We start from the raw sequence: 70,690 nt of genomic DNA, 5'->3' as shown, positions 1-70,690 counted from the left end.
GACCACTTAATTGGCTGCCTGGCCCATGACCCAGATTCTAGAATCTCCGGACAGTACTGGTCACTGAGACCCTGGTCTGAGGCCCTTCTGCCCTGAGCGTTCACTGCTTGGGCAGAGAATGCTCCCGAGGTAGACTGGCTTCCCACGAGGCGCTTGCGGCTCCGCTGGCCCCATCAGCTGATGGGGAGCCCGCAGCAGGGGACTGCCGTGATTCCTTCCTGGATCCAAATGTGGATTCTCAGGGGTGGCTTTGGAGAAGCAGGGTGACCAACCCGAGAGCCCAGATGCGGGCTCCCAAGACAACCTGCCCCCACAGGGCCCAAACCCAGAAACGGCCAACGAGGATGAGAACAATGCCGTCCTCAGGCTGTCCTTCCCTAGAAGCTCTGGGTGAGAGTGGAGGATGCAGCCATCACCTCTGCACTGGAACGACGAGGGAGACACGGTGGTCACTGAAGCAGATCTCTTCCAGACTGGAGGTCCTGCAGTGCGGAGGCGCAGACAGGATCTTCGAGACAGACAGCATCGACTTTCATCTGCAAACTGAACCTGAATGGGTTCAGGAAAATCTGCCCTTCGGGTCACTCTGTGGGGAAGAAGAGGATGATGGTAACGTAGAAAGCCCTTCTGGGGAGACTAGACTAGACAAGCCAAGTGCTGGACTGGTTTCATTTCCCAGGAGAACATTTTTTCTCATGAGAGGGTGGTTAAGGAAAGAGGAGAAAGCAGGACCTGTCATGCTCCACCAACCCCCTTACAAAGGATCCACGCGGGGGACTCCAGACCCTGAGGGGCCACCTGAAGTCGGGGGGGCCAGGAACACCTCAAGCGAGGCTGGCCCCGAGGGAGCTCTGGGAGCACACTTACTAGGGCCTCATAAGCTGCTAGGAATGAAGAGACCTTATCTCCATATTTAGGCAAGGTCCGGACGTGGTGGGGAGGAGGGCGGCGAGGAGCTGCTATTCTCCCCCACGATGGCTAAAGTGATTTATTTCCTTTCAGATCTATCGCAACTCCAAGTTTCAGAGAGACAAGCCTCTCCTCCTGCAGGACATCTGGAGGAAAGGTGACCCCAGAGTAACTGCTCAGCCCGCCACCAGTGCAACAGCGGCCCCAAAGAGAAAGAAGCAAGCTGTGCTGACCACACGCTCTCCTAAATTCCATCACAATGAGTCCACCCAAGAGGCTGACAAGAAGGCCCAGAAAGGAATCCCAACAGCTCACAGAACCCCTGGCCTGTGCTCATTTGTGTTCTGTGGCCTTTGATCTATGGGCAGTGTAGCTTGGGGGGCCAGGGCAAACCATCTCCCCAGCGAGCAGGGTGGGCCCAGTGGAGAGGGCATGTCCAGCAGTGCGCCATCTGTACCCCAGCTACTGCGGGAAGGGAGGCCACAGGGGAACTGCCCTAGAGCCCCACAGAGTGCCCAGGTTATGGTTCGGTGATGACTATGTAAAGCACCTATTATTCCATTATGATGGTCCTTTCAGTTGTGGCCCCAAACGAGGCCCCTGAGGTGGATGAGGAGCAGGAGGATTCCTCAGTTTACAAGTGTGCCCTCTGTAAGCAGTTCAAGGGCAATCTCAATCCCTGAGCTGCCAGGTCCCTAGGGTCACTCAAAAGCACTCTCCTGTAATAAAAAAATCTATTTCTAGCTCTAATAAAGTACAGCAAAACTCCACGGGAGTAAATAAAGTATCAAATGAGAACTGCGAGTCTGTGTTCTTTCTGTCTGTCCATGCTATTCAAATGGCACTGGGTGAGCCAGATGAGACTGGAAGCCCACGCCCCAGGCAGGCCTCAGTCCAGTCCCTTTTCATCTGAAGCATCAGCATTTCACACATTCAGCCAAGAGTGTGGCTCCCGAGCCATGCGCTGAGGCCATCCCAGGACGGGCTGGTCCCTGGGCCTTGCCTGCCACACAGCAGGAGACCCAGTCTGGCTCCTGACCGTGGGGGTGTCACCTTCCATGAGTCATGCACCCTGAAGCAGAAGGGGCTCCTCCTGGGTCCGCCAACGATGCCACAAGTTTCTGGTCAGCAGCTGAGCCTCTCTAGCTCCTGATCCAGGGGCATCCCCAAGAGGCCCACTGGAAAGCAGGGTCACCCCACTCCCCAAGGGCCTTGCAAAAACATGACTTTAAACCCAAACACAAGTACAAGTTTCCACAAGCTGAACGCCAGCCCTTGTTGCTCTGCCCCCACAGCTGTGTTTAGGAGCCTAACTCTGGATACGGAGCAGCCAGGCACCATGTCCAGCACACATGCTTTGTGAGCCAAGGTACACTTTACAGCAGGGCAAGGGTCAACTGCAAGGACAGACCACGGTCAGTTTCTGGGCCTGCTGGCCTCTCCATGTGCCAGAGTCCTAGCCAGCTGCTGACACTCAGCCTCACCCCCAGCCTTCCCCCATCAGTCCCCTGGACACTGTTCCAATATCGGGGAGTTTGGACCAGAACAGAGAGGGGAAAAACACTAACCGGTTTCCTAACAACACATTTCTCTCAAGCACCCAGACCCAGCAGGGCCAAAACGAGTGGTGACATCTTTTTGTAAAGGTAAAGTCCTGGAGACTCTTGCTGAGTCCAGAGTCCCGGCCCCCGGCCCCACACCAAGTGGGCAGCTCACCGCAGGGTGGGGCCAATTCAGACTGAACCAGACGAGCATGTCCAGGGCATGGTGGCGACCGGATGGTGTCACCATGAGCTGGTCTCTCGGTCACCTTCCTCTCGAGAGCCCAGTCTGGACAGGCCTCCTGACCAAAGCGGGTCAGGTGCTTGGGGATGTCCACCTGGAAGATGTCCTTCCCGGCCCTCCCCAGGACGGGCTGTAGCAGTCAGCGAGGGTCGTCGAGTGCAGTCAGGTACTTCCGTTGCAGGTCGGGCAGCGTGGCTTGATTCTCCAGCTCCTCCACCTCATCACAACCTAGGTTTTCTGGGCACAGCAAAGTGACCCCAATCCACGGGACCTGTGTGCAAAGACGGGACACAGAAGGAGAACAAGGTGATTCACAGTCATGCCTGCTAGAGTCTAAGACTGCATCACAGAGGAGACCCAGGGTGAACTGGGTCCTCTGGCTGAGCATTTCAGGTGGGCTCACCTCAACAAAGGGAACTCGGGGTGAGGCCAAGCGAGGGAGGGAGTGAAATGAAAGGGAGAGGCCTGGTGCTCCATGAACCCACCAGGCCACGGGCACCTCTCAGTCTGCCCACTGCAGGCTGCAGGGACAGAACAGGAGGGCCCCCGGTGGGGAGCCTACAGACATCAGGTCCCCAAGCGACTCACCAGCAGACAGGAGTTGCTGTGGGGCTTCACCCCTGGGGAGTCAGGGGACTTGCTCAGGCCCGGCTGCAGGCATTGGGGTTGGGGAACCCAGGCTGGGTGCTGTGCTACCTCTTATAGTCTCTGCTGGGCACACCCTCCCCCCCCAACACACACACAGAGGCAAGTGCCACATGCAGACCCAGATATGCATCTGCCTCTCAGAGCACAAATGGAGACCTAGGCCCAGAATGGGGGTCAGGCACCTCAGGCCACCATTTCCCAGCCCAGGGACCCTCATTGCCCCTCTGAAGAAACCTCAGCCCCATCCCTCCTCCCCCTACCAATCGGTTCGACAGAAAACAAATGACCACAAGCCAGCTGAGATCCAGGGCAGCACCAGGGGCCATGCGGGCAGCGCAGGGCAGGGTGTCACTTGCAGGCGATCACTCCGTGGCCAAACTTTTCCCTATCCTGCAGCAAGGCCTGGATCTGGGCAGGGCTCATCCCCAGCCTCTGCTCCAGCAGCTTCTGCCAGTCCACCTCCTCCCAATCCCAGTGCCTGATGTGGACAGCCAGGGTAGAGTGCTGGGTCCACATAGCACAGGCCGCCACCACATCTCCACGGTCTTGACACCATAAGGCTGTCGGAAGGACAGACAGCCGAACTTCATCTCCCAGGGCTCCCAGAACCTCACGTGGGTGCAGAAACACAGAACCACAAAGGCCAGGAGCCTGACACAGCAGCCTCCAAGCTCACAGCCCTGAGCTGGACATCAGCCCCATGTGTCCGAGCATCCTCCAACTCTGCTGACACAGAATGGGGGGGAGGGGGCGGGTCACAGAGAGCTGGCTCCTTCCATCCATCTCCACACTGTCTGTTGGCAGGGGTTAGCGACCCAGAGGACCCGTCCATCACATGCAGTCTGCGGGGAGGTCAGGAAGGAGGGCGGGGCAGCAGGAGAGAGGCACGTGGTGAGTTCCAAGACAGAGGCCCCTGAGACCCTGGGAGCACTGAGGAGGGAGGGCAAGCCCCTTGGCTTTAGAGCCCAGTGGCCGGGCTCTTGTCCTCTCCCAGCACAGACAGGCACAGTCCTGGGCTTGGCTTCCCCCTGCCCAAACACTGCCCCCACCCCACCTCTTAACTCCCTGGCCCCATCCCTGTCCATGCTCTGCAGAGCCCCCATCTTAGCCCAGGCCTGCTGAGCACAGATCCGTACAAACCAGTCTAGCCTTGGCCCTGGATGGCCCTGCCAGTGTCTTCCCCATGCCTTTGGGAACCACGTTCCTTGCAGCCCTTCCCACACCACTGCCTCCACTGTCAGCAGATGCCCCAGCCCCCACGTAGAGCCTAGAGAAAGAATGAAAGAGTGCCGGAACTACTGGGACGGGTGCACTCCGCGTCATTGCCAGGGCCTGGAATGGCACCATACGGGGATTACAGAGTTCAAACCTCAAGTAACCCACTAGGTTACTCTCACATCTTTCCACGGCTGAGGAGGTGCCAGGGATAGAGAGATAGCCCATGACGGCAGGGGACCTGACCACATGTACCTCCTTCCTCACTTCCTTCCTTGTACCTGGAAGGGCGTCCCTGTTTACTGGAGTGGGGTGATGGCAGGGGAACAGAGCCGCTGGCCTGAACCTCAGTAGATTCTCAGCACCTCTAGCAGGGAGCTTCTGCTTCCACGAGACGATGAGGATGGGGACACGGTCCCACAGGCACCCAGCCTAGGGCATCCTGGGCCTTCCCTTCCCCAGGCACAGCAGACCCACAGTTCTCACAGGCCCACGAGGCCCCATATGACCCACCTCTTACCCCGGCAGCCTGCTCTCCTCGCCCCTGGATTCACTCGCAGTAGCTATAAAGGCCATCCTTCCATCCTTGGAACATTCCAGTGTGTTCCTACCTCAGAGCCTTTGTAGGGTGTGAGGAGTCACATCGTGTGCCCTCAAGTTCAGGTGCTGGAGTCTCAATCCCAAGCACCTCGGCGTGACCTTACAGACAAACGAAAGGTCCTCACAGAGCTGATGGAGGTCCAGTGAGCTCATTAGGGTGGTCCCTCCTCTAACAAAATGGGCGTCCCCATACAAAGGACACATTTAGAGACAGACAGACACACAGAACAACTCCGGGTGAAGAGGAAGCCCAAGCCCATGCACGCCCACCATGGCCAGCAATGCCCCATAAGTGAGAGGGAAGAGATGGGACAGACTCTCTCCACAACCCTCACAAGAGCCAACGTCAGTTGACACCTGCACATTGGCTGCTGGCCTCCTGAACCAACACGGTTTGTAGCTTGAGCCACCCAGCCTGTGTGACCCTGACATGAAACCCTTTCTCCAAAGAAGACCCTTTCTCCAAAGACGACACAGAATGCCAACAGGCACATGAAAAGATGCTCAACATTCTGAATTATTAGACAAATGCAAATCAAAACTCCAATGAAGTATCACCTTACACTGGTCAGGATGCTGCTAAGCTGCTAAGTCGCTTCAGCCGTGTCCGACTCTGTGCAGCCCCATAGACGGCAGCCCACCAGGCTCCCCCGTCCCTGGGATTCTCCTGGCAAGAACACTGGAATGGGTTGCCATTTCCTTCTCCAATGCATGAAAGTGAAAAGTGAAAGTGAAGTCGCTCAGTCGTGTTCGACTCTTGGCGACCGCGTGGACTGCAGCCCACCAGGCTCCTCCGTCCATGGGATTTTCCAGGCAAGAGTACTGGAGTGGGGTGCCATTGCTGGTCAGAATGGTCGCCATCAAAAATCCTAAGAATAAATGTTGGAGAGGGAGCAGAGAAAAGGGAACCCTCGTACACCCTCGAAATGTAAGTTGGTACACTCAATATGAAGAACAGTATGGAGGTTCCTTAAACAACTACAAACAGAACTACCATATGATCCCACTCCTGAATATATACTGAGATAGAAACTCTAATGTGAAAAGATACATGCACCCCAACATTCATTGCAGCACTATTTACAATAGATGAGATATGGAAGCAACTTAAGTGTCCATTGACAGATGACTGGATAAAGAAGATGTGGTATACACAGACACAGACACAGACACAGACACAGACACACACACACACACACACAGACACACACACACACACACACACACACACAACACTGGAATACTACTCAGCCATGAAAAATAACAAAGTAAATACCATTTGTGGCAACATGGATGGACCTGCTCCTGCTGCTGCTAAGTCGCTTCAGTCGTGTCCGACTCTGTGCGACCACATAGATGGCAGCCCACCAGGCTCCCCTATCCCTAGGATTCTCCAGGCAAGAACATTGGAGTGGGTTGCCATTTCTTTCTCCAATGCATGAAAGTGAAAAGTGAAAGTGAAGTCACTCAGTCATGTCTGACTCTTCACGACCCCATGGACTGCAGCCTACCAGGCTCCTGTGCCCATGGGATTTTCCAGGTAAGAGTACTGGAGTGGGTTGCCATTGCCTTCTCTGCGGATGGACCTAGAGATTATCATATTAAGTGAAGTAAGTCGGAAAGAGAAAGAAATATTCTATGGGAAGACTTATAGGTGCAATCTAAAAAGACGATGCAAATGAAATTATTTACAAATCAGAAAGACTCAGAATAAAATTATGGTTACCAAAGGGGAAAAGCAGGGGAAGGGATAAATTAGGAGTCTGGGATTAACAGATGCACACTACTATGTATAAAATAGTACTACTGTAGCACTGGAGAAGACTCTTGAGAGCCCCTTGGACAGCAAGGAGATCAAGCCAGTCAATCCTAAAGGAAATCAACCCCGAATATCCGTTGAAAGGACTGGTGCTAAAGCTGAAGCTCCAATACTTTGGCCACCTGATGGGAAGAGCCAACTCACCTGGGCTTTGTCCTCTGCTGGCCTGAACCACTGCTCCTCACACTAAGTCCCAATCTCCCATAGACCCTGATGTCAGGAAGTCAGGACAGGCCTAGTGTGCTCTTCTCACCCCAGGGGCTCCCAGGGCCAACAACAGGGGCGGGGGTCTATGGGCTTCCATCAGTCCTCCCTCGGGGTCCCTCCAGTCTTCCCTCAGAACCTCACCTTGTCTCCAGGTAAGACTTCGGATTCTCTCCTGTCGCCTACTAAAGCCCCAGCCCTTATACCAGGACCCCAGTCTATCTGAGACCCGGAGTGTCAGGAATTCCACTCCCTATACCAGGACCCCAGTCTCTCTGAGACCCGAATGTCAGGAAATGCAGCATGTGCTCATCCACCCTGTGTCCTCCCAGAGCCCACTCTGCTCTGGGGTCCAAGGTCCTCTCAGTCTTCCCTCCACATCCTCACCTTGACTCTCAAAACAACTAAGATCTTCCCCTCTGCCCATCTGAGGCCCTGCCCCTTCTAACAGTTGCCTAATGTCTCTGAGACACAGATGCAGAAATCAGAACAGGCTGCCAAGTGCTCATCCCACTACCGGGATCATCCAGGCCTGACAGCAGGGGCAGGGATCTGTGGGGTTCCTTACATCCTCCCTCAAGGACCTCATCTAGAGCCCTGGCAGATCCGGGGATGCCCTTTGTGTTGACCCGAGGCGGGACCCTCATATCAAGGCTCAAGGAGCACAGAGGGTGGATGAGTACATGCTGCATTTCCTGACATTCGGGTCTCAGGGAAACTGGGGACCTGGGAGAGGGGGCATGTCCTCAAGTGAGCAGAGGGAAGAAGCCCAGCTCCCCTAGGGTTTCAAGATGAGGACCCTCAGGGAGGACTGAGGGGACCCTGGACCCCAGTCAGAGGAGACCTCAAAGAAGCCTGTAGCTGCTATTGGCCCTTGGTGACCTTGGCGTAGGATGAGCACAACATGCATGGTCTCACTTCCTGACATCTGGGTCTCAGACTGGGGACCTTGCATATAGGGCGGGGCCTCAGGGGGGAGCGATTCCCAGGTCCTGCTGCTGCCGCTGCTAAGTCACTTCAGTCGTGTCCGACTCTGTGCGACCCCATAGACGGCAGCCCACCAGGCTCCCCCGTCCCTGGGATTCTCCAGGCAAGAACACTGGAGTGGGTTGCCATTTCCTTCTCCAATGCATGAAAGTGAAAAGTGAAAGGGTCCTGCGGGGTGTCAAATTGAGGACCCTGAGGAGGCCCTAGAGGACCCTGGACCCAATCAGAGGCGACCTCAAAGAAGCCCGTCTCTGTTGTCAGTCCAGGGCAACCGTGGGGGCAGGATGAGCACTACACGCATGCGCTGACTTCCTGACATCCAGGTCTTCAAGAGACTGGGGTCCCGGTATAAGGGGCGGGGCTTCAGTTCCAGAGAGGCGAGAATCCAGGTCCTGCGCGGAGGCAAGGTGAGGTGTCTGAAGGAGGACTGCGGGGACCCTGAGTGAGGACCGACAGAACCCCACAGATCCTCCCCCCTGTAGTTGGCCCTGGGACACTTTGCGGTGAGAAGAGCACACTCGGCCTGTCTGACTTCCTAACGTGCGGGTCTCAGAGAGATAGGACCTCGTGAGTGCAGCAGGGTCTCAAAATGGCGGACAGGACAGTCCCGGGTGCTGCCTGAAGTCCAGGCTCCACGCAAGGAAGGACTGAAGCGGTTAGACTCCAACACGGAGGGAGGGATCCTGGCCCTTGTGGGGGCTCTTGGAGGCCTTAGAGCGGGGTGAGCAGGGTGAGGAGTTTTTTGACATCTGGCTCAGGGACCTTGGGCGGAGGGTGGAGGCTTCAGGTTGGCAGAGGCTGGACTCCCCGGACTGAGCAGATGCCTGCCCCATGGTCAGTGCTTGGAGGCCAGGCGGGACATGAGGAGCAGCTGAGGACCAAGCATCTCCCCAGCCCAGAACCCCCAGGAGGCCCTGGGCAGGGGCGGCCAAATGTGGGGCCCCTCAGCGCTTTCTGTACAGACTCGCATCTTGTTCTGAGTTACCCTGCAGGCCCCCAAAGGGGAGGGTCCAGGCTGTGCCAGGGGAAAGGGGAGAACTACAAGGGAGCCCCGAGGGGACCTCCCATGCCCCAACTGGGGGGACCTCACAGAGTCCACTCCTCCCAGCACAAAAGGCCCAGGGCTGTGCCACACTACCCCCAAGGTGTCCCCATCATTTCTCTCACATGAGCTCCAGGAACCAGGAGGCCAAGGCAGACGTCTGAGGCCCATGTCCTGAGGTCGGAGAGCAGAGGAGGCCCAGGCAGTACCAGGAGTGAAGGTGAGGAGGGTGCCCTGAGTGGGGCTCCCTATCCCAGAACAAAGGGGACCCCAGAAGGCCCTAATCGCCCCGCTTTGTCAGTGCCAGAAATCTCGGGCTGTGCTGACTACACCCTGGGGAGCCACTTCACTTCTTCCTTCAGGTAGCCAAGGGACTGGCTGCCCAGGATGAGCGCCCCTGTGAGGTCTGAGTGAAACCCTCAAGGGGAGACCTGTAAGTGGCCTGTATGAGACCGCCCAAGGCCTCCCGTGGTTCTGGGCTGGGGAGATGCCTGGTCCTCAGCTGCTCCTCATGTCCCGCCTGGCCTCTGTGCACTGACCACAGGGGCAGTGGGGTTCTCAGCCCAGGCCATTCCCACCCCCTCCTTCCCTAAGCCCCTGTCTCACGCCTGTCTGGGGTTTGATCACAGGCCTCGTGCTCCTGGTGGGGATGAGTAAGCTGAACAAGCCCGAGGAAGACCTTCAGGACCCAGGCGAGGCCCAGGGCCTGGTGGAGGTGCAGCTCTTGGGGGCTGAGGTGCAAGAGGCTGCATCCCCCTCGGCCTCCTCCTCCACAGTGTCCTCCTCAGCCCCCCGGGAGGCCTTGCCCCAGGAAGCTCTGAAGGAGATGATAACTAAGCTGATGAACTTCCTGCTCCTCAAGTATCGAGCCAAGGAGCTGACTTCCCAGGCGGAAATGCTGAAGAAGGTCCTCAAGGATAACCAGGAGCACTTCCCGCTGGTTTTCAGACAAGCCTCGGAGTGCCTGCAGCTGGTCTTTGGTGTGGAGGTGACGGGGGTATACCCCAGGAAGGACACCTACGGTATGATCCCTGCCCTGGGTCTCACCTGCGATGAGATGCTGAGCGATGGGCAGGGCCTGCCCAAGGCCGGTCTACTGGTGCTGGTCCTCAGCGTGATCATGAGGAATGGAGACCCCACCCCTGAGGAGGTGGTCTGGGGAGCACTCAGCAGGATGGGGGTGTATGTTGGGAGGGAGAACTCCATCTTTGGGGAGCCCAGGGAGCTGCTGACCCAAGTGTGGGTGGGGGGAGGGTACCTGGAGTACCGGCAGGTGCCTGACAGCGACCCTGCTCGCTACGAGTTCCTGTGGGGTCCCCGGGCCTATGCGGAGACCAGCAAAGAGCAAGTCATGGCATTTGTGCTCAGGGTCAGACAAAGGACTTGGAGGACCTTCCCACTCCTGTCTGCAGAGGCTGAGAGGGAGGAGGACAAGGAGGCCTGAGCCAGAGCAGCAGCCAGGCTAATCTTTCCCTCTGTGATTGAAGAGGGAGTAGTCAGCCTTCTCAGAACTGAGGGCCTGGGCCAGTTGGGGAAGCCATTGTGTAGCATCTTTGGGTTCCTGTTCTTTATGATGACAGGCAAATTCATTTCTCTTTCCTTTAGAAAATTGTCAAACTCGGATTGTTTTAATGGAAGGCTAAATAAACTTGAGTGTCTCAGCTTTGTGAATGATGATCACAGTGTGTTTGTGCTTACCCAGTTCAAGAACAAGAGTTTTGCTATTTTGTAAAAGCAATTGGGAAATCTTCCATTTTGTGTTGTGGTCCTGAACAGGATACAGTGGAAGTGGAATTAGGACTGTTTTGGAAACGTGAACTTACTGAGCAGTAGTATTGATGGGGGAAGAATTAGATGATAAAAGTAATCGTAGTGAATTCATGCTTCCGTCCTTCTTGTGTAGCATTCTCAAAGACTAAATTATCTCTCTTTATTTGGATTTTCCTGGGTTATTTAAGGAAGTAGCAGACAGTTCATCTGAGCCCCCTGCTCACTGGCTCATTTATTCCGAAGACCTTTATGGAGCCTCTGCTCCATGAAAGTCCATGTTAGCAGTGGGGGCACTAGGAGAAGCAGAACACCCCCACAGCTAGAGTGATGGTCTCAGAGCCGCAGTCACACAAGGAAGGTGGAGAGACGTCCCCTAGTCCCACGGAACAAGGCAGCACCGGAAGGGGTGGTGGGGCTCCAGGAGGAGCACTCAAGTGTCGGTACCTGAGCCAGGGTGGTTTGGGGCTTGGAGAACTTGGGTTCCTTCTGTGGGAGGTGATCGTGATGAGGCTGGTTGGTGGCAGCCCTCAGACTTACAGGCAGTGTGTCATGAGGTTGATGGGAAAGTCTGAAATGGATCATTGCTGTGAGGTGTCCTTTTGCATCTTGGATAAAGCCCAGAGAGATCTCTTTCTGAGGCAGGAAGGAAGGGGTCCTTCCTGGCTCCTGAAGCATTGCTGTTGACCACAGGGGCAGAAAAGGTGTTTTCTACCACCCCCCCCATCTGCTATGAATCCTGGAGAAATGCGAATCTTGCTCTTTGAAGTATTTCACTGTGTTCCCTTGGCTAGCCATCCTCTCTGCCCTGGGAAAGCTGATTACCAAGTATATTGAAATGACAATTTATTTGGTCATCTGGACTATATTTCAGCCACTCGTGAGCATGGTCTAGATTTCAGTGGGAAGAAATGCGTGAGGAGAAGCTGCAAATGTGCACAGGACATGCTGGGTGTCTGGAATCCTGGGAACAAGTTTCACAGCTGAGAAAGACACTGCTCCCCACCCACAATGCCCAAATTGAATAATATATCCTCCAAGAGGAAAACACTCAGAGCAGCAATTTTGCCTGGTTTTCTATTCTGTTTCCTATTGAGCTGCTGGTTTTCTGAGGTGTCTTGAAAGCAAAACAGTTTCCTGAGGAGAGAGGGACAGAGTCTGGATCTGAATCACACTAGAAATAAGTACTCGCCAGTAAAGATGTAACATCTGCCAGAATCCCTGGGTTCAGGCAGGTTGAGAAGTGTGGAGGCAGCAGAGGACTTACAGGTTAAGGCTGTGCCTGGCATCAAAGGGCAGGAGCGACTTCGGCCCTAAGGAGGTGGTGGGGGGTCACTGCAGTGGGGGGTGCAGATGGGTGCAGGGGGCTGAGGGGGCAGCTCTGTGCTGAGTGCCAGAGAACAACGGGAACAGGAGATGTGATTCTGCCCACATACATGGCAGCTGCCAGATAGTCAGTGGACTCTTGGAAAAGGTGGAGAATTTCAAGACCCACGTGACCTGCTCAGACTCTCCTCTCCAAAACAAAGGAGATTTTGTCATTATAAATTCTAACCACTGTTCTTGTTGAGCATTTGCTTGGAAGTGTGGAATTGAAGAGATGTCAGGTGTTCAGTCACCTTTGTCTTCCTGTCTCCCTGCACACATGGGGACACGACCTTGCCAGGCCTCTTCACTTAGGAAGGGTCATGTGATGACCCGGGGCCAATGAATTTTGAGCAGAAGCATTTTTGTCAGGACCATTTGTTTTGAAGGGACACAGGCGCCTGAGGGTTGATCCTCAAGTCAGGATAACACACAGACATAGACCACTCCGAGTGTGGTTCCTCTCCCAGAGACTAAAGTCCTGCGCCTCTGACCCTTGAGAGAGGCTGCCCCGCAGAGAGCTGGCTGCAGGGATTCCTCCTACCACACCCACAGTCACACCCCTGCTGCCCTCCCTGAGCTGCACTGTCAGCCCCCTCGGGGCTGTGCTCAGTCTCCATCAGGAGGCCAGCAGCTAGGTGCCAAAGTTCCCTGTTGGGGTTGGGGGCATCCTCCTTGTGGGGCCCAGCCCCGAGGCCAACCACCCCTGCTGCCCCCAGCACCCCTTCTTCCCCAGAACCTGGCCTTGGGATTTGTCCTACCTGCCACAGGAGCCGCTTAGGCCCTGGTCCTGATGACCTCATGCGTGTATATTTATCTGGAAGTCCCAGGGCAGCATCCCCTTCCACAGTGCTTCAGGTGGAGCCGACAGGACTTGACACAGCATCTGGGTGATCTCCTCATGGTGGGTCAGTAGTATTCATTGCCATAGAAGTGCAGGGCACATGTCTATGATGCTGAGGTGTATTAGACCATTCCCTGTGGAATCCCACGTGTTGGAGGAAACTCGGGGTCTTGTGAATGTGACTGTGCGGTCCTAGCTTTTGAGCCTGAGTGTGAGAGGCAGAGGGGTATCTAATCAGCCATCCACAGAGCCAGCTAGGAGCCAGTCAGGCTGTTCGAGCAGAGGACAGGCTCTAGCAGATGGCAGGGTTGGTACCCAGGATGCTCTCCTAGGTGCAAGAGGCCCCAGACTCCAGTGAGGATTTGGAAAGTCACCAGGTCCCAGGGGTGCAGGCTGCAAAGAGGGTCGGCCGCCCCTCTTTGAAGTGGAAACAGCAAGCCTCTGGAGATCCCATCTGACCTGGCTGGGAGAGGGAGTGGGGAGCAGATGCCGCTGCAGGTGAGCTGCTGCCCGGGTCTCCATGAGGACATCCGTGCTCTGGGGCCAATTCCAGGACCACAGCCCCGGGGGCCACTCCAGGATGGATACATGACACCTTCATAACAGGTACTCCTCATGCGCCTTATTGGAAATGACTGCTAGGCGTAGTTGGGATCTTGCTCTGGGTACATAAGAACCTCAGGCCTTTGGCTGCTAGGGGGCCCAAACTGCTCCCCACAACCAACTTATACGGAGGTCATTTCCAGGATCCAGCATCTTCAGCAGCAGCCTCTGTGTAGAAACACACCACCATGTTCCCAAGCTGATCTTGCCCAGGGCATCACAGATTGGACAGGTGCCATCCCTGGCTTCAGGATTCTCAGTGAATGTTCTGCTCCTTTGTGAAGTCCCTGTGTTTCCTCAGGGCTTCCCTGGAGGCTCAGTATTAAAGAATCTGCCTGCAATGTAGGAGACACAAGTTCGATCCCTGGTGGGAAGATACTCTGGAGGAGCAAATGGCAGCCCGTTCCAGTATTCTTGCCTGGGAAATCCCATGGGCAGAGGAGCCCCGAGGGGGACCCAAGTCCATGTAGTCGCAAAGAGTCAGACACGGCTGAACGACTGAGCACACTGAGACGTACACCAAGGTAAAGGTTTGCTCTGGACCCTTGTATCTTTGGCAAGACACTGGCCCCTGCCTGGATCTTGACAGACTTCTGTGGCAAATAACACTGGCAAACATCTTAAAGTGGTTTTTGAGCAAGTACAGGGTTCCAGGTGTACACCTGGCCTCGGTTGGTGGCTTTTGCCATATACAGGCAAACATCTATGAGGTTGGATCAGGGCAGTGTTTGTGGGACTTGACAAAAAGTGGATCCAGAGATGTTTCTGTGGTGGGAGAGGCCCTGTTAGTATATTCTGTGGGATTGGAGGTTAAGGGAGAGGAAAAGCTGCAGGTAATTTAGCAAGGGTTGTTTCACACTTACAGGTTCTGTGTGCTTGTGTTTGGTTTCCTATTTCCTTTTTTATCGTACTCAGCATCTTTTGCCCAGAGTTTCCTTGGCTTTTTTATTGAAACTGTCAATAGACTTTATTTTGACCTTTTCCTTTGTGACTCTTTAAGATTTGAATAATATTTGTGAAAATAGCAGAATTCTCACATGCCCTTACCCAGTTTCCCCTGTTACTAATATCTTACCTTAATGCAATACATTTATTACAGTTAATGAGGAAGTATTGATGCATTATTTATTGTCAACTAAAGCCCATGCTTTACTCAGATTTCTATAGGTTTTACCCACAGGATCCTGACGAGGAAACCATCCTAACATTTCGTTGTAATGTCTCCTTGGGTTCCTCTTAGCTTTAACATTTCTTTATTTTTGATGATCTTGACAGTTTTGAGGAGTACTCAGAAGATGTTTTGTACAATGTCCCTTGATTAGCATTTGTCTGATACTTCACTCGTGCCTAGTCTGGGATTAGGAGTTTGAGGGAGGAATATTACAGATGTTAAATCCCATTCTCATCACATCATGTCAAGTGTATATACTGTTAGCACAATTGATCACTGATGATGCTCTCATTGACCATCTGGCTGAGAGAGTGCTTGTCATGTGTCTGTGCAATAAGGTGATTGTTTTATGCCCCCTTTCCATCCTGTCCTCTTTGGAAGAAAGTCTTGCTTCAGGGGTGGAGAATTGTGCTCCACTTTCTAGAAGTGGGAGTGTCTGCATAAACTGGAATCTTTCTCGGTGGGAGATTTGTCCATCCTTGTTTGTGTAATTAGGAAATCATTTATTTTTCTCAGTATGGACTCATGGTATTTATATTACACTTTGGGTTAAAATGCAATACAACTTTATATATTTTTTATTTTGAAATTGTTCAGACTGACCATTGGGAGCTCTTCCTGTCAGCTCCCTTTGTATATACCTTTGTCATATTCCTGAAAACCTTGCTTTCTTTTTTGAAATTTTTTGAGCACTTTTTTTTTCCACACCCTACAAAGATGCTCTCAGTTCATTTTCCATCTTTCCCGTCCCAATTCTAGAATCATCAATTTTTCCATGGAGCCCTTGTTCCTTTTATTGTCAAATGATATTGACAAAACTACATCTGTACACTAAGTGTGCTCATTGGTACTGAAGGGTCATTGATTCTCAGACCTCTTGGTGGTCAGAGCAAAGAATTATATGTGTACTTCCTATCCTGTGTTTATTTATATCTCTAGAAATACTTTGATGGTAATGATTTCATGGATATGACACCAAAAACACAGCCAAAAAAAAAAAAAGAAAAAAAAAACAGATAAATTGGACCTCATAAAAAAAAAAAAAAAACTATGTGCATCAAAGAACACAATCAAGGAAGCTACCATATGATCCAGGAATTCCACTTCTGAGTGTATATTCAGAAGGAAATGAAAATAGGATATGGAAAAGATATCTTCACTCCTACATTTGTTGCAGCATTGTTCACAATATACAAAGTATGGATACAACCTAAGCGTCCATCAGTGGATGAATGGATAAAGATGTGACATAGTCAGTATACAGCCATGTGAGAGAAGGAAATCCTGCCATTTGCAACAACTTGGAAGGAGCTTGAGGGTGTTATGCTAAGTAAAATAAGGGAGACAGAAAAAGATAAATACGGTTGGTTATCACTTACATGCGGCGTCTAAAAAGGACAAACTGGGACTTCCCTGGCAGTCCAGTGGCTAAGACTCTGCACCTCCAATGCAGGGAGCGTGGATTTGATCGCTGGTTAGGGAGTTAAGATCCCACATGCTGAGCAGTGAGGCCAAAAATTAAAAAATAAATAAAAATAAATTTAAAAAGTAAAATGGTCAGAGAAACAGAGAAGAGAGTAGTGTTTACCAAGAATTAGGGGATGGGAAATAGGGAGAGATTGTTCACAGGGGACTAGCCCCCACTTTCAATACTAACACATTTTGGGATCCAATGTATAGCAGGAGCTTATAGCTCACAGTTCCTTGTCAAATACTTGACTGTTGCAAAGGGAGCAGAACTTCTACATTCTCACCACAAAAAAGAAATGTGACAGGATGGAGGTGGCAGCTAATACTATGTCTGTGATCATTTCACCATTTATAAATGTATCATATCAACATGACAAGATGTTTGCTTGAACTCCATCCCTCCTTGCTAGCGAGGCTTCTAGAAAAGTGGACTAAACCTCACTGCAATTGTAGTGTCATTCACCCATGTGATGCTTCCAGATTTCAGGAAGAAACAGTTTTCAGTGTGAGTGAAATTGTAAATGTCCCATAGGTGATATTGTCTCTTCTGGCTCAGGTACAGCATCCACATGACACTCTGGAAACCATTCTGCAGATCAGAATCCTTTTCTGCTTGTTTCCATTTTTTAAAGTTGGATTCATGTTGATGTATGGCAAAACCAATACGATATTATAAAGTAATTAGCCTCCAATTAAAATAAAAAAAATAAAGTTGGCATCTATATATTGTCGTACTTTTCTTTCTTGTTGTTGTACTTTTCTAATTTCAAATTCCCTTGCTTTCCCTGACTGAAAAGTAGGAACACCGTACAGGTTAAGAATTCTTTCCTGGTTCGACGATTTATTACTCACAAAGCATCACCTCTCCCCCCACGTGCAGAGAACAATGTGAGTCCATTTCCCAGCTTTGACAATAACCACCACACAGTCAAGTTTAGTAAACCCCACGTGTTTACTATGGGTGCAGTTGCCCTCCATCCAGCTTCTGTGCTGGGACTGCAGCCTTCTCTCAAGGGACAAGGAGGCCCCCTCTTGAGTGAGGACGACACCCCAGAACAGAGGGTCCCATAGAATGCAACTCCACCATTACTGGGGACCCCAGGCCGGGCTGTCAGTCTAAGAACTCCTCCACCACGCCCACTCTTCCTCAGTGAACTCGGGGAGCCAGAGGTTTGGTCTGTGGGGTGCAGTCTCAGATGGGCAGAGGGAGGGCCCCACGTCCTGTGGAGACTCGAGGTGAGGACCAGAGGAGACTGAGGGTTCCCAGGGAATATATGTGCTGCCCTCCTGACAGCCCTGGGGGACCACGAGGCATGGCGTCCAGATGTGACATCACTGATCCCACTGGGAGGTGGGGAAGTGAGGGCCTGGGTCAGAGAGCTCGGGTTCAGGTCAGCAGAGTGAAGGAGCCCAGCCACGCTAGGAGTCAAGGTAGTAGGGGCAGGGGGCTCTGGGGCCCCAGGACATACAGGTCATCACTGCTGTCAGCCTTGGGAGACCCTGGCAGGGTTGTGGGAATGAGTTCCCCACTCTGGTTTCCCTCTCAGGTGTGCTGGCTTGACAGGGCCTGGGTCTCTAAGGGAAGCAAAATCAGGTGGGTAGAGGGTGGTGCCCAGACTAGCTGAGAGTCAAGGCGAAGAGCAGAGGGAAGGCTGAGTGACTCGTGGGACATCGTATCAGCCCATGGCATCCTCAACCACTAAGAAGCCCTGGGCTTGGAGCCTTGCTGCAACGTCCACAGCCTCCTCCTGGGGCCTCAGGGCAGTGAGGCCCTTGGTGTGAGGGTCTGGCCTCTGCTGAGGACTTTGGCATCCCAGGACCTGCCAGGGCTCAGGATGAGGATCCAGAGGGTGAACACAGGTGACCCCACAGTTCCACGCCTCTGCTGCCAGCCCTGGGCATCCCTGGTGGTGGGATGAGCACTTGGCAGCGTGTCCTGACTTCCACATCAGGGTCTCAGAGAGACTGGGGACCGAGGATAAGGGGTGGGGTCTCATGTGGGCAGAGGGAAGGGTCCAGGTCCTCATGGGACTCCAAGGGCATGCACTAATGTACTTGGGGGATCCTGGACCCCAATCTGAGGGGACCCCACAGACCCCCACCCCCTACATTCGGGTGGTCTTGGAGGTCTCAGTGTAGAATTAGTGTTCTAGGCTGGTCCTGAGTTTCAGAATTCGGGTCTCAGAGAGACTGTGGACCTGGTTAAGAGGAACGGGGCCTCATATGGGGAGAGGAGAGAATCCCAGGTCTTACCCAGAGGCAAAGTGAGGTGCCTGAGGGAGGACTGAGGGGACCCTGGTCCCCAATGAGAAGAGACCTCAGAAAAGCCCATCCCTGCTGTCGGTCCTGAGACACCCTGGGATATGATGACTGCAACCGGCATGGTCTGATTTCCTGACACCCGGGTCTCAGACAGGGGTCCTGGTACAGGGGGCGGAGTTCCTGACACCCGGGTCTCAGACAGGGGTCCTGATACAGGGGGTGGAGTTCCTGACACCCGGGTCTCAGACTGGGGTCCTGGTACAGGGGGCGGAGTTCCTGACACCCGGGTCTCAGACAGGGGTCCTGGTACAGGGGGTGGAGTTCCTGACATCCGGATCTCATACTGGGGTCCTAGAACAGTGTTCAGACTTCCTGTCATCTGGGTCTCAGAGAGACTGGGGCCCTGGTGTGAGGAGCAGGGCCTCAGTTGGGGAGAGGACGGAGCCCAGGTCCTAGCGGGAGAAAAGGTGAGGATTTTGAGGGAGGAGTGAGTGGAGCTGGACCCCAGACCAGAGGGGACCCGGGTTGTCCCCAGGACGGAAGACCACGTGCAGCATATCCTGACATCCGGGCCTCAGAGTGACTCGGGACCTTGTGAGAATAGCAGGGCCTCAAAGTGGTGGAAGGAAAAATCCCTGGTCCTGCCTGGAGTCCAGGCTCCATGCGAAAAAAGACAGGTGGTTGGACCCCAAGGCAGGGAGATTTGCTAGCACTTGTGGCTGGGGGGGGGTGGTCTCGGAGGCCGCAGAGCGGGGTGAGCAGGGATGAGTAGTTTATTCACCTATAGTGTTGGGGCCTCGGCAGGTGAGGTTTTCAGGTGGACAGCAGAGGCTTCAGGTCGGCAGGGGCTGGACTCCCTGGCCTGAGCAGAACCCGCCCCTGTGGTCAGTGCTGGGAGGCCAGGCAGGACGTGAGGAGGAGCTGAGGACTGAGCATCTCCCCAGCCTAGGACCCGCAGGAGGCCCTGGGCAGGTGCAGCCACAGGTGGGGCCCTCAATGCTTTCTATCCAGACTTGGGTCTTCTTCTGATTTTCCCTGCAGGCCCCCAAAGGAGAGGGTCCAGGCCATGCCAGGGAAAAGGGGAGCACTACAAGGGAGCCCCTAGGGAACCTCTCACCCCACAGCTGGGGGACTTCAGAGAGCCTACCCCTCCAACAAGCACAGAAGACCTAGGGCTTTGCCAGTGTGCACCCTAGGTGACCCCTCCATTTCTCTCTTAGGAGCTCCAGGAACCAAGAGGCAAAGGTGTAGTTCTGAGGCCCTGGTCTTGAGGTCAGAGAGCAGAGGATGTCCAGGCAGTGCCAGGAGTCAAGGTGAGAAGGGTGCCGTGATCATGCACCAGGGTTACCCCATCCCAGAACAGAGGGGACCCCACAAGGCCCAAATCCCTCCACCGTGTCAGCCCCGGAACTCAGGGCTCTGCTGACTGCACCCTAGAGAGCCACCACCCTTCCTCCTTGGGGTAGCCAGGGGACAGCCTGCCCAGGAGGAGCACCCCTGTGAGGCCCAAGAGCACCCCTCAAGAGGAGACCTGTATCAGACAGCCCAGGGTGCGTTTCTCAGTTGAGGCCATTCACACCCACTCTCCTCTGCAGGCCCGTGGTCCCCATCTGTCCCCCTGCCTAACTCCTCTATGTGGTTTGATCCCAGTCATCATGCCTGGGATGCATGAGCTCCGCCAGCCTGAGAGAGTCTTTCAGGATCCAAGAGAGAAGGAGGACCTGATGGAGGCACAATTATTTTGGGGTGAGGAGGAGGAAGAGGAAGTGGAGGAGGAGGTGGAGGAGGTGGAGGAGGTGGAGGTGGAGGAGGTGGAGGTAGAGGAGGAGGGGGAGGAGGTGGAGGAGGTGGAGGTGGAGGAGGAGGAGGTAGAGGAGGAGGTGGAGGTGGAGGAGGAGGTGGAGGAGGAGGAGGAGGTGGAGGTGGAAGTGGAGGTGGAGGAGGAGCAGATAGAGGAAGCAGATGCAGCTTCCTCCTCTTCTCTCCTGGTCCGGGGCATCCTGGGGGAGGTGGCTGCTGCTGCAACAGCCAGTCTCCCCCAGAGCCCTCTGGGTGTCTGCCCATCTCCCATGCCTTGGCTGCCACTCTGGAGAGCCAATCTGAAGAGCACGGTCTCAGCAGGCAAGATGAAGTGCTAGGCACCTTGCGTGACCAAGAAGGTGCCAGGTCCTCACTCTGAGATATACTACGGGTGAAGATGAATGAGCTGGTGTGATTCCTGCTCAGCAGGTGTATCACCAAGGAGCCGATTACAAAGGCAGAAGTGCTGAATAGTGTCCTTAAAGATTACCAGGACCACTTCCCTGTGGTCCTCTTTCAAGCTGAGCAGAGCCTGCAGGTGGTCTTTGGTTTGGAGGTGGACCCCAGTGAACACAGATATGTCCTGGTCCCACCCTGGTTCTCACCCTCAGTGAGATGCTGAGGGATGGGCAGAGGTTGCCCAAGGCCGGCTTTCTGGTGGTGATCCTGTGCCTGATCATCATGTACGAAGACTGTGCCCCTGAGGAGGAGGTCTGGGCAGAACTCTGCAGGATGGGGTTGCGTCCTGGGAGGAAGCACTACATCTATGGGGAGCCCAGGGAGCTGCTGACCCATGTGTGGGTGCGGGAGGTGTACCTGGAGTACCAGCAGGTGCCTGACAGCGACCCTGCCCACGATGAGTTCCTGTGGGGTCCCCGGGCCTATGTGGAGACCAGCAAGTTTAAGGTATTGGAGTATCTGGACAGAATGGGTTGAAGGGGTCCCAGCTCCTTCCACCCCCTCCGCAGAGGCTTGAGAGTGGAGGAAGAGGGACCCTGAGCCAGAGCAGCAGCCAGGCTCCTTCCAGGCCCATGTCCAGCAGCTTGTCCTGGGGGACAAGAAAGGAGGCTTATCCTTCCCTTCATGATTGACGACGGACAAGTCAGTCTTCTCAGCAGTGAGAGCCCAGGCCCATTGGGGGAACTCGATGTGTGGTGTCTTTGTGTTCCTGTTCTCTACAATGACATGGAGACTCCTCTCTCTTTTCTTTAGGAATTTTTCAAATGTTATTCCTTTTTATAGAAGACGATGCATCCCAGTATCTAACTATGTCAGTGACATTGATCACCGTGTGTTTGTACTTAGCCAGTTCAAGAACATGAGTTTTGCTGTTTTATAAAAGAGATTGGGGACTCTTCCATTGTATTTCATGGTCCTACACAGCATAGTATGTAATTAGAATTAGAACAGTTTTGGAAATGTGAACTTACTTAGCACATTGGTTGTTGGAAGAATTAGAAAATAAAAAGTGATAGTTGGAATTATTGCTTCTTAGACTTTTTGCGTGTCATGTTGTAAAGCTAAGGGATCTCTGTTTATTTGGATTTGCCTGGGATATCTAAGGAAATAGCAGACAATTAATTTGAGTCACATAGCCCCTGTTCCTTGGCTCCTAATTCCCAAGACCTTCATGGAGCCTCTGCTCCGTGAAAGGCCTTGTGTTAGCAGTCGGGACACTAGGAGAATCAGGAGACCCCCCACACTTAGAGTGATGTTGGTCTAGGAGCTAAAATCACGTGAAGTGTGTCTTAGGGCTGAGGAGAAACTGAAACGGGCTCGAATAAACCTCAGAGGGATCTCTTTCTGGGGGAGGAAGGGGTCCTGGCTCTTGTTGCATGGCTATTGACCACGGGGGCAAAGTAGGAGTTTTCTCTACCCCCTCTCGGCTAGGAAACCTGCAGAACTCCGGTCACACTCCCTTGAAATGATGCCCAGAAATCCATAGACTGACCCTATCTTTCCTGGTTCCAGGGAGCCAGAACCCAAGGTGTTAATTAGTTTTTAATTATAGACTGTAACTGGCCATTGTAATCAAGGATTTGACATTGGTTGGAGCTGAAGTTACGGAAAGTAAGGGTTTGGATGGAAAATCAGCTGGGATAGAGGCAAGGAGAGATTCTTGTTCTATTTCCTGGAGCATCTTGTCATGTCTTGCTGGAACATTCCTCCACACCCAAATTTAACAGGTCCTCTAACTGCAAATGGGCATTCCCTGGTAGCTGAAACAATAAAGAATCTGGTCACAATGTGGAGACCTGGGTTCAACCCCTGGGTCGGGAAGATCCCCTGGAGGAGGGCAGACAATCCAATATTCTTGCCTGGAGAATTCCCTGGACAGAGGAGCCTGGTGGGCTACAGTCCATCGAGTCACAAAGAGTCAGACATGACTGAGTGACTAACACTATGGTCCACAATGGTCTAACTGGAAAAGGTACATAGTTTTATCTATGAAACATCTTGTTTGGCTGATTAGCTATTCCACATCCTATTGAGGTTCATATTGTTTGACACGCCCTGGATCACAAAGACATCAACACCATCCAGTCGACAGTGGAGGAGCATCTGGGGGCAACAGTGTGAGAGATTCCTGCCCCACCATCACAGTGTCTACGGCCTTCAGGCCCTGTGAGCTCAGTCACATCCCTTGGGCATACCCTGCAGCCGAAAACACAGGGCTCCTCACACTTTCAAGATGAAGAATTGAGGTCACGGGGCTTGGGCTTCTTTGCAAGACCACGTGCTAGTGATGGCTGGGGTGGGCTCAGAGCCCTGGTCTCAATTCCTCTGGAGCCCCCGCTCTTCCCGCCCACGCCCACTTCCAACTTCTCACACCTTCCTCTTCTCAGTGCTACAGGATGCCCCTGAGGTGACAAAAGCTGGCCCAGGGAAGGAAGGGGATGAGGAGAATCAGGAGCACTGTGGGGCTGCTCTGGGGTTTGCTGAGAACTGACTCTGCTGGGGGCCAGCATCTCTCTCCAGTCCCAGCGCTTCCGGCATGAGGGTGGCGCCCTGTCCTTGCTGCTGCCATGGGGCCTCCTGCCCAACTGAACCTGCCAGGCTGACCAGCTCCTCACTGAGCAGGAGGGAGGAGGGCCTGACTGTATGGCCCCAGTGCCCACTGGGATAAGGCCCCTACAGGAGCCTCCTCCAATACGGGAGGGAAGGTAACGCGGGTGGACCCCTGAGGCTCCAGGTCTCCCCAGCCGCAGTGAGGGAGGAGAACAGCTGGAGGGCCTCTGGGCTGGGAACACCGGGGCTGGGCCACCAAGCACAAGGGCAGGAAACCCAGGCTGAGAAAGGTATTGAATGTCATGAGAGCTTGTGTGTGCACAACACAAGTGTCCTGAGCCGTGGCTGACAAAGACCCCTCAGTGACACACAAACCCACTGCGAGGGTCTGGGTGGTGCCTCGGGGAGGGAAACCAGGAAAGGCAGCTCCCTCAGGACCCAGGGGGCAAGGAGGGGCCCCGAGTGTGGTGGTGGGAGGGTGCAGCGGCAGGAAAGGCCACCTAGCCAGGCTGCCCACAGATGCCATGGCCTTCCGTCCCCTTCTGAGGAGCCACCAGGGGCCCCCACCGACGTTCATAGCCTCCAAGGTCATGTCCCAACCAGAGTAACTGACCTGAAGGAATGCTTTGTAAGCCTGTTTAGAAGCCAAAAGGCCAGGGAGCAAGCCCAAGTCAAGGCTCCATCCACGCTGCCAGTCCTTAGCCTGAATTACCCCTGGGAGAGCCTCTTCCATACCCTTTCAGCAGTCTCTTTTAGACACCAGGCTGTGGCCCTCACACGGGGCAAAAGAGCCTGCTGAGTGGCAGAACTGAGGGACAGTGCCCGAGGGTCCTTGCACATAGGCCTTTCCAAGGTGCCAGTCTGTCCCCTACATGGTGATGTTGAAGAACAGGGCCCACAAAGGCCAGAGAACACGCATCTCCAAATCCAGTGCTCAACTGTCCATTAACAGTGAAGACAGGTGACTTTCGTTAGGATTTCCTCCAGTCCCACACCCAGACTCTCACCCATTTTCAAATACAAGTAGACAGGGGTTTCCTTTGGTCACATCTAACTCAACAAGTCACACATGTCCCTGAGAGTGAGTGTATGTAAAGGAGGCCCATTGAAAAGCGCCTAACCCAAGAGCCAGCAAAATCATTTGATGGGCCTGGATCTGGGTAAGGGAGAACAGGTCCACAGTGGTGGTGGGGACAGGGGCAGGGGCAGAGAAGAGGGCCAGTGAAATGCTTGTTTTCAATAGAACAGGCTGTTGCCTGAGCCCCCAATCAAGTCTTTCAAAGAGCAAGTACCCATGGAGACCCACGTTGGACATGGGAGGCCAGGACTGGGGGTAGCAGAAACCCAACCACCCCATTGACAAAAGGAAATAGGGCTTTTGAGGCAGCCTCAAGGGAGGCTGAATCCGAGGCTCCAGGAAGGGGATGGGGAAAGCACACACACAGGTTTTCCCATATTGGGCACTCTAGGGCCACAAGAGCAGTCTTTATGGGAAGAAATGGAAACTGAAGACAACAGCCTGTGATCTGCAGCAGGATGAGGTCTGGGGGTGGGCAGAGCCTGGGAGGCTGCAAGCTAAGTGGAGTGCCTGGCTATGCCCTCCCACACGGCCTCCTTGGGAGTCTTTGTCTCAGGTGCTTGGGAACAGTCAAATGGAACGTGAGGTCGCTCCCACTGTACTTGAGCACAGCCCTACTCTGGGGAGAATTCAACCTGAGGGGCGGCGGGGGCAGGACAATAGGGCTCCTGACTTTGGGGCCATCTGAACACAACCTACCAACCAGCAGCGCCAAATGGAGGAGGCCAAAGCCAGAAGAGGAGGAAGGATGGGGGACCCACCAACTCAGGCTAGGCCACCCAGGACACTATGGACCCCATCTCCTGGGAGGGACATCCGCCAGGGTCCCATCTGGCTCCTGGAGTCTCTCTCAGTGTTAGCCGAGCTAGGACTCACCAGGGCCTGGCTCTGAACAGCCAGCCACAGGTCTGCCCATTACTAGGGAGGGGAGTGAAGCCAGGAGCACATTTGTCAACCCATCCAGGGCCTGGCCTCCTGAAACAAGGAGCCTGGCAGCAGATGGAAGCCTTTTCAGGAAACCTGAAACATACTTTTCTGTACTTTCAGTGGAGAGACAAGCTGGGGATCACATCTCCTTTCCCATCCCCCGCTCCCCAACACTGGGCCAGGGCTGCCTCTGCATATCACCTCTGTGATATCACAAAGGAATTAAGGACGCCGATCACTTAATTGGCTGCATGGCCCACAGCCGAGATTCTAGAATCTCCAGACAGTATTTATTGGGCACCCTGACCGTGGTGTGAGGCCCTTCTGCCATGAACGTTCACTGCTTGGGTGGTGAATGCTCCTGAGCTAGACTGGCTTCATGGTTAGTCAGAGTTCCAACGAGACATGCACAGCCCTGCTGGCCCCATCAACTGATGGAGAGGCCACAGCAGGTCTCCCCAGATCCAAACGTGGATTCAGGGGAGGCTTTGGAGAAGCTATGGGACCAACCTGAAAGTCCAGATCTGGGCTCCCAACAACCCACCCCGACAGGGCCTGAACCCAGAAACAGCCAATGAGGAAGAGAACAATGCCCTCCTCAGGCTGTCCTTCCCAAGGAAGCTCTGGATGATCATGGAGAATGCAGCCTTCACCTCTGTGCACTGGAACGATGAGGGAGACATGGTGGTCATCGAGGCAGATCTCTTCCAGGTGGAGGTCTTCCAGCGTAGGGGCACAGACAGGATCTTCGACAGACAGCATCAAGACTTTCATTCACAAACTGAACCTGTATGTTCAGTAAAATGTGCCCTTCAGGTTGCTCTGCAGGGAAGAAGAGGATGATGGTAATGTAGAGAGCCCTGGGGAGACTAGACTCGATGAGCTGAGTGCTGGACAGGTTTCATTTCCCAGGAGAGTATTTTTCTCATGAGAGGGTGGTTAAGGAAAGAAGAGAAAGCAGGGCCTGTCTTGTTCCAGCATCCCCTAGACAGGATCCACAGGGGTGACTCCAGACCCCGAGGGGCCACTTGATGTCAGGGAGCGCCAGTAGCACATCAAGCACAGCCAGCACTGGGGGAGCTCTAGGGAGTGCACTTGCTAGGGCCTCATAACCTGCCAGGAATGAAGAGACCTTATCTCCATACTTAACCAAGGCCACGACGGTGGTGGGGAGGAGGGCGGCGAGCAATGGCCATTCTCCCCCACGGTGGCTGAAGTGATTCATCTCCTTTCAGATCTATCGCAACTCCAAGTTTCAGAGAGACAAGCCTCTGCTCCTGCAGAACATCTAGAGGAAAGGTGACCCCAGAACAACTGCTCAGCCCGCCACCAGCTCGACAGCGGCCCCAAAGAGAAAGAAGCAAGTGGTGGTGACCAGATGCTCTCCTCGATTTCGTCACAATGAGTCCACCCAAGAGGCTGACAAGAAGGTCCAGAAGGGAGCCCCAAATGTTCACAGAATCCCTGGCCATTGCTCATTTCTGTTTTGTGGCCTTTGGTTTATAGGCAGTGTAGCCAGGCAGGCCAAGGAAAACCATCTCCCCAGTGAAGAGGGTATGTCCAGCAATTCCATGTCTGTATCCCCGGCTACTGCTGGAAGGGACAGCGCAGGGCAACTGCCCAAGAGCCCCCCAAGGTACCCAGATTATGTTTCAGCGATGAATTTGTACAACACCTATGATTCCATCGTGAAGGTGGCCATTTTAGTTGTGGCCCCAAGTGAGGCCCCTGAGGTGGATGAGGAGGAGGAGGAGTGCTCAGATTACACGTGTGCCCTCTGTGAGCAGTTCAAGGATAATCCCAGTCCCTGAGCTGCCAGGTCCCTAGGGACACACAAAAGCATTCTCTTGTAAGCAAAAATCTATTTCTAGCTCTAATACAGTACAACAAAACTTTGTTGTTTTGGAGTCATGGGCTCTCATGACTGCAAAAACAACATGGGAGTAAATGAAGAATCGAATGAGAAGCGTGAGTCTGTGTTCTGTCTGTCTATGCTATTCACACACGGCACTGGGTGAGCCCATAAGGCTGGAAGCCCACGCCCCAAGCAGGCCTAAGTCTGGTCCCCACGGTCCCTTTTCATCTGAAGCAGCAGCATTTCACACGTTCAGCCAAGAGTGTGGCTCCCAAGCCATGCACTGAGGCCAGCCTAGGACGGATGGGTCCCTGGGCCTTGCCTGTCACACAGCAGAAGACCCAGTCTGGCTCCTGATGATGGGAGTGTCGGCTTCCATGAGTCATGCACCCTGAAGCAGAAGGGGCTCCTCCTGGGTCCACCGACGATGCCACAAGTTTCTGATCAGCAGCTGAGTGTCTCCAGCTCCCAATCTAGGGCCATCCCCAAGAGGCCCGCTGGAAATCAGGGTCACTCCACCTGCCAAGGGCCTTGCAAACACATGACACCAAACCCAAAGACAAGTACAAGATTTCCACAAGCTGAACACCAGCCCTTGTTGCTCTGCCCTCATAGTTGTATTTAGGATCTAGGCACCATGTCCAACACAACGCCCTAGTCTGGACATAGGCCCAAGTGCCCCAGCATCCTGCAAGCCTGGTAACACAGAAGAGGGGGTCACAGAGGGCTGGATCTTTCCATCTATCTCCACACTGTCTGCTGACAGGTGCATGGTGACCCAGAGGACCTGTCCATCACATGCAATCTGTGGGGAAGTCAGGAAGGAGGGTAGGACAGGTGGAGAGAGGCACTTGGTGAGTTCCAAGACAGAGGGTCCTGAAACTCTGGGAGCACTGAGGAGGGAACGTGGGTCCCCCTGGCTTTGCAGCCCAATAGCCTGCTTCTGGTCCTTTCTCTGCACAGACAGGCACAGTCCTGGGCTTGGCTTCCCCCCGACCCCCACCCCACCCCTCAGGTCCCGGCCCCATCACTGCCCATGCTCTGAAGATCCCCCATGTTACTCTAGGCCTGCTGAGGGCAGATCTGTGCTAACCAACCTGGCCTTGGCCCCGGGGCCACCCTGGACGGCCCTGCCAGGTGTCTTCCCCAAGCCTTTGGGAGGCACCTTCCTTGCAGCCCTTCCCACACCACTGCCTCCACTGTCAGCAGATGCCCTGGGCCCTGCCCAGAGCCTACAGAATGAACAAAGGAGAGCAGGGACTTCTGTGATGGGTGCGCTCCCTGTGCTTGCCAGGGCCTGGGATGGAACCATGCCGGGATCACAGAATTTAAACCTCAGAGAACCTGCTAGGTTACTGTCACATCTTTCCACGGCTGAGGAGGTGCCAAGGCATAGAGAGATAGCCCATGACTACATGGGACTGACCACAGGCAATCCATCTTCACTTCTATCCTTGTACTTAGAGGGGGGTCCCTGTTTACTGGAGTGGGGGAGAGGCGGAGGAGCAGAGCCATGGCCCGCAACCTCAGCAGGCTCTCAACACCTCGCAGAGCCTCTGTTTCCACATGGCTGTGAGGGTGGGGACAAGGTCCCTGAGGCAATCAGCCCAGGGTCTCCGGGGCCTTTCCTTCCCCGAGCACAGCAGAGTCACAGTTCTTGCAAATCCATGAGGCCCCACGTGATGTGGCTCCTACCCTGGCAGCGTGCTCTCCTCGCCCCTGGATTCCCTCCACCCCCAGCAGCCATGAGGACCATCCTTCCACCCTAGGAACATTCCAGTGTGTTCCTCAGCGCCTTTGTAGGGTGTGAGGAGTCACATCACATCCCCTCAAATCCAAGTGCTGGGATCTCAATCCCAAGCACAGCAGTGTGATCTTATAGACAAAGGAAAGGTCTTAATAGAGGTCTAGTGAGCTCATTAGGATGGACCACCTCTCACAGGATGGCTGTCCCCATACAAAGGACACATTTAAAGACAGGCATACAGGAGAACTGGGGTGAAGAGGAAGGCAGAACTCTCCAAGCCCAGACATGCCCATCATGGCCAGCTATGTCCCAGAAGTGAGGGAGGAGAGATGAGACAGACTCTCTGTCAACACCTCAACCTTGGCTGCTGGCCTCCTAAACCAACACGGTTTGTGGTTTGAGCCACCTGGCCTCTGACCCTGACACGACTGCCGGCAATTGAAGACAGAAGGTCAGCCCTATCCGGACATCTCTCTGTAGTCGGGGAGAGGGGGGATGACTTCACCCCCAGCACCTCGGGCACACTCCTCCACGTCTGCACAACTTCATGTGTCTGTTTTCAACCTTACACATTGTCTGTTTTCACCTCCCAGTGTTGGGGTCCCAGAAGTTGCTGACACTTCCCTCCTGATGGAAGAGAAGGGAAAACTCATTCTGGCAATAGAGCCACTCGATGTGACCACACACTCACTGACTGAAGGGCTGTGCAGGAGGAGGCTCGGGGCACAGGGCACACACCCGAGGTGCTGACACATGCCAGCAAACTGCCTTCTGTAAAGGCTTCCCTTGTGTTCACGCCCCAAACCACAGACAACGGTGCCATGTCCTCACACACTGGCTGGCCCCGAGCATCATCATCCCACAGAATCTCCGTCCACTTGCCGGGTGAGAAAGGGTCACCCTCTTCACTGGGTCTGAGCTAGGTACCAGGGAGCCTGGCTGGCCCCTGGGGCATGGCCATTGCTATGTCCTCTACTGGGGTGTGTGACTGGATCCCTGGCTTGCCCAGTTTCCACCAGTCAATGTCTCAGCCAACCCAACCCCTCCCTCCTGGGCGCCACCAAATCTCAACTGTGTCGGTGGGATCCCTGAGTAAGAAGGGGCTGCAAGCGCTCCTATCTCTCAAAGCAGAGGGTGCCTGTTTGGTGCCCAGAGGCGAAAACACTCTTCTGCCTGCTTGTCTGGGCATCTTCACCTGGGCAAGGACCAGAGCAACAGGGAGAAAATCACCTGTGACAAGACAGCAATGTTGGACAACAAGCCACCACATTTTTCTTCTGGGCAGCAGCCTCAGACCACGGGGACCCAGGAGGGCCCAACCAATGTGAAACACACGTGCAGGTTCCCTCAGGGTGGGTTCTGCTCATCACAGCAGCTGGCCTATCCTCATGCGGCTGGGACAGGGACCCCACGATGCCTCAGCCCGCAGCACAGAAACCCACTCCCCAGGAGTGATGGTGATTTACAACCCAGGAGACCCCACAAGGAACAAGAGAAAATGACTTCTCCCCTCACACTATCACTCTGGAAGGATCTGGGTGTCCGCCGAGTCAGTGGGCCATCCTCCCTGGACTCGTGGTTGGGAACCACGGACAAGCGGCTGAGCCCTGCAGAGTCAGGGCCTGGTGGGGTTGGCCTGCCGGGGTCAGGTGGCGCTTGCGTGAGGTCACAGTCCAGGGACAAGCAGGAGGCTGGAAGGAAGTCAAGGAGGCCTTCATATGTGGCCCAGGGCAATGTCGGGACACACACTTAGAAGGATGGCGGGAAGGGACTGTGGCCGTGGAGGGGACCAGAAGGTACAGTTTGGCTGCCTGGCAGGTGCTCCTGGTCGCAGAGCCTGGAGGGCCTGCCCGGAGGTACCTTCTGCATATGAAGCAGGTCCCGCCTGCCTGCAAGCAGAGTGAGCGAGTCATGGGCGCTTTGGGATGGCCGGGCTGTGGCAACCAGACAGGACAGTGATCCACCACTGACACCTGAGACCTCTGACAGGTGAAAGCGCAAGCTGGCCTTGGTCCCGTCCTGCCCACAAGCACTGAAGCCCCTGTTTTCCGGTGTGTATGGCTTCCCATCCTCATGCAGGCACGCACGTAGGAACCAAGGCGCATTCCCTTGCTGGCCTTGTCCATTAGGAGACAAAATAGGAGCCTCCACACTCTTGAGGAGCCTGGAAGATTAGGCCGGAAGGAGCCTTGAGACCGGCGGCCTGGAGCGAGCCTGAAGGAGGATCAGGAAGTGAGCAGCCGGCAGAAGAGAGGGGCGGAGGTGGGAGGAGCAGGGCAGGGAGTCTGGGGCTGAAGTGTGGGAAAGACCTGGGTGAGGAGGAGATTCTGGAGAAGGAGGTGGGGCTGGGGCAGGGCGGGGTGGTGCCCCTGGGGAGCTGGGCTGGGGTGGAGCAGGGCAGAGCTGATAGGGATGGAGCTGTGGGCCCAGGGAACCCATGGAGGCTGGGCCTGTCCAGCTCCTTGGAGGAGGCCAGACTGTGCCCTTTTGAGCCCTTGCCATGGGCGTCCACTCCCCGAGACTTGGTGAGAGTCAAAGTGACAGCGATCACATTTGAGCTTCAGACTGTTCCTCAGGGGCCAGGGAAGCCGTGAGAGGCGGGGCCTCTGGGCGGAGTTCCCCATCTCTGGGCTGAAAGCCCAGGCCAGCTCCCATCCAGGCCACCCTGGGGCTGCTGGCCCAGTGCTGAGCAACAGTCTATCTGTTTTGTTTTGTTTTGTTTTTTTCTTTGTCTTTTTTGCAGATGAGAAGGAAAATCCTCACTGTGACTCCTGCTTCCCCTGGGACCTGAGATGTCTCAGAGAAAGACAGCTTCACCTTCAAAACTATTTCCTGAACTCTTGCTCTCATGTGGGGGCTCAGCCCACCCAGGGCAGCCACCTGACTCTGCTCCTGACCACCGCCCTCCCTACTGTCTCCTTGCCTCCCAAGTGCCTGATCAGAGTAAATGTTCCTTTCCCTGTCCCCACTGCTAGTAGCTGAGCTCAGGCCTCATGGCCTGGGGCCAGTGCTGTCAGCCTAGGCTCCCCGCCTGCCTGGACCCCTCTTGTCTCTTCTCCTCCAGTTGTACACCATAGGTTCTGTGCCACACCACATGCACTCGGTCCTTGTCAACCCCGGATTTAAAGTGCAGCCGAGCCCTCTCCTGTTTAAGCCCCAACCTGTCTGTGGTGCCCTGGGGGAGGCTTCCGGTGGTCTCAGGTCTCCTTCCTCATCACCCCACACTCTGGGTAGCTGCGCTGGCCCAGCACTCTGCACAGAGCACATCCAGGACCCCCCACTTTCTCATGCAGTTTTGTCCCTGGACCACTGGCTCCTCTTGTCCTGACAACCTATTGCCCTCCTTCCAGGTATGACAGTAACATTCCTTTCTCTGTTCACTTGGGTGCCAGGTGCTGTCATCTGGGAGTTCTGGGGCACTCTGCATCTTCCTGCTGCCCGTCTTTGCCCCTCTCTTCCTCCCAGGCTGTGGCTGCTGTGCACGAGTCTGGAACCCCCCGAGGTTCACCGAGTTCCAGGAAGGCAAGGTCGGTGTCTCCCTGTTCCCATTAGCCAGGCACGCACACAGCTGCTGCCGTGGGAATGTTGAGTGGCGAAGCAGTGCTTTCTCTTCCAGCATGCAGAAGCCTCCCAGGCACAAGTTGAGGAGCAGAGGCTGCCTCCTGGATTTGAGGCCTCAGCATTGCAGGAACCCGAGCGATCACCACACCCAACTCCCTCATGGTGGCACCCTGCTCCTCTCCCCAAGAGTGGTTATCAGCTGTCTCCAGAAACCCCAGAACCTCCCGGTAGTGGTTTCAGATCATGAGGGAGGGTCCTTTGAACAGATTGTGGGCTGCTGCTGTTCCTCCAAATCCTGGCTTTGAACGAGACCTTGCCCAGTGAACTGGAGACCTATGAGGTGTGGCTGCTGATGGGGAAGCTGTGAGGCCCTGCTCTGTAGCATTTCTCCACACCTGTCCCTTCCCTGCTGCTGGCCCCAGCTCTCCTCACATGCCCAGATGTGAGGACCGAGCCATGGGGAGTGCTGCCTCCCACCCAACCTGGGTCTCTGAGGCTTGGTGAGGGTTCCACGTTGCTCCTGCTGTGCATTTGCGGGCAGCACTGACCTGGGACGAGCTTGACCCAGATTCTCGGTTTCCCTCGTGTCCTCCTTGGCTGATGTGGTTTCGTCTCTGAAATGCCTGTTGCTCATCTTTCCACTGAGCTGCGTGTCCTTTCTGTGCTGAGTTTTGGGCACTTCTTTTGGGTCTGGGTGCTCATTCTGCCCTGGTTGTTTGTGTGTCAGATTTGTCCTCTTCTGTTTGAAGGCTTGTGGCAGACTCAGTATTCACCTGGACTTTTGGAACTGTAAGTGCCCCAGAGGTCAGTGCGTGTCCCTCAGGCCCTCCTGCTGGGGGCCGCCATCCACCTCCAGGCTTGGAACCTGGGCCGAATAGTACCAGAGGAGACTCTGCCCTGGCATCCAGCACTCTGCCCATGAGAGAGGGCTCCTTCACGTCCTTCAGTCCCTCGGTCCCTGCCTAGCTTTAGTTCTGGGCCTTGGACTTCCGCACACTGGACAAGCCCAGGCATGGCAGTGTAGTTCCAGGAGGTTGGCCAACCTTCCCCTCTGTCCCCAGGGCAGCTCCTGTTGGCTGCGTCCCTCTCCATACATCCCAGATCGAGGGGCCAGCCTGAGGAACTGGACATGTTTTTATTTCATCTCAGTTTCACTGCAATATCTTGAGAAGACATGAGTGGCCACTTTGTTGCCACTTCTCAGGGTGCTGCCTGCCCAGGGGATGGGACACTGCCCAGGGGGACCTCAGGACCTTCTCTGAGAGTCTGGCGCTGACCCGCTCACATTCACATCGAAGGCCTTTATATCACATCTGACCTGGGAGCTGGAGATGCTGCATTGCGCGTCTCCATCACACCCAAGCTCTGGGGTCTATGGGCTCTTCAGTGTCTTCTGTCTGGGCAAGTTGGCCACAACCCAGGCACCAGGACCCCAGCACTGGAGGGGGCTTCTGGACACCAGGCTGAGGGCCACTGAATGGGTCCAGGTGCTTTGTTTGAGAGATCGAGGAGCAGGGAGGGCGGTCTCGAGTGTGCATTGCCATCCCATACTCATGGTGAGAGGACTTTAGTGAGTGGACTCATGCTCTGGGTGGGAGTCCCATCGAGCTACCCTTTGAGTACTTGCCCACCAAGGTGCCCACCATGGTGACTTGGCGAAGCACCGAGAGGATGTGAGAAGTCAGGAGCAGAGGATGCCCATAAGGCACCACCAGAGCTGAGAAGGTTCTCTGGTTCATGAGTGGGGCGTGTATCCCCCCTCTTTTTCTGTGTGTTTCTCTCTTACTCACAAGTTCATGCAGGGTTTCTGTTTGGCCTTACCATTTTTCCCTCACATAACATGTGCCCCCAGGTTCTGAAGAACTCTTTGACAGATGTCTCACTAAGCACTGCACTTGGCTCTGGGGGATACTGCATTCCAGGCTCTCCCAGCTCAAGACAGACTGATGAATCCTCGGGACTGGCCCTGTGTTCCTTGCCCCTTGACCCCCTGTGCCCAGAAACTCCAGCCCAGGAGGTCGTCCTGAAGTGGCTGCAGAGTCAGAATTACCTGGGTCTCTCACATCAGTGTCAAGTTGACCCTGGGTCCGGCAACTTCCACCCCTCTGGTGGTCCCACCTCCCTGCATGGGGTCACCGACGCAGAGCCCAAGGTCCTTTTGAGAGGGGCTGAGTTTGTTCCTGGGTCTGTTTGCTGTGGTCCTTCCCCTGAGGCCCACCCCATCCCTCCTGTTCCTCAGTTCCAGATCTGAGAACTGGCTCAGGGGCCAAACCTGAATGAGGGATCTTGACCGGTCTACTGGGGCAGCTGCTCTTGGCCTCAGTGTTGTTTTGGACTGTACCTTGATCTGTTGCCCATCCATTGAGCCCCAAGGAGGCCATGTTGTACTGATCACCTTCCCCACTCTGTGGATCTGGCCTCCTGGGCAGTGGCAACCCTTGTCATGGCCCCTGGCTTCTGGCCACTCAGTACAACCCTGTGACCTCTGTTGCAGTCCCTGGGCCAGTGGGAATGGGGGGAAGGAGGTGTCGTCCGTCTCCTCCATCACCAAGCCCGGCGAGCTCAGCCTATGTTGTGTGGTGACTTCGCTCTGCTTGGTGGCCGAGCAGTATGTGACCACCTCTTCCCATGGTTCCTGGGCTCTCCTGCTGGTAGTGCTGTGGTCCTGCCACAACTCGGGGCGGGGAGTTCCCCTGCTTCCTGGGATGGAGGGCACCAGTGAGGGAGGGCTCCAGTCCCATTTGCTCCCTTGGGATGGGGGTGGGGGTTCTCCAGCTCATTGGTGGGGTGGGGTGGGTGGGCTGCTGCCACAAGCTCAGAAGTTCAGAGATGTCTGGGTAGTTCTGGTCTTCAGGGACCTGCTTCCTGGTCTCCCTGGCCTTCATGTCAGGGATGCAGCTTTTCCCAAGAGGACCTCTGATGCCAGCGGGTCAGGCCTGCCTTGGCGGAATGCTCAATATCTTTGAGGTTCAGCCATTCCTGTTGAATCCTGGGCCAATGTTTGTCCACTGCCTGAGGTTTTGTCAGCTACTGGAAAGACCCTGGGCCACCCCTTGGTTCTCATTGTTCTTCACCCTGAGCTGTTCATTCCCTGTGGACAGCAAAGCAAAAATGTCACTTCTCTCTATTCCTCCCATGATCCACAGGCCTGGATCTTCTCACTTGCCAGGGAATTCCTTTTCCCATGCCAGCCCAGCAAAATTCTAGCAGCTAGGCTGTGGCTTTGAGCCCAGGGCTGAATGCACATGGACTAAACTCAGGATGGGTCCTCATAAACAGTGGGACGGGGATGTCAACCCCGTACCAAGGCCCCATCTCGCTACCTCTCACTCGGGCCAACCTTCTTGGGATGGGTCCTTCGTGAGGCTATTCCAGGGGATGGGGTAGGGGGGAGTTGGTGCCAGAGGGTGGCTGGGGACTCACCACCAAGGGGACAGGGAACAGGCAGGGTGGGCAAGGCATCCCTGCACCTGCGATGTTGACCTGACAGTTCCTGCCAGCCCGTCGGGAGGTGCAGAGCACAGACAGGCGTTGGAGGTGTCCACGGTAGGCCCCAGTGGTCAGGCCCTCACAGTGCCTGAGGCTCGTGATCACTACTGACCGAGCGGGAGAACTAAAACCAGGAATTGGTGCCTGAGCGGTGGCTGTGTATACACACAGGATGCCAAGTGCTTGGCCTGGGTGGCACCATGCTCTGCCCTGCTTGCAGCCTGGGAGGAAGGGCTCTTAGCATCTTTTGCAGCAGATAGCTGCTGGGTTGGGCAGGAAAACTCTTTCCAGTGCACTGGCCACCCAGCCATCTGCTAGCTCTGGTGTAAGCACAGCCTGATGGGAGAGGGCAGGTCTGTGAGCCAGACCTCATGAGGCAAAGCGCATTCAAGTCCAAGGACACCCGTCCTGCAAGAGGCTCCTCCACCGTGCAGGGCCTCAGGCGTCCACTCACTCCTGCATCACTCAGGGCTGGGGGGTGGGGAGGCTGGAGTGCATCTTCCAGGCAGACCTGTGCAGTGCAGATCCTGAAACGAGGCAGAGGTTGGGGAGCATGAAGAGTGGGGAACCAACCGCTGACGAACATCAAAGGACCATGGAGGGGTTTTTAGATGGGAGGGCCATCTGGATCGGGCCTTGTAGTGAAGAGGGTCTCCTTGGCTGGGAAATGGGGGGAGGGCCCCCCGATAGGTCAGACCCATGGAGGGAACTGAGCCCACATTTGTGGCTGGAACAGGCAAGTCTGTGTAGGGTCGCCAAGCTGACACCATCAGTTCAGCTCCCCCAAGGGATTTTTGGCAAAGGATTTCTAGAGACTGATGTGCTGTGAAGTTTCATCCATTGCTTGCAGAGGCAAGGCTGCTTGATGGTATGTGCAGCACTACCCAGGTAGGCTGGGCAGGCTCTGGTCCTCCACAGAGGCAGTGTGGGAGGAAGCAGACACTCCGTTCTGCCATCTCAAACCTGGAGTGATCCCCAGCACCACCACTGCCGGAGTGTGTGTCTCAGCAAATCACCCCCTCTATGAGTCTCCCTTTCTTTATCTGAAGGATGAGCACAGTGTGAAATGTCCCCATTCGGAATAATCCTATTTGTCGGTGCATCTGATAGGAGTGAGGAGGTCACAAGATGAAAGCACATGAAAGCAATCTATAAAACAGAAAGCACCTACTACAAATAGTGGTTGAAGAGGCATCTCTTTTCCCAAGAGAACTTTCTCCAGAATGAGTGGGAATGCAGGCTTGTGCCTTGAAACCTGCAACTGGGAGACAAGCAGACAGTGAAGAGCCTCCAGCTCGGAAAGGAGGAGAACATGAACACCATCGGCCCCCAGTCCCAAAGATCCTATAGGATGTGGCCTGGGTTGGGACTTGAGGGCCACTGGTGGATTTTGAGCAAAGCTGTATATAGTGGCCCCTGAGGACAGAAGGCAGTGTGAGCTGAGTCAAACTGACAGGCTTTGTGAACTGGGGGCTGTACCATGACCAGGAATCCATAAAGCTGGAAGCCTCTTCCCTGAACTGCAAGAGTTAACATCTGCCTGCTGCCTCAGATCCATGAACTTCTGTTCACCATTTCATCACCCAGAACATTTCAACAGCCAAGTGCATTCAGCAACTTGATTTAAACCCTTTTGGTAGTCACACCAAAAGTGGATGATACCAAGAAGCTATTTATAGTATCCCGAATTTTCTCTGTGTATCCCACTTGGTAGTAACAGTCTCATGGTTCACTGTAGCCATGTCGGTGTGTTTGCCAGACGCTGCCTGCATATTGATGATCTCTGTGTCCCTGTTAATGATTTCTAAATCTCTAAACTCTTGTGGTCCCCAAGGCTTTTGGACAAAACATTAGGCACACGTGACCCCAGCCCCAGTAAGAACCAACACTTTCAGAGGCCTGACAGAGGCCCAGGGATATTGGATGCATTACCTTCTTCCAGCCTTTGGCCTACAAGGATGCCCTTCCTGGGACAGGCAGGACTAAGTACCAGCCCCAGGTCAACCTGGATGACTACACACCCCACCATCTGCCAAACTGCCTCAGGATGTGGAATATTTTGGTACCAACCATGTCCTTCTCTGGCAGAAATGGGAGGAACCTAGAGCTGAAAAGGGAGTAGGCAATGGCACCCCACTCCAGTACTCTTGCCTGGAGAGTCCCATGGATGGAGGAGCCTGGAAGGCTGCAGTCCATGGGGTTGCCGAGGGTCGGACACAACTGAGCGACTTCACTTTCACTTTTCACTTTCATGCATTAGAGAAGGAAATGGCAACCCACTCCAGTCCAGTGTTCTTGCCTGGAGAATCCCAGGGACGGGGGAGCCTGGTGGGCTGCTGTCTCTGGGGTCACACAGAGTAGGACACGACTGAAGTGGCTTAGCAGAGCTAAAAAAAGGAAGGACCCTTGGCAAGCACGTGTATTCACTAGTTTGTAATTCCGGAAACCTATACACCATCTTGTTTCAGGATATCCGGAGCCCTGTGCGGTCTCCCACTACAGCCTCACAAAACCTGGGTCCAGCAACACAATTCTGGGGTGTTAATGTGATTCAGGAGTCTCTAGTTTTGAGATACAGTCAATAACACCGGAAGCTCAGCAGCATTAAGCTCACTTCGTTGACTTGCTTTCATAGCACACTTCTCAAGCACTGATAGGAAAAGCAGGTAGAGGAGACGAGCAGAAAGGGCATTGTGCTGCTGCTGGTGCAGCTTGCCCTGCTGGGCGGCCTCTTCTGTCTCGGAGAAGCCTGTGCGTTAACTTTGGACAGGATGGAAAGCTGCCTTCAGGGAGTGGCACCCGGGCCTCACTTGCAACATGCTTGGTAGCTAATCATATTCTTAGGATTAACCTGGACCCCAAATTGCAAAAGCCATGTTTTCCCTGAGCAAAATTGTGGTTTTCTGTCAGCCCATGATCTGGAAGCTGTCTCTTGAATGCCCACCCCAGCTTCTGTGCCCTGGTCACCCTCCAGGTACCCCGGTTAACCATGAGGGTATATGGCCATCAGCCTCACAGTGCAGGGCTGAGCAGCCCAGATCAGTGTCCTTGCCTGGGTTTGTCCTTGGCATTGTGGTGTCATGGTGCAGAACCCAGGGTTAAGATCTTGAGCCAGTGATGACTCTTTTCCAGCCTCAGTTTTCCCATCTGTATTCTGGGTGTAGTAAGAGTGGACTGTCGCTGAGACAGCAGGGAGGGTTCCATGAGTTGAAAGGCTGAGATAAATTTGGTGCACAAAGATGTTACGGGGAAGAGAACCAGGAAAATTATGCTGGGGCCTTTCATCTGCTTTGAGGACTTCCCGTTGGTTGACAAGGGCAGAAAAAAGTGCTCCATGACACCTTGTCTCCAGCCTGCAATCTTGTCCCTCTGGGGTTCAGGGGACTCTTTTTAAGTAGCTTCCTGTTGGCATAGCAACATTGCCAGGAGAAATATCAATAAACTCAGATATGCAGATGATATCACCCTCATGGCAGAAAGCAAAGAGCAACTTAGGAGCCTCCTGATGAAAGTGAAAGAGGAGAGTGAAAAAGCTGGCTTAAAATTCAACATTCAAAAAACTAAGATCATGGCATCCAGTCCCATCACTTCACGGCAAATAAATGGTGAAACAATAGAAACAGTGAGAGACTTTTGGGGGGGGGGTTCCCAAAACCACTGCAGATGGTGACTGCAGCCATGAAATGAAAAGACACGTGCTCCTTGGAAGAAAAGTTATGAACAACCTAGACAGCATACTCAAAAGCAGAGGCACTACTTTGCCAACAAAGGTCCATCTAGTCAAAGCTATGGTTTTTCCAGTAGTCATGTATGGATGTGAGAGTAGGGTCATAAAGAAAGTTGAGCACTGAAGAATTCATGCTTTTGAACTGTGGTATTTGAAAAGACTCTTGAGAATCCCCTGGACTGCAAGGAGATGCAAGCAGTCCATCCTAAAGGAAATCGTTTCTGAATATTCATTGGAAGGACTGATGCTGAAGCTGAAACTCCAATACTTTGGCCACCAGATGCAAAGAACTGACTTATTGGAAAAGACCCTGATGCTGGGAAAGATTGAAGGCGAGAGGAAAAGGGGATGACAGAGGATGAGATGGTTGGATGGCATCACTGACTCAATGGACATGAGTTTGAGTAAACTCCGGGAATTGGTGGTAGACAGGGAGGCCTGGCATGCTGCAGTCCATGGGTTTGCAAAGAGTCGGACATGACTGAGCTGAACTGATTGAGGACCAATGGCAGCCACCAGATCCTATTTTCACTGCAAATTGAAGCAGAAATGCAGTGGCTTAAGTCACAGAACAGGTGTTTCAGATTAAACATTAGGGGAAATTTCTTTTTCAGACGGATTTGAGAAACTCTGGAATGAATTGTCATAGGGAATTTTGAAGCTTCTTTTTCTGGAAACTTTAAGAAAGAGGATAGATATTCATCTGCATGAGACAGTTGAAGCATAATTCCATCTGGAGATGCTCTGATGCACTGGCTTCAGGTGGGAATGGAAGGGAAGAGCGATCACCTTTCTACTGAAGTCTCCTGACCAAGCATTTCATTCCACTTTTCAGAGCATTTCAGCATTAATGATTTTATCTGATTTCAAAAGTTATGCATGTTCATTACCTAAAATTCAGAGAATGCAGAAACATATGAAAAAGTAAAACTCAAACAAAATCCTATAATTCAGAGGTAACCAAAAATATTTTTTCTGGCCTATATATTCTCCAGACTTTTTTTTTTTTTTTGTACATTTCACACAGAATTTTACAAAAGAAATGTATCACACTGCACACTTTTGTAGTCTAGCTTTTGTACTTATTATATTGTAGGCTTCTTTCTATATCACTAAATATGGCTTTTTATCATTTTTGGTAGCTAAAGACAATTTCATGATATCCATGTAGCATAACTTATTTAACCAGGTTTCTAAATGGAGGTTTAGGTTGTTCTCCCTGGAAATCCCTGTACATATGTCCATGTGGAGTTGTCCAGTTATTTCCTAATAATAAATTCCTGGATGTGAAATTGCTGTATAAGGGTATGCCTGTTTAGATGTTCCCTACCTATTGCCAGATTCCCCTCCAGAAAGGTCAGATCAGTGTGCATCACCATCAGTAATGCTTGAGCAAGTCTGTTTTCCCTTTTCCTACATGACATTAACTACTGTCCACGTTCACTGGATGTTCTCAATGTTTTAATATACACTTTCTTTGAGTTCTAAAAACATTAAGGTTCTCAAGGTTTTTAGTCATTTATATTTCTTTTGTTAGTTGCCTTTTGTCTCCTTTATGCATTTTTCTATTTGGGACACAGATAGATAGATGGATGGGGTGGGTGGATGGATGGATGGATCAATTGTTGTCTGACTCTTTACAACCCCATGAACTGTAGCCAGCCAGGCTCCTCTGTCCATGGAATTCTCCAGGAAAGAATATTGGAGTGGGTTGCCATTCCCTTCTACAGAGGACCTTCCCCACTCAGGGATCAAACCCAGGTCACCTGCATTGCAGGCAGACTCCTTACTGTCTGATAGACAACAAGGATGAGTGAGCAGGAGGATGCAGGAGAGGGCTCCAAGAGTCATGACGTCTTCCCCAGTTCCCAGACCTGAGTCAATTGTCAGACACAGAATCCATTGACCAAAGGGAAGGAGGGATCCTCATGAGTAAAGACTCTGAAACACCCTGGCAGATGTATGCAGCCATCATTCCCCAAGTCTGTCCCACAAAGAGACCCACATCATTCACCTTCATGACTGAACATGGGCAAGACAAGAAAGATGCAAACATTGTAAAGACATCAAGAAATGGGATGCTGTGGGAAGTGATACTCAGGCCTTCACTCCGTCAGTGTCCACAGTGGACGGGGAGCATGTGTGCACAGGAACATATGGAGTTCTGGCCTAGATCTGACCCAGAGAGCTCCTGCCTGCCATCTGCAGATGTGTGATGAGAACAGACGTGCTTGATGATGGGCACAAGCCCTGAATGCACACAAGGCCATTAGTACAGAAGCTATCAGAGCGGGGAAGACGAAGTGCACTCCCTGCACCTGACTGTGAGAGTAAATACAAACCAAGATTCCCTCTGGTCTGGGAGATGTGCAACATTAATGACACCCTTAACACCAAAAGGATGCAGGCAGGTGGTCCCCACCATACCTCCTCAGCGGTCTGGACCCTACTCAAACCTATCAGGCTCCTAAGGAGGACTGTGGACCACCACCCACTCGATAGCAACTGCTTTGCCAGGTTTGCTTTTTTTCGCTGGAACACATGGCCGCCTCCTCGGCATACGGCATGCAGCCATTGGTCCTCATGAGCTAGGTTCTGTCAGACCCACAAAGGGAGGCGACTGCAACAGTAATCCACCACAAAACAGAAGTGGTGTCTCTGAGGAGACCAGACCCAAGCAGGGCCATAGATCACCAAGAAGGTGAGCTAAACCCCAATATGACCTGCCAATGTGTCACAAGCAGCTCTGCCTCAGTTTATTCCTGGAGATTAATGGACCAGGAAGTTCTTTCCTGACCAGGTGCTGGGGGTGTAGAAATGCTGAGTGGAGATGAACTGAAACCGCAGGTGGAAATGGACTCCTCTGCAATACACCTCCACCACATGTGGCCATAGAGACAGTGGCGAGCAGAAATGTACTCCCAGTGGATGCAACTTCTGATGGTGCCTCTAGGGATCCACTATATATGGACAAAGGAAATGGCCTGCGTCAAGAATAGACTGGGCTTAAAGATGATGGAAAATGGATTGGCCAGTCAGTCAGCTTAGAATGAGACATTTTGGTAGATTGCCACAAGTAGGTTTGGAGAAGGGGAACATCAACGAACCGATAGGAAGGGACACCAAAAAGGAAGATATCTGCATTGCCTCTTACTACTCACAAAAGCATGCAGCATACAAGAGGCAAGAAGCATCGCTGAAGACCCGATGCCTGAAGAACTGAGAGCGCCCAGCCTGTCAGTGGTCCCTCAGGGCTGCCCAGTGCTCTCATGCGTGGAGGAGCCATGGGGCCCAGGGTGGTGCTGCATCTGGGCTCAGCAGCACAGGCGCCACCAGCAGGCCAGATGAGCTACGGCGCCTACCAGGTGTTTGCCCTACCATGGACAGAGTGATGCCGATCCCTCAGTGGCACCGTCCCGCCAGAAGATCATTGAGCCACTAATGGTGAGTTGATCACAACATCTCAGTTCCATCCTTGTAGGAGGAGAGGTTCATCTTTACTGAAATTGATAGGTACACACTCTAGACGTGGGTTTCGCTTTCCTGCTTGCAGCACCTTGTCTGGCACCACTCTGAGGGCTCACAGAAAGCAGAACTGACTGACACAGGGTATTTCAGAAAACCATGCAAGACCAAGAGATCCTCTAACAGCACACCAGGGGCTCAGAGGGCAAGTGGCCATGGGATCCAAAGTCGCTATCTCAGCCCCCACCATCCAGAAGCTCCTGGTCTTCTGGAACAGTGGAATGGCCTCTACAAAGCACATGTGGGGTGCACACTGGGATTTGAGAGCCCGTGGTGCTGGGGTGTCACCCTCCAGGGATCGGACATGCTCCATATCTGTCATCCTTAGTTCCCCACGAGGTAAGATGTATGGTCCTTGAACCAGAGGGTAGAGTGACCCCGATGATCACCACCTCCACTGACCCATGACCCCACCTGTCACCACTCCCAGAGATCTATGACTCCCTGTACGACCACTCCCAGTGACTCATGACCCCACCTGCCGCCACTCCCAGTGACCCACAAGGGAAGTTGTGCTTCCAGTTCTTAAGAGTAACTTCTGTAGTTCCACAGCAGGGATGTCCACAGTAGCCACATCTAGCTATTTACATTTGACTTCACATTATGTTACCAGAGTGGGCAGCCATTCCCTTCTCCAGGGGATCTTCCTGAGCCAGGGATTGAACTCATGTCTCCCGCATTGCAGCCAGATTGTTTACTAGCTGGGCCACAGCCTGTAATGCTGGAGACCTGGATTCGATCCCTAGGTCACGGGGATCCCCTGGAGAGGGAAATGGAAACCCACTCCAGTATTCTTGCCTGGAGAATCCCATGGACAGAGGAGCCTGGTGGGCTACAGTCCACGGGGTGGCAAAGAGTTGGACACAACTGGGCTACTTCACTTCACTTATGTTAAGGTAGAAGGCCAGGCCCTGGGACACACTAAGCACACTTGAGTTCACAATACCCAGCCTCATGTGGCTACTGGTTACCCTATTGCTGGTGGTGACACAAGACAGGCTGTTCCCAAAGCAAGAAGTTTCCCCCAGGAGACACAATAACAGTCCTACTGACCCATCAGCCATGGTTCCCATCTGGGCACTTTGGGCTCCTCCTGCTAGGAGACCAACACACACAGAGAACAGTTCCCATCCCAGCAGGCAGAGCTGACCTTGTTCCTAAGGAGTGTGCGGGTTACTCTGGCACAGGGGGAACAGCGAAGAAACATCTCTAACAGCCAGGGGGTGCGTCTTGGTTCCTGCCCCATTTCAGTGGTGAACTGACAGGTCCAAGAGCAAGGGTCTAGGAAGGGTGTTGGGCCCAGGCCTTCAGAACCCTGAGGGACAAAGTCTGTATTACCTCACCAGGGAAGCCACTGGAAATGGCCGAGGTCCTGGCTGAGAGTACAGGGGATTTAGAATCGGATCTCAGGCAAGAGAGAGTGACCATCAGTTGTGGTGCAGCAGCTGCTGCAACTGTGAGGGCCCAGCATTTGTCCAGTCTTTCTCTCGGAGCTTCTTTAGGAGGAGAGGAGACCAACCAGAATCCTCAAGGAGCTGTCCTCAGATGAGGCGCACTCACCAGATGAAGGGAGTGTATGCCAAAGTCGGGAGGGGTGGATTAGAGTGGATGCTGTGGTGCCACCCAGATCTCCTCTTTGTCACTAGCCCCCTCATTTGCCCAGGGCCACAGGTGTTGGTGGGTGAGGACTCAGAGCAAAAGTCTTCTCTGGAATTGGCCTCCACTGAAGGAGCTGCCTCCCTGGGGAAGCTCACTGTGAGAGACTACTCATGGGATCAATGTGGGGAGCATACAGTGGCCAGACCCTCTCACCTTGATTAGGTTGATCTCTGCAGGGTCTTCCCTTTACATGTCTGCCTTCTGAAAATTACTACGACCACCGGGCTCTGAAATGGCACCAGAAGTGAACAACTGAATGAAAGGCAAGTTAGACACAGAGACTTAGCCTTTGGAGGTTGAAGTCACGGGCCTGGGAGATACCTGTGCCCTGTCTGAAGTTCAAGGAGTATGACTTCCAAGTATTTGTGTTGGACTCAATCACAAAGCTATATATATCTCAAGGCTTCTGTGCCCTGACGGTTATTTTGGCAAGTCACATCATCTTCCTGTCCCAGCAAAGACACGGAACAGAATTAGTGAGCATTTCCCACTGGGCTGACTCAGAGGGGTAGTATCGGGAGGGAGGTGGGAGGGGGGTTCAGGATGGGGAACATGAGTACACCCCCCTGGTGGATTCGTGTTGTTGTATGGAAAAACCAATACAATATTGTAAAGTAAAAAATAAATAAAGAAATAAAATGGTATACTATATACAGCTAAAAAAAATTTAAAAAAAGAAAGTATTTATGCATCACACAGTAAAGCAGAGGAGTATGGATGGATGGACTCCAAGTTAGACATTTTCACCTGGCCTCCTGTGTGCATTTCGTAGGGCACAAAGAAGTGGGCTTCAGGCTGGATGCTTACAAATGTTAGTATTCTCTGTGCCAAGAGATATATTGGCTACAGTCGAGGCACTTACAATCAGCCTCATGCTTGCTCTCTGAAATGAATAAAACAATAGAGACAGCATAAATAGCCAGTGTTTGTCTCTTATAAATACCTAAATGTAACCGTCATGGCAAGGACAAAGAGGGGCAAAACCTCGTTAGAGTAAAGGATAAAGGGATCTCCACTCCCGCATCTTTTGGGACAAGGGAGACACCGGACATGCAAAGCAAGGCTCCTTGTGGGTCAAAAGTCAAGGAGAATGCCAGACCATAATGAGTCTTGCTCCTCACGGAAACCTTCACTTCGAGATCCATCTTGGCTGAGGGATGTGTGTATGAATGCAGGGGAGTGTCCCAGGGAGGTCAGGTGTGGAAAAAGAAACCAGATGATAGGCCTGAAGGAAGGCAAAATCCAGAAGGACTGCCTCATACGAATGACTTGACCGGCTCTTGACTGTGCTCCTGCTCACCGGGGGGGACATCCACACTCTTTCTCTCCAGGATTGCATCTCTGCCTTGCTTCTGTCTCAACTAAACCATTTCTTTCTGTGCTCTCCCACTTGTGCTATGTTTCTAATAATAAAGTCTCTACCTGCATTTACAGTTTCTGCCTCTGTGATAAATGCACTTTTCACTGGAGGCAATGATCCATGAAACAATAGCATTCAGCCTCTAGCCCTCGCTAGTCTCCTGGCTAGGATTCCGGGCTCTCATCCAGGGTACCCAGGTTCAATTCCTGGGCAGGGAATTAAGATGTCACTTCGCTCAACCACTCACTGCTGCCTCCCGAGATCAGTGCCATTGGGAAGAGCCCAGGTCCTCACCTTGGCCCTGAATGGAAGGCACCTGGACAGAGCTTCCATCAGTCAGTCAGGAAGAAGCCTTTCCTGCTTCTTGGGACCTCAGCCCCATGGAAGTGGCACAACTTTCCTTCAGAATATCTTTCCACACCACCTCAGATATCAGCACAAATGGGACGCTTTTTCCCCAAACAATGTGCTACTGTTACTTATATGAAAAGGTTTTTTTCTGTCTTTGTATTTAAACTGGTGAGTTGATCATGTATTTATTCCCAAACTGTTGGAGGTTTACCTAGGATCCCATGTTCCCTGCAGGCAGCTTCCAGGAAGCAGAGGAGAAGAGACGTGAACAAGGACCTGGAGTCTCTCCCCCGCCCTGCAGTGTGCTCGGTGCTCAACAGACAGCAGCCTGTAGGTGTAGCTTGTGATGAAGACGATTCCCTTCGTGTTTGAGGAGTTTTTGAGAAAGCCAAAGTGCCTTGAATCCCCAACTGTTTCTAGTCACCCCTCTGTGCTGGCACTTTCAAATGCAAGATCTGATTTAGCTTCAAGACTCCTGGGAATGTCAGGGAGGGGTCCCCCGGCTCCCTCCCGTGCTCCTTCTGCCCTTCCCTCTGCAGTAATGCTGCCCACAGTCCCAGCGAGCTGAGGATGTGCCCCTGCCTCCTGATGCCAGGCACAGTCTCCCCCAAGAGTCCCGGCTGCCTCCACACGCTGGGACTTGCCTGAGCACCTCCACAGGTGCCCTTAGGCTCCCGACAGCCATGAGCTTCATGAGGGCAGGTATCAGACAGGCGACAGTGAGAGGACAAGGGCAGTGGGTGTTTTATTCATAAACTCTAGCTAGGATATGCACAATGCCGCACTTTTCAACTCCAAGGAGAATTCTGAGGTGTGTGAATTCAAGTTCAGTGCAGATTTTGCCACTGTGGTTTCCGTAATCCCTCCTCATCTATGGCTTTAGGGCCTGACCACCTGGATAAGCTGATCCATTAGGTTAAGTGCACAGCCACCAGTTTTAAAGAAGACACTCCATTAAAATCCTACCAAAATTTGGGGATGCTTAGCAAGACGTCTTCAACTATATTCTCCAAGACTGGGTAGATTGTGCAGCAAACCAAAGTCCACTCACCCCTCCCCATTTGGCAAATTTTTGGTGTAGCTAGATCAAGCAGTATAAACAGGTGTCTAACCCTCCCTGACAGCAGCGTAACTTCCCTTCCTGCCCCAGGAAATTTATCTAGGACAGAAGTGGATCTTCTAATGTGTATGTCCCATTTCAGATTTTCTTCTCACCCATAAGACACTGTGTATACCTGGCTGCTGCCACCATTCACCCTCATCACCATCACCTCCCACAGAATGAACCCAGCTTCCCAAAGCCCCAAACCACCCTGGACCAGGCACCAACACTCCAGTGCTCCCCGTGGACCCTGCCCCTGGTTGCCTTGTTCGGTGGAACTAGGGGATGTCTGTCCACCTTCCTCATGAGACTGCAGCTCTCAGATCATCACTCTAGGTGTTGGGGTGTCCTGCTTCTCCTAGTGTCCCCACTGTTAACACAGGGCCTTCCACAGAGCACAGGCTCCATGAAGGTCTGTGGAATAAATGAGCCAGAGCGGGACACTTATTAAGTCAAATCAGGCTTTTTGTGCTTTCTTAAATAATAACTTGAAAAACTCCAATTGAATAGAGATAGTTTAGCTGCATAAAATGACAGACAAGAAGTACAGAGGAACTCACCTCAAATATATTTTATTTCTTTATTCTTACTAAGTAATATTATATTTCCAAAATAGTTATATTCCAAGCCCATGTAATCTATTTCAGGGTGACAAAATAAAATGAAACTGTTCACAATCACTTTTACAAAACAGCAGAACTCTTGTTCTTGAACTGGGTCAGCACAAACACACTGTGATCAATGTTATTGACATAGTTAGACACTGAGGCTTATTAAGCCTCCTATTAAAAGTAATAACATTTGAAACAATTCTAAAGGAAACAGAAATGAATCTCCATGTCATTGTAGAGAAGAGGAAGCCAAAGATGCTACACACCTGTTCCCTCAACTGGCCCAGGCTGTCACGACTGAGAAGGCTGAATGCTCCCTCTTCCAACACAGAGGGAAGGACCAGCCTCCCTTCCTAACCCCAGGACAAGCTGCTGGATGCGGGCCTGAAAGGAGCCTGGCTGCTGCTCTGGCTCAGGGCCCCTCTTCCTCCTCCCTCACACCTACGCATACCACGGTGGGAAGAACCTGGGACGCCTTCCATTGACCCTGTGCAGATAGTCCTTGACTTGCTGCTTGCTGGTCTCTGCATAGGCCCGGGGACCCCACAGGAACTCGTAACGAGCAGGGTGGCTGTAAGGCACCTGACGGTACTCCAGGTACCCTGCCTGCACCCACACTTGGGTCAGCAGCTCCTTGGGCTCCCCATAGATGCAGTGCTCTATCCCAGCAAATACCCCCATCTTGCTGAGTGCTCCCCAGACCTTCTCCTCACAGACCCGGTCCCCTGCTACGAGAATCAGGCTCAGGACCGTCACCAGGAGGCCAGCCTTTGGTATGCTCTGCCCACCCCTCTGCATCTCATTGAGGGTGAGGCCCAGGGTGGGGACCATGACATAGATGTGCTCTCTGTGGTCCACCTCTTTCATATCCACGCCAAAGGCCAGCTGCAGGCACTGTGTGGCTTTACGGAAGACCACTGGGAAGTGGGCCTGGTTATCCCTGAGGACCCTATTCAGCATTTCAGCCTGGAAAATCGGCTCCTTGGTGCCATACTTGTGGAGCAGGAACTCCAGTAGTTCAGCCGTCATCACATTCACAGCCTGCTTGAACAAGATCTCCGCATCCACGGCGGCAGAGGACGATGAGTCTGGAGGGAAGGAGGCCAGAGGGGTTGAGGCATCCTCTGCCTCAGCCCCCAGGAGCTGTGCCTCCACTGGGCCCTGGGCTTGGATTTGGCCCTGAAGGTCTTCCTCAGAAGTGCAGAGTTCATTCGTCGGGACCACAGGCATGATGACTGGGGTCTTGTGCCCAGTGGGGGTGTGGTAGAGGGAAAATGGAGACCGCTGACCTGGGAAAGAGAGAGAGTGTAAATGGTCTCAGTTCTGAAATGTGCCACGGGTGGCTCTGACTGAGGCCACTTACTGGTCTTCCTTGAGGGCTGCTCTTGGGTGTTACAGGGGCGCTCCTCCTTGTGGTCAGTCCCCTGTCAAGTGAGGAAGAGAAATTCTGGCTCAGGGTGCAGCCAGCACAGCCTGAGGTTCTGGGGCCGACAAGGTGGGGGAATTAGGGCCTTTTGAGATCCCCTCCGTTCTGGGATTGGGAGCCCCTGTGCACACTGAGGACACCCGCCTCACCTTGACTCCTGGCACTCCCGTGACCTCAAACACAGACCTCAGACCTCCGCCGTCGCCTCCTGGTTCCTGGAGCCCCTGTGAGAAAAATGGAGGGGGCACCTCGGGGGTAGACTGTGGCTCAGACCTAGGCCTTCTTTGCTGGTTGGAGGGATTGACTCTATGAGGTCCCCCCAGATCTGGGGTGGCTAGTCCCATTGGGGGTCACATGTAGTGCTCACATTTCCACTGGAATGGCCTGGACCTTCCCCCTTTGGGGCCCTGCAGGGAAACTCAGAACAAGTGCCAAGTCTGGATAGAAAGTGCTGAGGGGCCCCATATGTGGCCACACATGCCTAGGGCCTCCCGTGGGTCCTAGGCTGGGGAGAAGCTGGGTCACCTCTCCTCACTTCCTACCTGGCCTCCCAGCACTGAATAGAGGGGCAGGCGTCTGCTCAGTCCTCCCTCGGTATCTGGGGAGTCCAGCTTTTGCAGACCCGAAGCTTCCGCCCTCTACCAGAACACCTCACCTTAAGGCCCCTAAGAAAGAGGTGAATAAGCTGCTCACCCCACTCTGGGGCCTCCAAGACCACCACCCCCCAACCCCCCCCCTCCCGCCCCGCCACTGCCCCACCCAAGAGCAAGGATCCCTCCCTGCCTTAGGGTCTAACAGCCTCAGTCCTTCCCTGCATGGAGCCTAGACTCCAGGCAGGACTCGCGATTGTGCCGTCCGCCATGTTGAAACGCCGAAACATTCACCAGGTCCCCAGGCTCTCTGAGACCCGGATGTCAGGAAACCCTGCACATCCCGCCCGGGGACTACCAGGGTCCCCTCTGTTCTGGGGTTGCGCTCCCCTCCTCCCTCAGTGCCCTCACCAGTAGGACCCGGACTGTCCTCTCCCTACCTGAGACCCGGCTCCTCACACCAAGTCTCCAGTCTCTCTGAGACCCACATGTCAGGAAGTCAGACAGGCTTAGTGTGCTCTTCTCACCACAAGGGCTCCAGGGCCAACTACCGGGGCGGGGATCTATGGGGTTCTGTCGGTCCTCACGCAGGGGCCCCTCAGTCCTCCTTCAGGCACCTCACCTTGCCTCCAGTCAGGACTGGATTCTCGCCGCTCCCCAACTGCAGCCCCAGCCCCTCACACCAGGGCCCCAGGCTCTCTGAGACCCGGATGTCAGGAAACCCTGCACATGATCATCCCGCCCGGGGACTACCAGGGTCACCTCTGTTCTGGGGTCGCGCTCCCCTCCTCCCTCACCTTGACTCCCGGTAGGACCTGGACTCTGTCCTCTCCCTACCTGAGACCCGGTTCCTCACACCAAGTCCCCAGTCTCTCTGAGACCCCCGTGTCAGGAAGTCAGACAGGCTTAGTGTGCTCTTCTCACCACAAGGGCTCCAGGGCCAACTACCGGGGCGGGGATCTATGGGGTTCCGTCAGTCCTCACGCAGGGGCCCCTCAGTCCTCCTTCAGGCACCTCACCTTGCCTCCAGTCAGGACTGGATTCTCGCCTCTCCCCAACTGCAGCCCCGGCCCCTCACACCAGGGGGCCCAGTGTCTCCAAGACCCGGATGTCAGGAAGTCAGACCATGCCTGTTTCGCTCATTCCGTCCCACGGACACCCCGGACTGATAACAGAGACGGGCTACTCTGAGGTCTCCTCTGATTGTGGCCCACGGTACCCTAGTCTTCCCTCAGTGTCCTCAACTTGACACACCACAGGACCTGGGAATTGGCGCACCTGAGTCCGGGCCCCATACGCGAAGTCCCCAGTCTGAGACCCGGATGTCAGGAAGTCTGCCCCTTGTTTCAGGAGCCCAGGCTGAGACCTGGATATCAGGAAGTGAGACCACGCATGTTGGGCTCAACCTATCCCAGGCCCAGGGTCCCTGCAGTCCTCCCTCAGGGTCCTCACCCAGACTCTTTCAGAACCTAAGATCCTCCCCTGCACCCTCTGAGGCCCCTCCCCTTACATCAAGTCTCCAGTGTCTCTGCGACCCTGTGCTCATGCCCCACCAGGGTCTCCCAGGGCTGACAGCAGGTTCCAGGACCTGTGGGGTTACCTGTGTCCTCCCTCAACGTCCTCATATTGAGCCCTGGCAGGTCCAGGGATGTCCCTATGTTGACCGGAAGCAGGACCCTCACGTCAAGGCCGTCACTTCCCTGAGACCCCGGGAGGAGACTGTGGACATGATATCAGGGCTCCAAGCCCAGGGCTTCCCAGAGCTGAGATGATCCCACAGGGGTTCCTCAACCCTGTTTCTCTTTGTCACCTTGACTCCCAGCTCACCTAGGCACATCCCTCAGCTGCCAACTTTGCTCCCCTTAGAGCCAGCATCCCCCGAAGCCAGGACCCCTGAGAGGCAAGCAGGAGAGGGGGCTCGTTCCCACAAGCCTGTAAGGGTCTCACAGGGCTAAAAGCAGTGACGACTTGTATGTCCTGGGCTCCCAGTGGCCCTCTCAGGGTTCTACCTCGACTCCCAGCAGAGCTGGGCTCCTTCACTCTGCTGACCTAAACGCAAGCTCTGTGACCCAGGCCCTCATATCTCCCCCTCCAGTGGGGTCAGTGGCGTCACATCTGGACGCCACACCCTGTGGTCCCTCATGGCTGTCGGGAGGGCTGCACATGCATCCCTTGGGGACCCTCTGTCCTCACCTCGAGTCTCTGCCAGACATGGGCCCCTCCCTCTGTCCACATGAGACTGTGCCCTCAGACCGACTCTGACTCCCTGAGTCACTGAGGAAGTGGTGGGGGAGGTGAGGCTCGACCTGACAGCCCGGACCGGGGTCTTCAGGAGTCCCAGTAGGAGTGAAGTTGTAGTGTATGAGAACCTCTGTTCCAGGGTGACTGGACCCCCTCATCCTCATTCAGGAGGGGCCTCCTTAACACTCGAGAGAAGGCTGCAGTCCCAGGACAGATGCTGGATGGGGGCCTGCTGTGCCCATGACCATAGGGGAGCACAGGGAACCGCATATCTTCCCGTGAGGGCCCATCAGCAGTCACTGTACTTGGAAAACATTTTGTATAAAATATTTGGTTTTAGGTGAAGAGGCTGAGTCATGGCAGGTGATTTAGGGGAACCGTTGGTTTGATGATTAGATAATATTACCTGTTGGTTGTTGTTCATTCGCTCAATCATGTCCAACTCTTTGCAACTCCATGCACTGCAGTGTGCCAGGCTTCCCTGTCCTTCACTATTTCCTAGAGTTTGATCAAACTCATGTCCATTGAGTTGGTGATGCCCTCCAACTGTCTCATCCTCTGTTGTCCCCTTCTCCTCCTGCCTTCAATAGTTCCCAGCATCAGAGACTTTTCCAATGAGTCAACTCTTCGCATGAGGTGGCCAAAGTACTGGAGTTTCTGCTTCAGCATCATTCCCTCCAAAGAAATCCCAAGGTTGATCTCCAGAATGGACTGGTTGGATCTCCTTGCAGTCCAAGGGACTCTCAAGAGTCTTCTCCAACACCACAGTTCAAAAGCATCAATTCTTTGGCACTCAGCCTTCTTCACAGTCCAACTCTCACATCCATACATGACTACTGGAAAAACCATAGCCTTGACTAGACAGACCTTTTTTTGGCAAAGTAATGTCTCTGCTTTTCAGTATGCTATCTAGGTTGGTCATAACTTTTCTTCCAAGGAGTAAGCGTCTTTTAATTTTATGGCTGCAGTCACCATCTGCAGTGATTTTGGAGCCCCAAAATTAAAGTCTGACACTGTTTCCACTGTCTCCCCATCTACTATACTTAAATTGCTACAGAGTATCTTCTATTACTATATTTCAATCTATCTCTTACTCCAGTCCTATATTTAGTCTCTCACTGTATCTATTGTTTCCCCATCTATTTGCCATGAAGTGATGGGACCGTATGCCATGATGTTAGTTTTTGGAATGTTGAGTTTTAAGCCAACTTTTCCACTGTGCTTTTTCACTTGAAATTAAAAGACACTTGCTCCTTGGACAAAAAACTATGACAAACCTAGATAGCAAATTAAAAAGCAGAGACATTACTTTGCCAGCGAAGATCTGTATAATCAAGCCATGGTTTTTCCAGTAGTCATGTATGGATGTGAAATCTGTAAAATAAAAAAGCCTGAGAATGGAAGAATTGATGTTGGAGAAGACTCTTGAGAGTCCCTTGGATGCAAGGAGATCAAACCAGTCAATCCTAAAGGATATCAACCCTGAATACTCACCAGAAAGACTGATGCTAAAGCTGAAGTTCCAGTACTTCGGCTGCCTGTTGCCAAGAACTGATCCGTTGGAAGAGACCCCAATGCAGGGATAAATTGACACTTGTAGTTTGTTTCCTCCTGCCACTTATGACCAACCTAGACAGCATAATAAAAAGCAGAGACATTGCCCAAAAAGGTCCATCTAGTCAAAGCTATGTGTTTTCCAGTAGTCATGTATGGGTATGAGAGCTGGACCTTAAAGAAAGTGGACCTGGTTTACATATGTGAGTGTGCGCATGGGAAGTGCATCCTCCTGTTTTATCCCTACTCTTTTGTCCCCTGGTTGACACTAAGTCTGTTTCCTAACTCCGTGTCTACTCCTCCTTTTAAAATGAGTTTGTCTGTTTTAGGTGGTCGATTTCACATCTGAATGATAGCATGTGGTCTTTGTCTTGCTCTGTCTGATTTCTTTCACTTAGTAGGACCCATCCCTGTAGCTGCAGATGGTTTCATTTCATTCTGACCTATGGCTGAGCTACACCCACTTATAACTGGGCATCGCATCTCCTGGATGCAATCATCTGTCAGAGACATTATGGTTGACTCACAGCTTGTCTCTTTTAAAAAGGGCAGCAGGGTTCATTGGGGTTCACATGTCTTTTGTACCAGAGGTGTCTTCAAGCATACATATAGTGGGGAGGAGTGCCGCATCAAAGGCTACCTCAGTAATTCAGGCGTTAGGTCTCCCCGTGCTGTTCCCCACTGTGGCTAATTCCAGTTTCCCACCTAAGAGTGTGGACTGTGAAGAAGGCTGAGCGCCGAAGAATTGATGCTTTTGAACTGTGGTGTTGGAGAAGACTCTTGAGAGTCCCTTGGACTGCAAGGAGATCCAACCAGTCCATTCTGAAGGAGATCAACCCTGGGATTTCTTTGGAAGGAATGATGCTAAAGCTGAAACTCCAGTACTTTGGCCACCTCATGCGAAGAGTTGACTCATTGGAAAAGACTCTGATGCTGGGAGGGATTGGGGGCAGGAGGAGAAGGGGATGACCGAGGATGAGATGGCTGGATGGCATCACGGACTCGATGGACGTGAGTCTGAGTGAACTCCGGAAGATGGTGATGGACAGGGAGGCCTGGCGTGATGCGATTCATGGGGTCGCAAAGAGTTGGACATGACTGAGCGACTGAACTGAACTGAAATGAATTGAACTGAACTGAACTGAACCTAAGAGTGTGCTAGGAGGAATCCCTCTGTTTTATTCCTCCCCAACATGAAATGTGTGCAAAGTGTTTGATGTAGACCGACTTGACTGGCAGCAGGTGATTCCTCCTTGGAATGCTCTTTGCATTCGTGGAGAGACAAGTGTTGGGTTCTGGCTGCCCTAATTCCCTGTGATTTTACATTTTTCCTTTTATACATAGAGTGAGTAAAATTTCCCAGCTGAAAAGTGCTTCGTGAAAACCTGTCCCTCCTGGAGTTTGTGGTTGGTATCCAGTACAAGTGCCATGCTTGAGGGCAGGTGTTACTTACAACCCCTTAAGCCTTCTGAGTATTCAGTTCCCAGAAGCCCCAGGTGAGTGGTGTTGCTGTGAGAAACGGGCATAAGACGGCAGCACTTTCTGATTTTCAACCCTCTATTTGGAGAAGGAGAGCCTTCCTGAAAATTGGTTTGCTGGGTTGTAAATGTGAGCGATAAGTGCCAGAGCACACTGCCAGTGGGTTGTGTTTTCTTTGTAGTATCCTCATTACTGTTCAGCCCCTCCAATCCATCCCCACTCTGAGACCAATCCTAACCCCTCTATTTGTTCCTCTGAAGGTGCCGCCTCCCAGAGGTAAGGTGACTCTAAGGTCCGAGGCCAGAGGTGAGAACCCCCACAATGAGAGAAGTGCAGACCAGCCAGCTTTGCAAAGCTCTTCCATCCCAATATGTCCTGCATTCTCTGGGTGCCCTAAGATTATTTGAATCCTGCGGGGACAAACTGGGTCTGGAGATTGTGCTTTGCCCCGGAAGGGAGTACAGATAGGCATAAGGTGAGAGGATCATGGGTGCACATCGTCCTCAGCCCCAGGAGCATCCAGCCAAGGGAGGCGAGGCTGCTCAGGCTCCAGCGATGTGACCCAAGTCTGATTCCCCGGGCCTGAAGGGATTAGAGCAATCATTTTTTACAGCAGTTAAATAATGTCTGTTCATGTTGGAGTCTAGTTGATGGACAATGATGTGTTTGTTGCATTTGTACAACACCTTGATTCAGGTATAGGTGGAGATATATCCGGTCTTTTCTAGATCCTTGCATGGATAGGGTATTACACAGTGTCGTGGACCGCAGTTCTCTGTGCTATATAGTAAGTAAGTTTTCTTTGGTGACCTAGTTTTCATATGTGAATGTGTGTAGGGTAAGTGCATCCTCCTGTTTTATGCCTCCATCTTTTGTCCCCTTAGTAACACTAGGTCTGTTTGCTAACTCTGTGTCTGTTCCTCCTTTTTAAATAAGTCCATCTGTTTCAGGTGGTCGAGTTCACCTGTGAATGGTTCCATGGCGAGGTCTTTGTCTCCCACTGTGTGCATTCCTTCATTTAGTTGGACCCATCCCTGTATCTCAAAGATTCATTATGATCTCTGGCTGAGAAACATGCGCTTGTGACTGGGCATCACATCTCCTGGATGCACTCATGTCCAGGACATAATGGGTGCCTCCATGTTTTGCCTCTTTTAAATAGCGTGGCAGGGACCATCGGGATGCACGTCTTTTTCAGTGGAGGTGTCTCCACGCGTACACCCCGTGGGGAGAGTGTGGCATCATATGCTAGGTCTGGTCCTTTTGGCGTTATGGCCTCTCATGATGTCCCCACTGTGGCTGATTCCAGTTACACCCACGCCAGTGGGCTAGAATGTTCCCCTTGCTGTCTGCCCTCCCAAGTATACCTGTGCGCAGACTCAGTGATGATGAACGCCTTGCCTGGGAGCAGGTAGTTCCTCCTGTGACCTTTTGTTTGCATTTGTCCGGAAAGAGATGCTGGGTGGGATGATTTCCTGTGATTCTACACTTTTTCTCTTATAATGTGGGTGAGTAAATTTTCCTGGCTGAAATAGTCTTCCTGACAACCTGTCCCTTTCATCGTTTTCCTTGAGTATCCTTCTCAAGGCCCATTTTTGAGAGCAGGTGTCATTATAGCCCCTAAGGCCTCAGGAGGATTCAGTTCCCAGAAGCCTGGATTTGAATTGTGGTGTTGGGTGAAATGCCCACAAGGTGGCAGCACTTCTTGATTTTTCTTTTTTCTTTTTTTCAGGTGCATTTTGTTTTTGAATTTTTATTAGAGTACAATTGACTTACAATGCTGTGTTAGTTTAAGGTGTACAACAATGTGAATCAGTATATATATATATATATATATATATATATATGCACATATCCTCCATTTTTTAGATTATTTTCCCATATAGAGAATATTACAGAGTTCCGTGTGCTATACAATAGGTCCTTATTAGCTATCTATTCTATAATTGTGAAAGTGAAGGTGTCAGTTTCTCAGTCAAGTCTGACTCTTTCTTTTTTCTTGTTTGATATGAAATTTTAATTACATGACACAAAACGTTCTTTGACCAGATTTGAGGCAATTTTTCTTTCTCATGCTCAATATTTGTACTTGATTCTTTTATTATAACAACTTACTGAAGCTTCATGTTTTAAAAATTCTTATCACACTGAGGATGTATAATAAACATGCTTTAAATTCTTGTTCTGAATGGTTCTTTAATTTGGCCTTCTTCAGTATAATTCATTCAGTGTGATTTTCTTAAGGAGCAGTTATATTCCTTAGATGTTGGGTTACTTTTTAAATTTTATTTATTTATTTTAATTAGAGGCTAATTACTTTACAATATTGTAGTGGGTTTTCCCATGCATTGACATAAATCAGCCATGGGTGTACATGTGTCCCCCATCCTGAACCCCCCTCCCACCTCCCTCCCCATCTCATCCTTCAGTGTCATCCCAGTGCCCTGAGCGCCTTGTCTCATGCATCAAACCTGGACTGGCGGTCTATTTCACATATGGTAATATACATGTTTCAATGCTATTCTCTTAAATCATCCCACCATCACCTTCTCCCACAGAGTCCAAAAGTATGTTCTTTATATCTGTGTCTCTTTTGCTATCTCGAATATAGGGTCATGATTACCATCTTTCTAAATTCCATATGTATGCATTAATATACTGTACTGGTGTTTTTCTTTCTGACTTACTTCACTCTGTATAATAGGCTCCAGTTTCATCCATCTCATTAGAACTGATTCAAATGCATTCCTTTTAATAGCTGAGTAATATTCCATCGTGTATATGTACCACAGCTTTCTTATCCATTCATCTGCCAATGGACATCTAGGTTGCTTCCATGTTCTGGCTATTATAAACAGTGCTGTGATGAACATTGGGGTACACGTGTCTCTTGGGGAATGAGAACCTTCGTGAAAGTTGCTTTCCATGGCTGTAAATGAGAGTATAAAGACCCAGAACAAACTGCCTGGGGGCTATGTCTCCTCCCTTTTTTTCCCAGTATTCTCTGCCCCAGCAAGCAATCCCACTCCTCTTTTCTGCTGGTCTGAAGGTGCTGTGGTCCAAAGGTAAGGCAACTCTAAAGACAGAGGCTGGAGGTGGGAAACCCCTCCATGGCGAGAGGTGCAGACCAGGTAACTTTTCAAAGCTCTTCCAGCCCAATCTGTCCTCCATCCCTGGGTGTACTAGTGTTGTTTCATGGTTCAAGGCCTGCCTTGGTGTGGAGATTGTCATTTCCTAAAGAGATTTGAAATAAAACAGATGGGGAGTGCGGGTGGCCTCATTGCTTACACGTTTTTCTCACATGGCAAAAGTGATACCATATTCCTGATATCATATGATGTTTGATTTTCTGACTTCACTTTTAGTTTTAATTAATATTCTTCCATTTTTCTCCAAATCCTATTAATCAATATCATGTTTATTCCACTGTATGTACGTGCCACATCTTCTCTATGCATCCATCTTTTGTTGTTAAATTTATGTTTTTTTCTATTTCTTGTGTGTTGGGAATACTGCTGCTATTAACATAGTGGTGCACGTATTTCTCTCAATTATATTTTCATCCTCCTTTTGCCCAGGAGTAAAATTGGTGGATCATATGCCAACTCAGTGAATGAAAATTGTAGTTGATACTTCCATAGTACTGTTGAATTTACTAATTGCAATTTAATGCATTATTTTGCTATTGATCCTGGAGATGTGTGGAATTGTTATTGCTATCCTAATAGGCATTGATTGGATTTGGAATCAAAGTGGACCCAGGTCACATTTCACCTATATTGTAATCTGTGTGACCTTAGACGATTGGTTTCTTACTCTTACCCTTTCTCAGTTGGTGTCCTTAGATTGTAGATGGCATTCATTCATGAAAGCTGGTTGCAACCGACATGTTCAGTTACATCGTATAAGAGCATCTGGAAGGAGAGAGTGTAGGGGGTAAGCAATTAGGGATCAGTAACAGAAATCTAGACCAACTTCAGACTCCACAAGATGGATCAAAAAGGAAATTAAATCTTATAATCTGAAGCAAATACGAAAGGAAGTGTCTGCATGTGGGAGACAAAAACTATAGAAGCTCCCTGATCACACCATTGTATATCCCTTCCCTTTCAGTGCAGGAGGCACCTGTGTCTTGCTTCCAACCAATGGAAGATGTTAGAGGCTATGATGTCACTCCCTTGGCTGGGTTACAGTATGTGCAAAAGTGATAGATGTTAGCAGGTAACTTAGGTAACTTGGAAGACTGGAGAAAGAGACTCTCTGTGTGGCTTTGAAATAGTAAGCTGCCATGATGTGAGATGACCGCATGTTGGGGCAGTGTGTGACCTCTAGGAGCTGAGCATGGTTCCCAGCAATAGCCCAGAACCCTGAGTCCCACAGCCACCAGGGTTGGTACTGCTAACAACTCCAGTAAACTCAGAAGCAGGTTTTCTCCAGTCAAGTCCCCAGATGAGAACCCAGCCCAACTCACAGCCTGGTTGTATCCTCTGGACCCTGAGGAGAAGATCCAACCAAACTGTGCCTAGATTCCTGACCCACAGAAACTGAGAGGTGATAAATGGGCATTGCTGATGCCCCAAGTTTGTGGTGACTTGGTGACTTGTGGTGACTTGTAGCAGCAGAGATCTAATGCACTGAGGTTTAGGCAAGACTTCCCTTAGCTGCCTGAAGAGAGGCATCAAGATGTAGCTACTCAAGACCCCACGTGATGGCAACCTGGAAGCCCCGTCCAGCCCCCAACCTGCACCTCCACTACCCACTCACTGGCCATGGAGGTGGCCAGGTGCCCATTAGGAGAAGCACAGGCCCTGGACAGGAAGCCACTTCTTGGGGTTGTGGTGAGGGTGAAGTGAGTTGAGGTATACAGCCCTGCCGTCAGGCCTGGAGGGCTCGGGTGTACATTCTCCTTCTACCGTGAGACATGGGGATACTAAGAGGCTTGCTGGGCAATCACAGGCAGGTACCAGGGAGCTGATCTTACATCCAGATATGACAGTTCATTCGAAGCCTTTGTGACTAGTGGTTTACTGTCAGGAGAGTGTTCTCATTTGGATTCAGATCCACAATTACAAGCTGTCTGTCATCCCCTGGGGCAAAAGTTCAGACAGCTACTGGTTTGAGACTTAGCCTCTGCATTGAGCTGTTGGGCAGAGGCCTTCAGAGTTGACTAGCCAGGTTGAAGGGTGCCCAGATGCTGTAAGAAGCTGACTTAAGGCCCGGAGAAAGGAACAGTGATGCTAATTCTCTCATCCCCCAAAGTCTCAGGAATCCCTGAGACTCAAAGCATAAACATTTCCAAAGTGTCTTGAGTCTATTAAAAGTATTCTCACCTAGATGGTGTCTGTCTGAGCACCTGTTTTTTTTTTTTTTTTTTTGGTAAGTACCCTGTTCTTCCCCTGACTATTTTTGAGAGTAGTTATTATTTCCAATTACTTTATCATTAATCTGCAAACATTTTATATTAATCAAAAATTGGTGTTTCCCTTGGGCACTAACTGAAAAAGCAATGACAGTCTCCTCATACAATAGCTAACACCATCACCTTAATGAGGTAAAATATCTGCCTTCAGATTAAAACAAAAATTTAACTCTGCCTTGTGTGAAGATAGAAGATGTAGACAACATTATGAAATGTCGCAGTTTGGCAGCTTGTTCACACAGCAGCAGATGGCTTTAATTTCATTAACCACTAATAGTTTATTTATACATTCAGAGATGGGAGTGATTTTCCTCAAAAAATGAGACAACTGGGGGTCCTTAACATGAAGCCTCACAAGTCTTGCTCTGGGTGAGATTCCTCTGCATTGCTTTACTCAACAAAATTTCTAGAAGGGTTTGCAGACATCCTAACAGCTGTAGTACCTCTGGGGGAACCCACTTTCCGCCTACCTTCAGTGGAGGCAGAGAAGGGGCACAGCCCCCCAACTTGAGCCTTGCCTCTCGGCAGCATGTGGAACTGTGTGGGAGACAGTGCCAGCTGCATGGAGTCAGTGGGAAATCTTGATTTAGAAATTTGAAGAAGAAAGGAGAGGGGGAAAAAGAGACTCCAGGATTCCTGACCCATTTTAAAGATGAAAAGAGGATTTGGGAAATGATTTAGTAGTCTAAAAAGTGGTAGCCTGTTCTTGCAGCAAAATTGTCTCTTTAATAGTTTTTTTCTGTTGCTAAAGTAAGGTATTGTGTGGGAAAAATGAGGGTTTTATGGTTTGGGGATAATATTTTTATTTTAATGTAATTTTAGACTGAGAAGAGTTGCAAAAATAGAGAGTTGTTGTATATGCTTTACCTACTCCCTCCTATGTTAACATCTAAAAACTGGATATTATGTAAGCTAGAAAATCAATCTTAGTACAATATATTAAATTTACAGAGTTTATTTGGACTTCACTACTTTTCCCTCTACTATTCTTTTTTTTTTCCTATTCCAGCATTCCACATTTCATTTAGCCTTCCCCCATCCTCTTTAATGGACTTGATGCTTTTGAAGAGCGCTCGTCAGTTATTTTATAGAAGTCCCTCCATTGGGGTCTCTGTGATGTTTCCTTGTGATGAGATTGAGGTTATGTAGTTTGGGAAGAATGCACCAAAAGGGTGCCCTGTTCTGTGCATCATATTAGGGGTACATGATTTTGATATGTGTTACTGGTGATGTTAACGTTGATCACTTGGCAAAGGTGGTATTTGTCAGGATTCTCCACCATAAACCTACTCTTTTTCCTCTTGCCAGTTATCGAACATTTGAGGAGAGAACTCTGAGACTATGCAAATATCCTGTTTGTGCTTAAACTCTTGCCCCCTGACTTTTTCTTTTCCATTGTAGTTTATTAGAAGATATTAAATATACATCCCTGTTCCCAGGAGGACCTTGTTTATCTATTTTATACACAGTAGTTGGCATTTGCCAATTTCAAACTCCTAATTTATCCCTCCCACACCACCCGACTTTTCCCCTTTGGTAACCGTAAGTTTGTTCTCTATATCTGTGTGCCTGTTTCTGTTTTGTAAATAAGTTCATTTGTATGATATTCTAGGTTCCACATATAAATATCATATGATATTAATATTTGTCTTTCCCTGTGTCTGCCTTACTTCACCTAGTGTGATAATCTCTTAAGTCCATACATGTTGCTGCAAATGGCATTTCATTCATTTCCATTTGCCTCCTGATTTTAGTATTTTCAGTGGGTCTTGCTTTCGGCACTAATTACAGTGGTGGTTCAATAGTGACTCTCTGCTTCCCTCTTTCTTTCTACGTTTGTTGATTGGAATTCTGTTAAAGACGACTTGTCTACTCTCCCTCACTTATTTTTTCAGTTATTCTTTATAGCAGGATGGATTGTTGGACATTTATCTGATTCTTTTGGTTATAATCCATCATATCATTTACTTTATTGGTCACATGGTTCCATCTTTGGTCCTTGAAAGCTTTCAGGTTTGATATGCCCCCATATTTTAATATAATTTTTAGTACTCCTTTGCTTCCCTGGTTGCTGAGTGGTAAGGAATCCGCCTGCCAATGCAGGAGATATGGGCTTGATCCCTGGGTTGGAAAGATCCCCTAGAGAATGGGAATGACAATGCACTCCAGTATTCTTACCTAGGAAATCCCAGGGATAGAGGAGACTGGCAGGCTACAGTCCATGGGGTCAGAAAGAGTCGGACAAGACTGAGCGACTAAACAACAATAGCACTTACTTTCTGGTACCACACAAATACTCCAGGCTCATCTTTATTTATTGTTCCAACCAGATTCAACCAATTCTCCAAGAGGCCTTGGTTCCTTTCACTGGAGAATGGTATTAGAAACCAACATCTGGGCAGTAGGTGTATTAATTAGCTTCTGGTTGTCTCAGGAGAGAGAATTAGGTAATCTATACATATATGTATGCTAGTTCATGCATATACACACCTCTATGTTTGTTTCTGTATCTATTTGTCTGTGTATGTGTATCTTTTTAAGAGGTAAGTCAATATTGATACTTCTGACTCCAATCTGTCACCTGAGGATTCATTCCAACCTTCTTCTTTTCTTTATTTGTAATTTTTTTGAAAATTGATAAATTAGCTGTAATTATTTACAATATATTTACTTAGTTTTCCTCTAAGTATACAAACAGTTTTGAAATTCCTAATGCTAGGCTCTGTGACAAACAGATTTATCATCTAGAGTATAGTGTGTGTGTATATGTGTGTGTGTGTGTGTGTGTGTACGTGCACTTATTTTTGACTTTATCTTCACAGTATCCAATCTAAACGTTTCCAAATCTTTTGGTAGATGATGTTGTAGGTAGTGTCATATGGTGGGTGTATGTTACCTTTTAAGAAGCTGCCAAATGATTTTCCAAAATGACTATACCATTTTGCTATTTCTACCACCAGCATATGAGACTTCCAATTGATCTGGGTCATTGCCAGCACTTTGTATTGTCAGATTTTTAAAACAAACTACCTAGACTCGAAATTTGAATTTAGCAGACAATATAGAACACTCAGTTAAATCAGAATTTCTTGTAAATAAGTATTTTTTAGTATAAATATGTCCTCAGTATTACCTGGAACATATTTATACGAAAAACTCTTTGTCTGATGTTTTGGGGGCTCTGTTTAGAGGCTACCTATTCTCAGACCTCAGCATAAGTCCAAAAGGATCAAAGCTCTTTGCCAAAGAAATGTTCAAACTTCCACGAAGGAAGGGAAGAACAAATTCAGAGGTTGTCAGGTGATCTGGAGGGATGTTTCTGTTAGGTATTTGTTTTAAGTAATATTTGTGTTGTGGTGCACAAAACACGAGTGCTTGGCTGGATCCACTTTCACCCAGTAAGCAACCCAGGGACCAGCTTCAGATCACAGAATGGCACGTGACCAAGCCGCTGTCCTGACACGGAATGCAGTGCAAGAGTTCAAGCCTGGCTGGCTTTTAAGCAGATTAAGATACTGTTCTTTTCCCCCAGCAGATTACTTGGGAATTTCCTGAGAAGTTTCCTCTCAAAGTGACTTCCTCAGGGCTTTCTTCTTCAAAGTAGGTCATTATTCTTTTGAATAAGATTGGCAAAGGGAGACAAGTCCAAGCTAAGGAAAGGGATCTTACAAATAAGGGTTTTCTGGAATCCTGACAGGTGCTTAATAGACTGGAAGAACCTGTTATTATATTTTCTCTTATGTCTTTTTCAAAGACAAGGTAATAACAGCAAATACTTCCATAGCCTTATCCCAGTGCTAGGTGTTTGAAGCCCTTTATGTTTATTAACTCGTGAAATCCTTAGGGCACTCCTGTGAGGGAGGTGTTGATATCATCTCCATTTTTCAGATAAGGTAATTGAGGCTCAGAAAGGTAAAGCAGCCTGCTGGAGTTTTCAAGGCCAGCGAACGGCAGGGCTGGGATCTGAACCCAGGCAGCTGGGCTCCAGAGTATGGGCCTACAACAGCCATAACTACAGCCTCACAGATTTGGTAGGATCCCCTTTTGAAGCTCTATTCTCCTATTTGGACATAGCGCTCTTAGTCATTTCACTTTTCTGAAGTACATTTTGTGTTATCTTGAGCACTTGGTGAAACAAGTGAATTTTCCCCTTCCTCGTGTTAATTGGCATCTAAGCAGATGATATTAAAGAGCACCCAATCAAATACAGGTGTCTGAGGTCCAAAGAGAGTCAGTGGATCAAGCCCTCAGTGAACCCAAGAACAGATGTCCACATGGCATCAGGGGACTGGGATGGGGAGAGAGGTCCCGGGTAGCAATCTAAGCCAGAGGGCTCTGGACTTACTGGAGAGGGGCCTGTAGCAAATGGAGCACTGAGTTCTCATCGCAAGTGACAAATCTTCCTAATGGCATTTCAAACTCATTGTTCTAAATATAAATACTTTAATATTAATTTATTCTAATGCCATCTCAAGTGGATAATGAACAATACCATCAACTGTATTAAAAAGGGGGGGGGAAATCTTAGGCAAGTCCTCAAACGTTCTCCACTCTGGGAGTGAATCCAGGATAGTAAAAAACTTTTCAGCAAAACCCATTTCTTTTTCAGTTTGGTAATGATGATAGTCATATTCAAATAAGTATAAATGACTATTAAGTTTTTAGCATTTTGAGGAAGACAAGGCATGGTTGGCCATTTCTCAGGAGTCTGAGTTTTGGCTCTCTGTGCAGCATAATGCTGCTAAGTCGCTCCAGTCGTGTCTGACTCTGTGTGACCCCATAGACGGCAGCCCACCAGGCTCCCCCATCCCTGGGATTCTCCAGGCAAGAACACTGAAGTGGGTTGCCATTTCCTTCTCCAATGCAGGAAAGTGAAAAGTGAAAGTGAAGTCGCTCGGTTGTGTCCGACTCTTCACGACCCCATGGACTTTGGCCTACCAGGCTCCTCCATCCATGGGATTTTCCAGGCAAGAGTACTGGAGTGGGTTGCCACTGCCTTCTCCCTGCAGCATAATAGCAGTCACCAAGTATTTACTGTGCTTTATACAGATGATCTCATTTCATGCCTCTACCAACTGCATGATAGGTACTCTTCATCCCTGTTTTAGAGATGGGACAATTGAGATTTCCAGGTTTAATGTATAACTAAGTATTGAGACTGGGACATGCCTGATCCTGGGACCTGGACTCTTAACCATGGTCTCTCAAGACAGGAGCTTGTTTGCACCATCAAGAAAATTAAGCAGCCACAGCAACATGATTTTCTTCTTTCCCCAAAGAGAGATGGTGGAAAGTGGAGCATGTGGTGCGACCCAGGGGTCTGGAACTTCAGGAAATGTGAGTGTCTCAGACAGTGCTGTGTACAGATGGGGCTGCCCAGGGCATGAGCCCAGTGGACGTGGAGCTGAGCCTCCTTAGAGCTGTGCCTTAGCTGAGGGCCTCAAGGTGACACCCAGAATGAGTGGCAAGCAGTTCTTCAACGTCTCAGTTCAGTTCAGTTTAGTTCAGTCACTCAGTCCTGTCTGACTCTTTGCAACCCCATGAACCGCAGGACGCCAGGCCTCCCTATCCATCACCGACTCCCAGATTCCACCCAAACTCACGTCCGTTGAGTCGGTGATGCCATCTAACCATCTCATCCTCTGTCGTCCCCTTCTCCTCCTGCATTCAAAATTTCCCAACACCAGGTCTTTTCAAATGAATCAGCTCTTTGCATCAGGTGGCCAAAATATTGGAGTTTCAGCTTCAACATCAGTGCTTCCAATGAATACCCAGGACTGATTTCCTTTAGGATGGACGGGTTGGATCTCCTTGCAGTCCAAGGGACTCTCAAGAGGCTTCTCCAAAACCACAGTCTGCTGTTGCTGCTCTGCTGCTAAGTCACTTCAGTCGTGTCCAACTCTGTGTGAGCCCATAGATGGCAGCCCACTAAGCTCCCCTCGTCACTGGGATTAAGAGCCTGGAACTGCTCGCTTCCTTGGGCCATGGAGCTAAAACAGCTAAGAGAATGACCGCAGTTTTCAGTTCCCCCTGGAACATTGGACCTGTGTCCCCTCTTTTTATTGCCCCTTAGCCACAAACACACCCTTCAACTTGCTGTCTGAGAAATAATGGGATTCCTTTAAGTATTCCTCCCTTAAAGTGAGCAATAAAATAGGTAAAATTATATTTTTATAATATACACACACATATAGAGAGTAAAATAACAATTTAAAAAATAAGTGACCTTACAGTGTAAGGCTTATTCAGTAGAGGAGGCCAGAGGGGCTCTCAGGAGGAGGTGGGTCTCCTGTGGCTCCCGGGTGGGTAGGGGTGGTGGGTGAGGTCACTTGACAGAGCCTGTCCCAGCCTCAGGCTCAGAACCTGGTCCTTCTGCATCCTTGCAGCCTTGGCCTGGCGATCACTTTCTGCCACTGTCTCTTATGAAAACCAGTGCCTCCCACTGACCCCAACAACCCTGGACACCCACTGCATGTCTCAGCCACAAGTTCAGCTGGTCTGTTCCCTCAGCCTGCACCCCAGAGTGTGGCACATCATAATTATTGCCAGGCAACTCAGACCAGCTCTGCAGCAAACTCCCTTGCTACTTGGTGGGCTGAACCCCCGCTTCTCCAATGAGTCAACCCCTCCCAGTTTGTTCTTCCTTGGGTACTTCCCCTCAGCCCTACGGCCTCATATGGAATTTCCCTGTATCTTCCAGTCATTTTTCATAGCTCTTTATGTTTAACTTCCTATTTAACCCACTGTACCTTTTAAAAACATTTCCTTATTCATTTACTTTTGGCTGCACTAGGGCTTTTCTCTCATTGTGGTGCACAAGCTTCTTGTTGCTGTGGCTTCTCTTGATGCAGAGCATGGGCTCCATGGCAGGAGGGCTCAGTAGTTGCAGTGCACAGGCTTAGTGGCTCCGTGCCATGTGGAATCATCCCGGACCAGGGATCAAACTCATGTTCCCTGCATTGGCAGGTGGATTCTCAACCGTGGACCTCCAGGGAAGTTGCACTGTGTGGTTTTTATCGTCTGATTTGACCTAAACTGCTATACCACCATAGGACCACTTACTTGAACCAAATTTTGCTCTCATAATACCAAATTATGATATCATGGGTGCTAAAACAAAACTTTTCTATTTTTTAAAACTTATTTTGCTTTTAAATTTTATTTTTGGCTTTGAGGGTGGTTTTAGGAACAAATTTTCTTCAATCTAATCTCAACTCATGTTGTATAAGATGTTAATAATTATAAAGGAAAAGCTTCAGTGATTGCAAGTAGGGTGCTTCCAGATTACCCTACCTTAAAACTTCTTTGCCTATCACCTCTTACTGGGTAAAGTAGAAATTCCGCACAGCTTCTGATGCCTTCCATAACCTAGTCCTTGCTTCCCTTTTTGTCTTATCTTCTGCTGTTAAAGCTGTGCACTTTATAGTCTATAAAAATTAAAAAGTCATGTATTCCCCTCTGCTTTCTTTTTTCCTGGCCTCCAGGCCTTTGCCTGTATGGTGTGTACTTTTCCTGAAATGTGCTTCCTTCTATCCTGATTATGTTCTACCTGCGGGTTTGTTGGGAAAGATTTAACCACCATCTCTCCAGGAGGGAAAAAGCTTGGTTTGTAGAGCTTGCTGATTTCTGAGGTGTGAATACTCAAACCATTGCTGATTTCAGGTTAGCAATCGCGTCATTAAGTGGAAAACTGGGAAGAAATGTATGTAATTGGCTTTGCAAGCTAGTGTGAGTGGCCTCAGCCCACCCTTCACTCCACTTATCTGCTTGAATAGCAAATCTTCCAGGAAGCCTTCTCTGACTACAGCCTGCTGGCCACACTCATGACACACTCTGCATTTCTCTGCCATTACCCTTTTGTACACTGACATACTTTTCCATTTCTACATCTGTTTCTTCCTCTATGAAGACAGGGATCACAGGTTTTCCTCTGAGTTTTTGGCACCTAGCACAGTGCGTGGCACACAGTTGTTACCTGATCCGTGTTTATGGAATGAGTAAGAGTAGCTTTCCCTTGCCAAAATAAAGGATTTTTTTTTCTCCTTCAGCTGGATTATATTGTCTACTGTTCTTAGCAGCGCACCTTATCCAAACAACCTATTGAAGTAGCTCATCTGCGCTTGTTGGACATGAGCTGTGAAGGTTTGCTGGGAGAGAGTTTGGTCAGGATGGCAAATGGCTGGAGAGCTGGTTTCTCCAGCTGGCTCTTTGCGCCACAAAATCCCTGGGTTTCAGTGTAGGGCAGCGCCACTAATTACAATGCTTTCTAACCTCATGCACTTGCTTTTTCTAATATCATGTCATAATATAGGCAGGCTGGGCCTTGCATTTGACTTTGCACTTTCTAAACCTCAGATTTTTTCAACTTCCCCATCAATTTGCTTGTGCTCTGTACTCAATCTAAGCCCTGCCAGCGAGTTCCAGTTGTACTCACGTGGGAAATGTTAGTTACTAATGCAAGCTGGCATTAGCGAGACAAATGTGAAGATAACTCATATTAAGAAATAACTAGTACTTCCTTTGGATCTTGCCAATAATATAATCCATCGTGGGCTTTCAGAGTTGAGGCTGACTCACTGGTGAAGCCACTGACCAAGAACCAGTTCCCCAGTCTGTGGAGTTGTGCCTGGTACACCCTGTCGCTGTAAAGCATCCACTCTCCTTACCTTGACATTCGAGACCCTCCATGCTCTGTCCTCAACCTTGTCATTGCTAAGATGTCTTTAGCACAGGGTGTGGCACCATCAGGGTACACAAGGGAAATCAGCTTTTTCTTGACACAGACTTTGGGGTCAAGGTTGGAGAGAAGCCCTCCATTCTCACTTTGCTCTGGAGTGGTTGTTCTCAATCTTCATCTCATAACAGAATCAGCTGGGATACTTTTTTAAAAGCACACGAATGCCCGCTTCACCTGCATTCTAAATCCACTGCTCTTTGGTGGGGCCGAGGCACTGGTATGGTTTAAGTCTCCTCTGACAGGTCTAACATGAAGCTGGAGTTGACAGTTGGGGTCTGCTGAGGGGTTCCCAATTGGCCCCAACAGTTTGCTCTGTCTCTTCCAGCCATCCCTATTGTATTACATCATCAGGTCCCTTCCAATCTCGTTTTGGTCTAAACCAGGCTGTTTCCCACTCTGACAGTTCCCATCTCCAGAGGACTCGTCTGGAGCTTCCCATTTCCCATTTTTCATGCTTTGGGGAATCAGACCTGTCTCCTAGGTTCCCATCTTTCTCCTTATTAATCACCATCAGCCCTACGTCAGTTAACAGTGGACAAAAGTAAAAACCCAGTTTGTGTCCCATCCTGCATCTGAAATAGATGATCACTATGATTCAGTCAAGACGTTCAGGAAATGTTTCTTGAGTGCAGAGGGCACACCAATTCCTGGGCTAGCCCTCTGCTTATGTAGATGAGTAAGAATGCTTGATTCCTGCCTTCATGGAACTTACCCTTGAGAATGGGACAGATACAAAGCACATGAGTAGTAAT

At 51.1% G+C, this 70,690-nt stretch overlaps 2 protein-coding genes and 4 pseudogenes across 2 annotated transcripts; 4 read left to right on the top strand and 2 right to left on the bottom strand.

Annotated features, from left to right (window-relative positions):
- Nucleotides 1-1,609, top strand: part of LOC102178053 — a 2,657-nt pseudogene extending 1,048 nt beyond the window's left edge.
- Nucleotides 1,610-2,285: 676 nt separating this feature from the next.
- LOC102178339 lies at nucleotides 2,286-3,932 on the bottom strand (annotated as a pseudogene).
- Nucleotides 3,933-9,858: 5,926 nt separating this feature from the next.
- Nucleotides 9,859-10,653, top strand: LOC102178610 (melanoma-associated antigen 10-like). Its single transcript, XM_005700505.1, has one exon. The coding sequence runs from the start codon at nucleotides 9,859-9,861 to the stop codon at nucleotides 10,651-10,653; it is 795 nt and encodes a 264-aa protein (XP_005700562.1).
- Nucleotides 10,654-20,888: 10,235 nt separating this feature from the next.
- LOC106503799 lies at nucleotides 20,889-21,490 on the top strand (annotated as a pseudogene).
- Nucleotides 21,491-25,884: 4,394 nt separating this feature from the next.
- Nucleotides 25,885-27,316, top strand: LOC102190111 (annotated as a pseudogene).
- Nucleotides 27,317-48,933: 21,617 nt separating this feature from the next.
- LOC102177784 (melanoma-associated antigen 10-like) lies at nucleotides 48,934-49,722 on the bottom strand. The gene has a single exon (XM_005700504.2). It carries the CDS (start codon nucleotides 49,720-49,722, stop codon nucleotides 48,934-48,936), a length of 789 nt encoding a protein of 262 aa, XP_005700561.2.
- Between the last annotated feature and the right edge of the window lie 20,968 nt (nucleotides 49,723-70,690).

The sequence above is a fragment of the Capra hircus genome, unplaced genomic scaffold, assembly GCF_001704415.2.
Source record: "Capra hircus breed San Clemente unplaced genomic scaffold, ASM170441v1, whole genome shotgun sequence".
Lineage (NCBI taxonomy): Eukaryota > Metazoa > Chordata > Mammalia > Artiodactyla > Bovidae > Capra > Capra hircus.
This window is presented reverse-complemented; position numbering and strand designations above follow the sequence as displayed.

Coding starts and splice junctions, on each gene's coding strand:
- LOC102177784 (XM_005700504.2), bottom strand. CDS start 49,722: ATGCCTGTGGTCCCGACGAATGAACTCTGCACTTCTGAGGAAGACCTT.
- LOC102178610 (XM_005700505.1), top strand. CDS start 9,859: ATGAGTAAGCTGAACAAGCCCGAGGAAGACCTTCAGGACCCAGGCGAG.